Raw genomic sequence first — 72,089 nt, forward strand, 5'->3', positions numbered from 1 at the left:
TTCACATCCAGGTGCATGGGGTTTAATTCTTTGACCTACCAAAAGTAGGTGCTAGAGTGTCTAGTTTTACTTGGTCATTCTTAGTGGGGTAACAGTGAACATACACAATAGGCATGCTCCCTTAAGGAATGGAACTTGGCGTACTAACCCCAGTATTCAGAGAAAGGATTCATGCTGGTGTTCAAATACAGGAAAGTCTGCGTAGAGCTCTGTGGTTGCATACAGACCCTGACCAATGTTGATGCAGAAGGAAGACCTAAGCCTAAAATACCAGAGCAGTGTGTACAGGTAGCCACTGGAGAGAACAAAGAGGACCTTGAGTCATATGTATAAATAGACACACCTTCAACCATGACCTTTTGGGGGAGACAGATGAGAAATGGGCAGGGAGACAGCCTCCAAACAGGAATTGGAGACGAATATGTGGATTCTTTGGAGCCAGTATTGGATTGGTCTAAAAACTTAATATACTGATGCAGGTATTTGTCTGGTTCTTTCCAAAACTTGATTTTAGTGGGTGGGTTACAGATAACACATTTTACACCCTGGAAATAAAAGTTGCTAATTCTTGAATCTACTGTCTCTTTTTCCCTTGCAAACCTATGTTGTTCTGGCTTGGGAATGTGTAATGTTATAGGCAATAGGCAGAACAAAAACGCCATAAGGACCTAGAAAGCTGTATATGTTAGGAATATTTAGATTAAGAAGTTCCCCTGACTAACATGTGCTGGAGCAAATCAAGACAGGTAGACTCGGATGATGTACAAAACTAGAGATAACTGGCCAATTGAGAAGTAAACATGGGTATGTAAATACAGAGGACATAAGGTATTGCTATATTCTAAGACAAGATACAGGATTCTGTTGAAAACTGGGCAGAATTTTTATAAGATGTTTCTAGAGACAAAAGTCATTTTAAAAATGTGAAGAGAAAAAAAAAATGTGAAGAGGGCACTTGGAAACAAAAATAATTCAAATACAATATTCATGGTTAGATACACAATCTGAATGACAAAAATTCCTCAGTGCTTGACAAAAACTTTCCTGCTCAGTGAAGCAACACAGGCAGCGAAGCCTGGGCCCAACTATTCATTCACAAACTCACTTACAGTGAAGTAGTGCATCTTTGGCCAGGAAGGGCAAAGTGTTCTAGCCAAGTTGGATGGCCCTCAATTGCTTCTGGTTATATTTTCTTCTCTCAAGCTGGGGATAAGGGTATGTGTTAAATATAAAGGAACACTTCTAAGAGATTTTGAGTTACCTTTAGTGGATGGATGGTGGTGGAAAAAGAGGAATATCTTTCTACTTTGTTGTCATGGGGAGTGTATATTGCTTGTGGTTCTGTTGCTTAGGTGGAGCAGGGCCTAGTGGACAAGGACAGAACTGAAAGAAGTACTGCTTCTGGGAGGAATAAATGGTAATATTTGCCTTTTAATTTGGGATGCTTTAATTTTTTTTTTTTTTCTGGAGGAGACCAAGGGAGTATGGCACTTGTAGGGTGGATTAGCAGGTGCCTGACAACCCTAGAGGCACACTTAAATTCCAGCCCCTGGTTTGCCTGCAGAGTCTGTTTGCCTCTGTTTGAGCCCATCCCAGCATTCCAGTTTTTATTGGGAGGCTCACACATGGATGAAGCTTGTGTGGGATCAGGCAGGGCAGGGAACAGTGGGATGCAGTGCTTCCTAAACTCCAGCATTGCTGGGATGGTCCTCATGACATTGCTTCATGGAGGGCAGTGGGTTGACTCTTCTCCCACTGTCCTAAGGAGGAAAGGCCCTTTGTTAGGCCTCAGGTCAGATTGGTGCCCTGGGAGCCTCAGATGGGAAGGAGGGTGGTGCTTTCAAGAAATACACACCTTCTCCTTGCTTCAGGGCCCTAGCCACTCCCTCACATGGTTAGGGCCTGGAATGGAGGCAGATGCTGACTTGGGCCACCCCAATTTCTTTGCCGATGTTTGTGGCCTCTGGGAGTCTGTCTGTTTGCAACTGTGTACCTTGCTGACTCCTAGGTTGTGGCCAGCGCGATGAGAAGCAGCTGGGGCTGGAGTGATGGACTCCTCAGTTTGCCCAGGGGAGTGAGTGATCCATTGACCTCTCCAAAGTCAGGCCAGGCTTGCTGGTTGTCCCCAAGGTGTTCCTTGGGAGGAATATCTGATTTTTTGTTGAGTAAGAGTTCATTGAGGGTAACAGAAAGTAGAATGTTCTTCCTTTATTTTTTTAAAAATTATTTATTTATTTATTAACATCTTTATTGGTGTATAATTGTTTTACAGTGGTGTGTTAGTTTCTTCTTTATAATAGAGTGAATCGAGCTGTGTCTCCCAAGCTAACACTGGCACTCGGCACCTCTGTGTTGCACACCCGGTGATCAGGTGTGGGAAGTCAGGTTGGAGAAGGTCCTAACAGGACAAATATAATTTGTAAGCCAAAAGACAGGAGGCAAACAGTGATCAGTTTACCCTGATTTAGGGTTAGGGGACAATTTAGATGGTGATCGTCATAATTGATTTACATGCAGTGGTCATGCTAAAATTAAAGACCATAAGCGAAATTAAATTTGTTTAGGTGCAAACAGAGGGGAGTGGATAATTCAGGTCAAGATGGCAGGGGCAGAGCAGGTGAGAGGTCTAAGAACTTCTGGTGGTCACAACTTTGGGGGCAGTCTTTGCCCTGTGCAAATGTCGGGGTGGTGGTGTAGGGGATGTTTATAGGATCCTAGGATGCGTCTTTTGGCAAGTGTTCTAAAGTGAGTCTCTATTAGACAGCATATAGTTAGATCCTGTGTTTTTATCAAGTCAGTCAATGTATTTATTTTGACTGGAGTTTAATTAATTTACATTTGAAATAATTACTGATAGGGAAGGATTTACTGTTACCTTTGCTGTTTTCTGTCTGTCTTGAGTGTTTTGGTCCCTCATTTCTTCTTTTAATGTCTGACTTTGTTTTGTCAACTTTCTGTAGTGATATGCTTTGATTCCCTCCTTATTTCCTTTGTGTATATTCTATACATATTTTCTTTCTGCTTACCGTGGGGATTATATAAAACATCTTTCAACAGTAATAATATATTTTAGATTGGTAGCGTCCATGGTATGTAAAAACTATGTATTTTTAGGTTCACTGTCTCCATATAGGTGTCAAAAATTATGTCTTTATATATATATATTGTATCCACTAACATAGATATAATTTTTTTGTTTCATAATAGAGTTAAAAGATGGACTTATGGACCCACATTACAGTGGTACAAGGTCCTTTATTTACCTGTGTATTTAACTTTATGGGAGAATCTTGTAATCCATGTAACTTTGTGTTGCTATAGAGCATCATTTTGTTTCAACTTGAAGGACTCTCTTTAGAATTTCTTCTAGGGAAGTTCTTGTGGTAATGAATTCCTTCATCGTTTTTGTTTTGTGTGTGTGTGTGTGTTTTTTAATCTGGATAAAGCCTTAATTTTTCCTCCAATTTTGAAGGACATTTTTGCAGATGTTGTAATGTTGTATTCTTGGTTAACAGTTATTTTCTTGCACACTTTTAATTTTATCATCCACTGCCTTTTTGCCTGCAAGATTTCAGCTAAGAAAGTGGTTAATAATTTTATAGAGGTTCCCATGTTTGTGATGAGTCACTTTTCTCTTACTGCTTTTGAGATTCTGTCTTTGGCTCTGTCAGTGCCATCAGCTGGATACATTTTGAGCCTTTAAGTAGACCCTTACGGTTTACCTTGTACCAGTAAAATATGAAACACAGGACTATCTTCAGACACTAGGGAGAGGAAATCAAAAGATGTAACCACAGTTTGACCCTTAGACTCTTCATTGATTTAGAAATGAGACAGGTAATATGCCATGTTCCAGTTGTCCAATGGAAGATTGTTTCTGGTTATACTAATTTGTACCTTCCTATATCCAGGAAACAATCCCTCCCACAACCCTGACAGGGCTGGGGAGGTTTAGTGTGAGTTCTGAATCCCATGAGGGTAGTGCAAAGTGGTGGAGATGGTGTCCTCTCAATTGTAATATAGAATTTTTGCCAAGAAGGTGAACTTCTCAGAGTTCATAGATGACTTAATTAATATATATTAACTCTAAAGGGGTAAACATTTTACATGCTTTTAAAATGCTAGTTGAACGGAGCAGTGAAGAAAGCAGGCAGCACATTTCACTGCCATGAGATAGGATTTATTTGTAGTAGTGGAAAAAGCAAGCCCTGTGAGTATTTTATTTTTAGTTCATCTTTAACCATGGATGCTCTAATGTTAGGCTGCTGTCATAATAAATTAACTTGCAGATTTTCTTTGGGGTGGGTACTGCTGCTTTGAAGGAATGGTAAGTAACACCCATGTTCTTTTTCTGTAAAGGTGGATGTGACTACTGCCCACTGGATCGATGGCGTGGCAGTGGTGAGCATGGACCGCAGTGGCCTGATTCCAAAAGAGCTCTGTGTACCTGAAGGCATTATATCTTCTGGCTTGTGTGAACTGGGCTCAGAGAAAGGTCAGGAGGCTGCCATGAGCTCTTTAGGTGGCCCTGGGTTTTCTTCAGAAAGAAGTCCAGAGATGCAGTTCAAACTGAATATACCCGAGACAGTGGAGGCTTCCGCTGTCTCTGGAGAACCCCCAGATAGCTTCAGTGCTGTTTACAAAACACCACCTAGTATACAAAAAAGCATTATACCTACAAGAGAAACATTGGGCTTAGATAGGTATGCCAGTGCCAGATACAGCCCTTTCAACATCAGGGGTGCTAATTACCAGCAGATGCCCTGGGTCAATCCTTACATGGAGCAGGCCATGCCAGCCATCTCCCCTTTCCACAGCTCACCAAATAAGTATTCACTGAACACGTACAAGACCATGCCACTTCAGCAGTCTCACAGCTTAGCCCAGTCGCTGTATTCTCCAGTTTTCGCAAATGAGCGAAAACTGTCAGTCCCTCACTCTGTCAGTCCCTACATCCCATCATCTCTTGCTTCAGCTGTGACGCTCTCAGTGCCTTCAGCCTCTCCACCTGTCCCGCCTCTGGTCCACTGTGCAGACGAAAGCCTGCCCTGGGAGATGGGCGTCAGTCCTGGGAACCTGTTTAATTCCCACTCATATTTCCACGTTCAGAACAATGAGCATTCTAGGGTGTTGTCTGGCAAGGTAGTCACCCATGGCCAGCTGGAGGACACAGCTCCTCTACTGCCCCCCTCACCTTGGCCTTTACCAAGAGTCAGCTTTCCTTCCCAGCCCAGTGCAGACACCTACTCTGAATTTCATAAGCACTACGCCATGATTTCCACCTCGCCCTCCATTTCCCTGTCAAAGCCATGTATGACGGTCAGCAGCGAGTTCCCCGTGGCCAGGCTCTGCAGCAGCAAATATCTGAAGACTCCAGAAGGAGGCAGAAGTACTCAGCCAGTTCCTGAGCACATCTGGAAAACAGCAGGTGAACACAGAAAAGGTGTCTGCTCACCTCCTGTGTTGGAGAAGCAGATGGTTACCAAAGATGTCACTAATAAGCCCCTAGACTTGTCTTCTGAAGTGGTGGACATAGATGCTTCCACAGCTGACCACATGAAAAAGATGGCTCCCAAGGTCCTGGTTTACAGCAGAGCTGGAAGTGGCCAAGTGCTCTCCAGAAGTGAGATTCCGAAAGAAACACTGTCTCCTCCAGGAGACAGCTGTACTGCCTGTAGATCTGAGATCACTAACATGGCTACCTCACCCTGGGTGGTGCCTGGACCAAGGTGTAACAAAGAGAACAATGGCAAAGGCCTGCTACTGAAAAACAAGGCCTTGGACTGGGCCATCTCGCAGCCGCACAGTTCTTCACGTCTCCAAGTGGGAAACACAGGTACTGCAGTCACTAACGTTTTGGGGTCAGTGCTGAGCACGGGTCACCCAGCCTTTGTGTTGCCAGTCCCAAATGCCAGTGCGGATGGCAACAAGACTAGCAGGAGCTCCATGGATTCCATGGCATATTTTAATCAACACATGGGCCAGCCCCTGACCACAACTGCCAAGCATGGCAGTGGCATCAGCAGCAAGGGCACCAAAGCCAGCAACCCAGAACCGAGTTTCAAAGCAAATGAGAATGGCCTCCCACCAAATTCAATATTTCTATCTCCAAATGAGGCGCTCAGGTCCCCACCAATTTCTTACCCTAGGAGTTACCTCCCTTACCCAGCACCTGAAAGCGCGCATCTGAGTCGCGTCTCCTTACATGGTGAGCGACCTATCTACCCTCACCCAGTTTTGTTGCCAAACAGTACTCTCTTTCCCGGGCACCTTGCCACAAAGCCTAGATTGCCCTACAGGGTACCCTTGGGCCAGCCAGAGTTTGTGGCCAACCAAGATGTGTTGGACATGGTGCAGCCCATTATGCCCACTAAAGAAGAGAAAACAGAGAACTTGTCCTGGTCCCACGACAGAGCCGCCTATGAGGACTCAACCGTTTGGAATCAGTTTCCTGAGGTGTTGGAAGCTAACAGCACCACGTTACATCCACAAGTCTCCACTGACAAGAACCTAAATGCAAGCCTTATCTGGAATCAAGGGAAAACTCTCATCAGGAGTGACAGTCTTATCTGTGTAGATCTTCTCGAGGAAGAGCCAGGTGCGAAACCTGATGCAGACCTATCCAAAGCCAGGTTCACGGCTGAGAGTGTTGGCCAGAGTGCTGAGCCCACCAAACCCCCAACTGGCCCAGCCCTGCAGCCACGCCAGGATTTTATTGCCCTGAAAGAGGATTCGGGACAGATCAGTGACTTTCAGGAAGCCTGTACTTTCAAACAAGCTCCAGGCCAGTCTGTCTTCCGTTTAAGCACGGAGAATATTCCAGTGGGAGCCAACAAGGAGAAGCTGGCGATGTCGGTCTTTACTCCATTCCTGGAGCCAAGCCTTGGGAATGATGGCCCTGCGGTAACTTCTGGTGAAACCCAAAAGGATCCCAAACCACTTTGCTTGGGCAGTGCCCCACCGAGTGTGGACATCACCCCCATTTATACCAAGGATGGAGTTGATGAGGCAGAATCAAACAATATCAGAGTTCTGAAACCAAAGCTATCTAAACTGGCAAAGAGAATTGCAAACTCTGCTGGTTATGTGGGTGACCAGTTCAAATGTGTCACTACTGAACTGTATGCAGATTCCAGGCAGCTCAGCCGGGAGCAGCGGGCATTGCAGGTGAGCCCCCCACCCAAATTTCGGGAGGTTGACTAGTTGTCAGTGTTTTAAATGTATGAAGAGGATTGGGGGGACATGGTAGGGCAGGACACTAGGCAGATTTAATTAATGAAGCTTATGGTAATTGAAATGTTTGAAAGGTCTCCAGTAAGGGGGAGTACATGGTAGGACTTAGGAGGTTCGTGTATCTGCATACTCCAAATTATTGTGTAGACTCTAAAAGGACTTCACTCAAATGCTGATATCAGAAGTTTTAATAATTGCAAAGATTGTGTGATGTTTACAGGTTGCTTTAATTTCTGTGCTGTTACTGTATGTTAACAGTTATACCTAGAATTGGTGGAAGTGTGTAGGAGCTGCATGTCTGTGGCATTCGTGCAGCCTTCACACACACCCCTTGCATAATGAGCTATATATAGCCTGTTACTAAACTCAGTAGTGAATTCTCATTCATGCAGGAATTTATCAAGATTTTTAGCATTATTTAGAAGATGAATAAAGTCAAATTATTGCTGTAAAGTCATGAAAAAAGTTGGCACATGTTTATAAAAATGGATAAAGTTATGTAAATGACTCATTGAATGCTCACCTTAATTACATGAATAGAAGGATTGCAAAAGGACAGTATTATATCTACCTGGCTCACCATCAGTTCTGCAAATTTCTGTTTTTCAAATTATTTTTACTAGAATATTACATAAACTTTTAGAATTAAATTTTATTACAAAATATTTGAAGGGAAGCTTATAGCTTACGCCCATCTTTGTTCATTGTGCATCTCTTCTTACTACTGTTTTATCTTTGTTTTTATCTCCAAAAGAGAATGTATTTTTGCAATAGTGTGTTCATGAATATACATACATGCATACTTTATTTCATAAATTGTATTTGTTTTCAGGCAAACCGTTTTTTGGAGATACTTTCCTTTAAGATAAGGCAAGTAAAATATCTTTAATGGTAAGCTGTATTTTTTCCATATTCATTCTCTTTCTAGCGTGCAATGTTGCGCTTTTCGGAGATGGAGATGAAAGAGAGAAAATGTGGCCACCCTGCAACCAAAGACTCTGAGGTGTGCAAGTTTAGCCCTGCTGACCGGGAAAGGCTGAAAGGAAATCAGGGCAAAAAGCGGAAGAAGGTAACCCTGGAGGCCATTGACAACCAGAATGATAGTGAGAGAGGTAAGTAGCTTGAGTGTGGTACCACATCTATGAGAATGGGGTTGAGTCTATTCTCAGAGTTGAGGGAGGTGAGAGGAAGGAATTCACTTTGCAGTTTGGTGGCTGCAGGGGGAAATAGGCTGCTCTTTCAGTCTGCAGAGTGAAGGGTTGATTGTCCTTTTGAAAGTTGTGGCATCCAAGAAAGAAGCAGCTAGAGTGGGTTATTTCTTGGGACATACATCCTTTTTCAAAGAAGCACTGGTCCTGAATTTAGAAATACTCTAATATGGTATGTCTCTGGATACATCTCTGTGGCAGTGGCCTACAAAAAGGTGAATTAACTTGAAAATGTGGTGGTCAAGATTTTCATTTACTCTATGATAGTATAGGCAGTTGAGGTAAATTTTCACTTTAGAAGACAACAAATGAGTTAGGTTCTTAAAACTAGGACGTGCATAAATAGGAACCATCAGTTGGAAGGACAAGGAGGCATTCATCCCTTCCTTCTCAAACATGCAGTGACAGTCTTCTTTGCCAGCTGTTTGGCTGGGTCAGACTTAGGACTTGCTCAATGGAAATGGCTGGGCAGGAATTGGAAGAAGGCTGAGTCAAAGAGCTTCATGAAACTTTTTAGGTCAGGAAACCTCTTTTACACTACAGCATGTGTATGTTTTGTAAACTACTTTGAGTTTTGAACAGAGATTCCCAATGCCTCTTCTGTAGAGGAAATAAGTTTTAACAAGGTTAGCTTTTGCTGGAGTTTCCGTAATTACCTGCAGAGGATGGAATTTAAATCATTGGTAAGTCTTAAACAATCAATACTTCCCCATTTTGTTTAGTGCTAACTGGGCATGGCTCAATAGTAGAGAGGTTGCTTTGTTGCTGTGATGACTTCTAAATGTTGCCGTGGTGATGCTTTTGTGAGGAAATACTGTGGTACAACATGATATATTATGGGACATATGTGCTGTGAATCATATGACTGTGCTGCAGGAAGCAAGTGTTAAACATAGACATGGAGCTTCCCTGGTGGCGCAGTGGTTGAGAGTCCGCCTGCCGATGCAGGGGACACGGGTTCGTGCCCCGGTCCGGGAGGATCCCACGTGCCGCGGAGCGGCTGGGCCCGTGAGCCATGGCCGCTGAGCCTGCGCGTCCGGAGCCTGTACTCTGCAACAGAGGAGGCCACAACAGTGAGAGGCTCGCATACTGAAGAGAAAAGAAAAGAACATAGACATGGTAACATCTGACTAGACTGCAAGACCAAGGACATGTGACTTTCTGTTTTTAGAAAAGTAGCTACAATGGCAGATCCTCATGGTCAGTGCCCCTACATATCTCTTTGTCTGTGTTCTTTGTCTTCAAGGGTAGTTATTTGGATAGGCCTTAAAATGACCTCAATTGCAAAAGACTAAATTGATATCTGCAGGAATGTGCTGTATAGCTTCTCTCCCATGTAGGTTGTATAGCCTGTGTATCTTGCACAGTCACAGATGTTCTTCAGAACACCCACCTTGAGAGGGCTTCATTTAAGAGAATCCAGATCTTTGCTGTGGGAGGCAGCACTGAAAAGGTCTCAGTTGTTTTATTTTTTTTTTTCTCGTAGTGTCTTAAGTGGGTATTTGGGGGAAAGGGTGTATGGACCTAGTTTGGGAAAAGATCCTCTTGTGAAAAGCAGAAGAAAACATAAACTGTGTGTGTGGATGAGTGATTTCAGTGAACCATGACTTTAGCAATGGAGCTTTCTGATAATAGTTCAGAATGAGGCGCCACAGACATCACACTTTGGGGTCCCTGGGGACAAGGCATGAGGAGACTGTAAGTTCAGGCACAGGAGTCCCATGCCTGGCTGAGCGGGAAGGGCAACACATGTGCTGCATGCTCCCAGACCTGGTGGGTGAAGGGGCACCCTCTGCACCCAGGCAGATTTTACCAGGTGGGAAGCCTAGAGCCTGTCAGGAAAGGGCTCTTTCTGTGGGGGTGCTGTCATTCAACAAGGAGCAGGGAGATGAGGTTACCAGTGAATCACTCTTTGCCAGCACATGTGAAATAAGTCATCACAAGTGTTCTGGGTATTTTCTGTGGGCAGAAGATGCCAGCCAAAAAATCAGGTGGGTGAGATATAAACTAATATCACTTTTACAAAGTTTGCATGAGGGTGAAAACTTAAGTAGAAAATATTCTCCTTGAGAATGATGCCTGTTTAGGAATGGTTGAAACTGTTATTAGAGATACAGATCACTACATGACACGTGAAGTTAAAATGTAAAATTTGGACTTGGAATCTGAAACACTTGTGCTGATAAACTGATTCTTAATCTGATGATAAGTTATATGGCAAGGAAGATAGGGTCCTGTCTATTCAACAACTGTTTTGTTGTTCATCTGGAAGACACAAAATATCACCTAGCTAATCAGTCTTCAAACCACCTGTCTTGAGACATCTGTGAAAGGCATATGTGCCAATGAGAGGGATAGAAGTACATAGTGTCATGGGGGTGCTGAGATATCAAGGACCTTTCTCCTGGACAGGAAATGGTAACAGTTACATGGTTTCAGTGATACAGTTTTCACTTTAAGTGTGATGAGAGGACAGAGACGGATTAGCAGTAACTAGATTGATTTCTTTGAAGTTGCCTCTGAACCTGTACATACACTAATAAACTTTGCTAAAGGGTTCCTCATCCTAGTGCCATTGGTCTTCTCAGGTTCCCTGCATTCCTCTGCTTATCTTGAAGGTTGCAGTAGTAGCCTGGGCTGTAGGCCCAGAACATATAGTAGAGACCATATGCTTTGTCCCATAAAGGATGTGGGCTGTCTTTCACCACTTTGTTCACTGTCCCTTTTCCTTCATCATTTTTCCTGTTGACCCAAGTGAGTATTAGTGTTTTTCTTTCTGTAGGTGATATTTGGTAGATACTTGGTCTGTTTATTATATTAGCCTTCACTTAATTGAAAATATGGACTTCAGCATATGTTTTCATAGAGGTTTTTAGGTCAGTCTTGGCTTGCTTAGATTTTGCTGCCAAAGGAAAGGACCATGTATGCTTAAAAGGACTGCATATGCTTCATGCCTCATTTTGGTTGTTTCCTTCATGCCCCCAACTGTGAAAACATAAAGTTACTAGTCCATTCAGTATAGAAGATAAGGCATTTGTATTTTGAACAGTTGTAGTGGAAGAGCTCTGTTCTCATACCACCTCCAGGGCAGTATAGTAATGATTACATACAACCTACAGGCCCTTGGAAAGGTGCTCATACCTCCTCTTCCCGGTTGCTAGATGCTTAAGCCCCAAGATAGCTAAAGACAGAGAGACAAAGTCTCCCAAGACTTATGTTCCAGCAAAGAGAGTGACCACACTCCTCTTCTCTTCCTATACTCCCATTACTGATGTGTAAGACAGGCTAACTAACCCACCCCGCCAGGGTACTTTTTGTTTAATTTGTAGTTATTTCTCCATTAGATGACTGGCCTGAGAGGGAAATGACAGGTGTGCATTGAATTAACAGGGCTCCATCCCAAAAAGCAGCGCTACTTGCTGCACCTTACAGAACGGGAGCATCAGGTGTTGGCGGCAGAGAGCAAACCTGCCTGGCAAGGCAGGAAGGAAGTGACCCAGGCTGTTAAGCCTGAGGTCATTGCCCAGAGCAGTGAAATCTCTGAAGAGAAACCCAGCAAAAAGAGTGCAGAGGCCAAAGGCAACAGAAGCTGGTCAGAGGAGTTCCTCAAATCCAGTGCCAATTATCAAGGTACACGGGGGCCTCTCCTGGAGGGTGGGTCACCTGTCGTCTGTGGCAGAGGGCCCTGGACGGGACCTGAGCACCATCGAAGTTGGCTGAGTAGTACGTGGTAGGTGGGGAGTTCTCTCCTGAGTCCTACTAGCCTCCATACTTCTTCCTTCTGCAATGTACAGTGAGGAGCTCAGTTGAAAGGAGGGAGATTTATTTCTTGGGCTTTTCTTACCCAGACCATGGCTGCTCAGGAAGATAAGTCTTGTTGACCCTGTGGCGTGACAGTGCCCTCATTCCAGCACCTTAGTATGTCAATTTGGTAGTTTCTTAGAATGTAGGCTGGTTGTCCTTGGTTGGGAAGGTCCTGCATCTGAGCCCACTAGGTGGGGGTGTAAAATCATGAAGAGCTGACTCTTGCTCTCTTGTCATGGTTCTTCGAACAAACATGACACTCATTTTGTGGGTTAACTTATTTGCTGTTTGAATTTGAGTCATTAAAATATTAAGGCTTGGGCTTCCCTGGTGGCACAGTGGTTGAAAGTCCGCCTGCCGTTGCGGGGGACACGGGTTCGTGCCGTGGAATGGCTGGGCCCGTGAGCCATGGCCGCTGGGCCTGCGCGTCTGGAGCCTGTGCTCCGCTACAGAAGAGGCCACAACAGTGAGAGGCCCACGTACCGCAAAAAAAAAAATAAAAAATATTAAGGCTTTGAAATGTAATTAGTATACCTTTGAAAACTGAAGTGATCAGTGTTAACAGTAGTTTTTTCTTCCTGTACCAGCTAAAACTTGTAACGCATGTTTCTGCCTTTCCTACACCTCACCCCTCCACCCCCGCCTTTTAGACTTTCCTGTATCCTCCAGCTCCGTGCCCACGAAGAGGCTTTTATCTACCATTGCAGGCAACCAAATACAAACCCAGCCAAGCTGCACAGCAGACTTGATGATGCATACCAAACAGCAGAGAATTAAACAAAGCCATAAGCCAGGTGTACTGCACAGAGATGATCAAGAGGATTGCCAGGGTGCCATGCTGCTGCAGAAATACACTAACAGCACTGAGAAAACATCTGGGAAGAGACTGTGCAAAACCAAGCATTTGATTCCTCAGGGGCCCAGGCGGTGTACCTCACTGAAAAGCGACAGTGCAGATAGCCAGGTACCTTTTGACATCTCCTCCTGAATCAGGCTTGTGCAGGCACTCCATAAGTTATTGCTTGCCTACCTGTTCCCTGCTTCTCAAAGAACAAAGCTTTCCTTTTCCTGATCTCGTTCCCCAAGTTGACTCACTTGTCCTAGCGACCATATCTCCTAGGTGGTGATGAAGTTTCAAACTAGTACGAATGAAATCCTTTCCCCAGTACCCTCTGACACCCCTCCCTCCTCCAAACAACTGAAAAGGAAAAAATGCCACCTTCTCAGGTTTGTAAGGGCAAGAATCAGCTGTTGGAAGATGGCCTTAAATGTTTGTACTGCCTGGTTTTGTGATAGGTGAACATCCAGAGATTCCGAAATCAGCCTGAGCTCACTTCTAACTGCGAACAGTCACCAGCCAAGCAGGACCAGAAGTACTTCAACAGTTTGCAGCAATTGCTCCCAGCTTCACAGACCTCACAGCTGCTGTACTCAGGGTCATCTCCACAGACAACCCAGTGTTGCCCTTTGCACCCGAAAGCACGGAGACTTTCTGTCAATAAGAATACTGGAGAGACCCTCCTGCAGCGGGCTGCCCGACTTGGCTACGAGGTGGGTGTCCTCGTGTGTGTTTTTGTGGGTTCCTAGATTCAGAAATCACTGGCCACTCCTCCGTGACATGAGGTAGGAGGGTGCACTGCCTGGGACCAGGGCAGGGGAGGAGATGGCATTCAGAGCCCAGCGCCCTTAGCATTAGGAGCTGGGCTTAGGTATTCTCCCAGGATGTTTATATTAGCCCTGCTGGTGCTGCCCTTCTTTTGGTGACTTGTTCACACCAGTCAGGGTGTGAAAAGAAAGGCCGCTCTGATATTTACTTTGTTTAAGCAGGTAGCTTGGTTTGGCATCCTCTAGTCTTGCTCACTTATATCTGCTATCAAATTTGACATAATCCAGGGCTTGTGGAAATAAGCCTTTTGGATTCTGATTAGCAAGGGGAAGAGAACTTACTAGCCCCATTTTGGCTTGTTTATGAACAGATACACATTGGGGTCAGCTGTTGGTCAGTGTCTGCAGGGTAGGTGCTGAGGCAGCAGGGTTGTGGAAATGGAGGGGGACAGACCTCTATTCCTGAGAGGGTAGGAGAGCCCAAGGGCAGATGAGAGGAGGGACTTAGACTTTGCTCCGAACTCCCTGCCCATTTCACCTGCATTTCCCCACCTAGCGTGGCTGATGTCAGTGGTAGATTGTATTGTCTCAGCACTCGTTCTAAGCCCACAAGATCATGGTAATGCATTTCATCCTTTCAACCTTTTCGTGTGGTAGTAACAAGTATTATCTTGACTTCAGATGAGGAATTTGAACCCCAGAGGGGTTAAATGCTACTTATGCAGGTAGCAGTTCACCAGTATGGCTCCAAAGCCAAGCCCCCCCATCTTCCCTTCTCTCCCCTACCCCACTGCTGTCCAAGGACTACGTCACATTGGAATTGCCCTACTTACAATTTGAAATATCTGTGAAATAGATTACTGCCACTGTGCATCTTTAGCACCACACAGGATTTAACTGAAACTGTGTCTCCTTCACCTTGGCCAGATTTGTGCTGCTATCCAGTGTCCTGTGAGCCCTTTCTGAGTGCCCAGTTGTCCGTCTCCCATTGACCCTGAGCACACTTCATGAGTGGGTGGGAAGTTGTAAGTAAGCTAGCACCCTGTGGGACAGTTCTTTGAAACAGTAGCATTTTCTTAGTCTGGGATATTTTTAATTTGTGCAATAAAAACAGTTTTTGTTTGGGAATGGGTGGGGTACCCTTCAGACATTCCCAATTTCTAGTGTTAAAAAATAAACCAGAAATGTATAGAGAGACTTGCCTGGCCTCATAACCATTCTAACTGTTGGTGACAGCAGTTATCATTTGTTTAGAAGCCACCATCCTTAAAAACTAAGATGCATGTATTTAACCAACTTGCCTGCAACAGAGAAGGGTTTTCAGGTGGTTATCACATTTAGGTTACATTTCTCTAGCCGGGGCTATTGATTTGACCTTTTGACTCTCAACACTAAACGTGAGTTACAAGTTTCATAGGTCATGTAAACTTGAAGTTGGGGTTTGACCTCTCTTGTCTGCAATTTCCCCAGGTGTTGAGTAAGAATAATCCTGTTCCTGGTATCTCATAGGTATTTCTGTGGGATAACATAAGACACATTCATTTGCAGAAATGAAAAGTACTATGTGATAGTAACACAGTTGAGTTGACAGTTGATGGCAGAAAGTCTGACCTGGTTACTGCTGCTTTGTTGCCACCCTCCACGTGAAGAGAGTTGAAATAGCCATTAGCTATCATGTCTTTTTATTTCTGTGTACCCTTGAATTAGCTGTAGTAGCGATGAAGGTCTCCAGATGAAGGCCATAATTGTCAGAGCAAATAAACCCTGGGTTGATAGGATACCAGGTGGGCTGCCAAGATCTGGGTAAATTGATCTGTACCGAGCAGTCAGTGCCTTTCAGAGCCTTGTGACAGGGCCTCACCCTGCCTGGGGCACAAAACTCATTAGCTTTGCAGGTGTTCACTTGAGTCTGCCTAGTGAGGGCCTGCTAAAAGAGCAGCTTCATGCGGTATCCCAGTTCAGTAACCAGGGCTTCAGTGCAGGTGGCCTGGGAGTCCAGAGGATTGTGGGCTGTCTGGCAGGTTAGGATCTGAATGAAGGAATCCATTTGTGGGCGTGCCTTCTCTCTTTCTTCTCTTGTTTTGGGAGGGAGCTGCCGCAGTGACCCAAAGTAACAGGGTGCTGATGGCCAGGTTTGCCAGCGTGTCACATTAGGTTCATGGGATGAGCAAATGGAATATCCTAGTTAGCTCCCAAGTGGGTGGTCACCTTTGGTTGATGTGTCCTTGAAAAGTCATAAAAGGCTTCTCACAACCCACCTCACTTCTGTGAGTGGCTGGAATGGCCCTTGTTTTAAATTTAGCAGGTGAGTTATTTAAGAGTTGTCACAATGAGGCCTGCTGTGACTCCAGTGAGCTCCCCCTTAACAAGTATTGGGTCCCCTGTAGACTCCATCTACTTTGTTTCCTTTGTTGTCAGAACATGATAGCTCTCTGCTGAGCATGCCTTGTAGGAAAACAGTGTAACTTGTTTATTGGTGGCACATTTTGTTCTATATTTATGAAACTTTCTTAACCAAGGTGATAAAACATTGAATAAGTTGCTTCTCTTGTGTAGTGGGAGTATATCTGTGTATATATTTACACATTTTTAATAAACTATTTTTTAGCAGCTTTAGGTTTTTAGAATTGAGCAAAAATACAGAGTTCCCTGTATTTGTACAAACTTCTTCCCCCCCAAATTCCTATTATTAATGTTTTGTTACAGTTGATATGTTGATAATGACACATTATTAGTAACTAAAGTTCATAGTTTACATTAAAGTTCACTCTGTTTTCTACAGGCTCTGGTTTTGATTAACTACTGATATTATAACATACCAAAGAAATGAAATTAGTAACAGTGATTCTAATACAAACTCTTTATATTCTGTTCACATTCTGAAAAGTAGGAGGAATACACTTTTATTTAATACCTGAAATGCATAGGTTGATTCCTGTCACCAACGTAAGTAAATATGAAATATTACATTGATTCAACCCCAACTGGGATGGAGAATGAAGCAAAATACAGCACTTTATGTAGTCCATGGGGAGAGCCTCTTCTTTTTTTCTGTATTTTTTTATTGCAGTATACTTGCTTTACAATATTGTGTTAGTTTCTGCTGTACAGCAAAGTGAATCAGTTATACATACACATATATCCATTGTTTTAGATTTCCTTCCCATTAAGTTCACCACAGAGCATTGAGTAGAGTTCCCTGTGCTATACAGTATGTTCTCGCTAATTACCTGTTTTATACATAGTAGTGTATATATGTCAGTCCCAAACTCCCAGTTCATCCCACTCACCCCCCATCCCCCTTGGCATCCCATGTGTTTGTTCTCTACGTCGGTGTCTCTATTTCTGCTTTGTAAATAAGATCGTCTATACCATTTTTCTCAGATGCCACATATATGAGTTAATATACGATATTTATTTTTCTCTTTCTGACTGACTTCATTCTGTATGACAGCCTCTAGGTCCATCCACGTCTCTACAAATGACCCACTTCTTTTTATGGCTGAGTTATTCCATTGTATATATGTGCCACATCTTCTTGATCCATTCGTCTGTCTGTGGACACTTAGGGTGCTTCCGTGTCCTGGCTATTGTAAATAGAGCTGCAATAAACATTGTGGTACATGACTCTTTTTGAATTATGGTTTTCTCAGGGTATATGCCCAGTAGTGGGATTGCTCGGTCGTATGGTAGTTCTATTTGTAGTTTCTTAAGGAACCTCCATACTGTTCTCCATAGTGGCTGTATCAGTTTACATTCCCACCAGGAGTGCAAGAGGGTTCCCTTTTCTCCACATCCTCTCCAACATTTATTGTTTGTAGATTTTTTGATGGTGGCTATTCTGACTGATGGGAGGTGATATACCTGCTTTTAGTTTTGATTTGTATTTCTCTAATAATTAGTGATGATGAGCATCTTTTCATGTGCCTCTTGGCCATCTGTATGTCTTCTTCAGAGAAATTTAGGTCTTCTCCATTTACGTCTTCCACCCATTTTTTGATTGGGTTGTTTGCTCCATGAACTGTTTGTATATTTTGAAGGTTAATCCTTTGTCCATTGCTTTGTTTGCAAATATTTTCTCCCATTCTGGAGCATTGTCTCTTTGTCTTGTTTATGGTTTCCTTTGCTGTGCAGAAGAAAAGCTTTTAAGTTTAATTAGGTCCAATTTCTTTACTTTTGCTTTTATTTTCATTACTTTAGGAGCTGGGCAAAAAAGATCTTGCTGTGTTAAAGAGTGTTTTTCCTATGTTTTCCTCTAAGAGTTTATAGTGTTCTAATTTACATTTAGGTCTTTAATCCATTTTGAGTTTATTTTTGTGTATGATGTTAGGGAGTGTTCTAATTTCATTCTTTTATATGTAGATGTTCAGTTTTCTCAGCATCACTTATTGAAGCGGCTGTCTTTTCTCCATTGTATATTCTGGCCTCCTTTGTCATAGATTAGGTGACCATAGGTGTGTGGGTTTATCTCTGAGCTTTCTGTCCTGTACCATGGATGTATCTTTCTCTTTTTCTGCCAGTACCATACTGTCTTGATTACTGTAGCTTTATAGTATAGTCTGAAGTCAGGGAGCCTGATTACTACAGCTTCATTTTTCTTTCTCAGGTTTGCTTTTGCTATTTGAGATATTTTGTGGTTCTATACAAGTTGTAAAATTTTTTGTTCTAATTCTGTGAGAAATCCCACTGGTAATTTGATAAGGATTACATTGATTCTGTAGATTGCTTTGGGTAGTACAGTCATTTTCACAATGTTGATTCGTCCAATCCAAGAACATGGTATATCTCACCATCTGTTTCTGTCGTCTTTGACTTCTTTCATCAGTATCTTGTAGTTTTCTGTGTGCTGGTCTTTTGCCTCCTTAGGTAGATTTATTCCTAGGTATTTTATTCTTTTTGTTGCATTGGTAAATGGGAATGTTCCCTTGATTTCTCTTTCTGATCTTCCATTGTTAGTGTACAGGAATGCGAGAGATTTCTGCGCATTACTTTTGTATCTTGCAACTTTACCAAATTCATGGATGAGCTCTAATAGTTTTCTGGTGGCATCTTTAGGATTTTCTAGGTATAGTATCATGTCATCTGCAAACAGTGACAGTTTTACTTTTCCAATTTGGGTCCCTTTTATTTCTTTTTTCTTCTCTGATTGCCATGGCTAGGGCTTCCAAAACTATGTTGACTAACAGTAGCGAGAGTGGACACCTTTTTGTTTCTGATTTTATAGGAAATGCTTTCAGTTTCTCACCACTGAGAATAGTGTTTGCTGTGGGTTTGTCATATCTGGCCTTTATTATGTTGAGGAATGTTCCCCCTATGCCCACTTTCTGGAGAGATTTTATCATAAATGGCTGTTAAATTTTGTCAAAAAATTTTCCTGCATCTATTGAGATGATCATATGGTTTTTGGGTTTTTTTTTTTTTTTTGATCATATGGTTTTTATCCTTCAGTTTGTTACCATGGTGCATCACAGTGATTGATTTGCATATATTGAAGAGTCCTTGGATCCCTGGGATAAATCCTACTTGATCATGGTGTATGATCTTTTTAATGTGTTGTTGGATTTATTTTGTTGAAGATTTTTGCATCAGTGTTCAAAAATTTGATATTGGTCTGTAATTTTCTGTTTTTTGTGCTTTCTTTGTCTGGTTTTGGTACCAAGGTGATGGTGGCCTTGTAGAATGAGTTTGGGAGTGCTCCTCTGTGTAATTTTTTCCAGAGTTTTAGAAGGATAGGTGTTAGCTTCTGTAAATGTTTGATAGAATTAGCCTGTGAAGCCATCTGGTCCTGGACTTTTGTTTGTTGGAATATTTTTAATCACAACTTCAGTTTCATTACTTGTGATTGGTCTGTTCATATGTTCTATTTCTTCCTGGTTCAGTCTTGGAAGGTTGTACTTTTCTAAGAATTTGTCCATTTCTTCCAGGTTGTCCATTTTATTGACATACGGCTGCTTGTAGTAGCCTTTGATCCTTTGTATTTCCTTTGTATTTCTGCGGTATCAGTTGTAAGTTTTTTTTCATTTCTAATTTTGTTGATTTGAGTCCTCTACTTCTTTTTCTTGATGAGTATGGCTAAAGGTTTATCAATTTTGTTTGTCTTTTCAAAGAACCAGCTTTTCGTTTTATTGATCATTGCTATTGTTTTTTTTTAATTTCTATTTTATTTATTTCTGCTCTGATCTTTATGATCTGATCTTCTGATCTTTATGATCTTTCCTCTACTAAATTTGGGTTTTATTTGTTCTTTTTTCCCTAGTTGTGTTAGGTGTAAGTTCAGTTTGTTTGAGACTTTTCTTGTTTCTTTCTTTTTTTTTTTTTTTTTTTGCGGTACGCGGGCCTCTCACTGTTGTGGCCTCTCCCATTGTGGAGCACAGGCTCCGGATGCGCAGTCTCAGCGGCCATGGCTCACGGGCCTAGCCGCTCCACAGCATGTGGGATCTTCCCAGAATGGGGCACAGACCTGCTTCCCCTGCATCGGCAGGCGGACTCTCAACCACTGTGCCACGAGGGAAGCCATTTTCTTGTTTCTTGAGTTAAGAGTGTGTTGCTATAAACTTCCCAGTTAGAACTGCTTTTGTTGTGTCCCATAGATTTTAGGTTGTCATGTTTTCATTGTCATTTGTTTGTAGGTATTTTTTTGATTTCCTCTTTGATTTCTTCAGTGATCTCATTGGTCATTTAGTAGCATATTATTTATCCTCCATGTGTTTGTATTTTTTACAGTTTTTTTCCTGTAATTTATTTCTAATATCATAGCATTGTGGTTAGAAAAGATGTTTGATATGATTTCAGTTTTCTTAAATTTACCAAGGCTTGATTTGTGACCCAGGATGTGATCTGTCCTGAAGAATGTTCTATAGCACTTGAGAAGAAAGTGTATTGTGCCACTTTTGGAAGGAATGTCCTATAAATATCAATTAAGTTCATCTTTTTAATGTGTCGTTTAAAGCTTGTGTTTCCTTATTTATTTTCATTTTGGATGATCTGTCCATTGGTGTTAGTGGGTTGTTAAAGTCCCCCAGTCTTATTGTTTTACTGTCAATTTCCCCTTTTATGGCTGTTATCATTTGCCTTATGTATTGAGGTGCTCCTATGTTGGATGCGTATATATTTATAATTGTTATATCTTCTTCTTGCATTGATCCGTTGATCATTATATAGTGTCCTTCCTTATCTCTTGTTACAGTCTTTATTTTAAAGTTTATTTTTCGTGAAACGAGTATTGCTACTCCAGTTTTCTTTTGATTTCCATTTGGATGGAATATCTTTTTCCGTCCCTTCACTTTCAGTCTGTATGTGTTCCTGAGTGAAGTGGGTCTTTTGTAGACAACATATCTAAGGTCTTGTTTTTGTATCCGTTCAGCCAGTCTGTGTCTTTTGGTTGGAGCATTTAATCCATTTACATTTAAGGTAATTATTGATAAGTTTGTTTCTATTACCATTTTCTTAACTGTTTGGGGTTTGCTTTTGTAGGTCTTTTCCTTCTCTTGTGTTTCCTGCCTAGAGAAGTTCCTTTATTATTTGTTGTAAAGCTGGTTTGGTGGTGCTGATTTCTCTTAGCTTTTGCTTCTCTGTAAACCTTTTGATTTCTCCATCGAATCTGAATGAGATGCTTGCTGGGTAGAGTAATCTTGGCTGTAAGCTTTTCTCTTTCATCACTTTAAGTATATTCTGCCACTCCCATCTGGCCTGCAGAGTTTCTGCTGAAAAATCAGCTGATAACCTTATGGGGATTCCTTTGTATATTATTTTTTGCTTTTCATTTGCTGCTTTTAATATGTTTTCTTTTAATTTAATTTTTGTTAATTTGATTAATATGTGTCTCGGCATGTTTCTCCTTGGGTTTGTCCTGTATGGGACTCTGTACTTCCTGGACTTGATTGACTATTTCCTTTCCCATGTTAGGGAAGTTTTTGACTACAGCCTCCAAATATTTTCAGACCCTTTCTCTCTTTCTTCTTCTGGGACACCTATGATTCGAATATGGTGCATTTAAGGTTGTCCTGGAGGTCTCTGAGATTGTCCTCATTTATTTTCTTTCTTTTTTCTTTATTCTGCTCTGCAGCAGTTATTTCCACCATTCTGTCTTTCAGCTCACTTACTTATTCTTCTGCTTCAGTTATTCTGCTATTGATTCCTTCTAGAATAGTTTTAATTTCAGTTATTGTTTTGTTCATGTTTGTTCTTTAGTTGGTGTGTTTTGGGGTGTCTGTGGGCTTAGTACTTTAGGCAGCCTGTCTGCTGGTGAGTGGGTTTGTGTTCCTCTCTTGCTTGTTGTTTGGCATGGGCCGTTCAGCACTGGAGCCTGCAGGCAGTTGGGTGGAGCTGGGTCTTGGAGTTGAGATGGAGACCTGCAGCTCTAGGAGAGCTGTTTAATATTCCCTGGGGCTGGGAATTGTCTAGTGTTCCAGCATCCTGGACTTGGTTCTCCCACCCCAGAGGCTCAGGCTCGACCTCCAGCCTGGGAACTAAGACCCAGCAAGCCACACAGCTTGGCATAAAAGGGGAAAAAAAAAAGAAAGGGTTGAATGAAAGCAAACATTCAACCCCAAGACAAATAGCAATGACAAAACAAGCAAACAGCAACAACAATTAAGAACAAACAAATGAACAGACAGCCAAGGCCCCAGACAGATGGTAAAAGCAGAACCAAACAAGAACAACAACAAAAAAAGAAACATGCAAACATATAAAAAAAGAGAAACAAAAACAGGGAAACCAAAAAACAAAAGAAAAAACAGAAACAAAAGAACCCCAAAATGAAATCAAACAATTAAAAACAAAATTGACAAAAACAAAAAAGAAAAAAAGGCAGAATGCAAACTGAAGGAAAAAGGAAAGAAAACAAAGCAAACAAAAAAATGATTAAACAAAAAATAAAGATGAGAACAAATAGAACATAGAAAAAAAATAACAAAATAGAACAAAGGAAAGGAAAAAAACAAGGAAGAAAAACAGTGAGAAAAAAGTAACAGAGAAATAGAAATATAAAAACAATTTTAAGAATCTGAAAAAATTTTAAAAACTAAGTGAAAATAAAAACAAATAATTTTTTTTAAAAACCAACAGAACAGAACAAAACATACACACATACAAAATAAGAAACAAAAACAGAGAAAACAAAAAACAAGAGGACAACTAGACAAAAGTATCCCAATATGAAATCAAACAATTAAAAACGGAACTAAGAAATACAAAAAACAAAAAGTACAAAAGCAGAATGCAAACTGAAGTAAAAAGCACAAACACACAAATGATAAAAAAAAGTAAGAAAAGATAAGAACAAATTGAAAAAAGGAAAAAGTAGAACAAAGGAAAAAACACAAGGAAGAAACAGAACAAGGAAAAAGTAACAGAAATAGAAACATAAAAAATTAAAAATATATGGAAAATATAAACAATAGAAATAAAAATAAAAACAAACAAAAAACAAGAGAACAGAACAAAACATAAAAAATAGTAATAATAATATTTTCCTGGGTCTCAGATGTCAGTGTCCTTGCCTCCACCATGAGGCACGGCGAACCTCCGCCTCCCCAGGAGGCCCTCCAAAACCTCTCAGTAGGTCTCTGTTTCCCCTGTGGGCACTGTGGAGGCAGCTCGGACTCTGTCCTGTCCCAACTCCTGCATGTACTAGTACCCAGAGTCCACAGCTGCTTAGAGCTAGACCAGTGTCATTTGTGTGAACACTAATCCATTCAATTATTCCATAGACGCAGGGTTTACCAAGCTGATTGTAGGGACTTAATCTGCGACTTGTGCATTTGCTCAGAAAGATTTTTGTTCTTGTTCCTTAGTTGCCCTGCTCCTGGGGCTCAGCTGTGGTTTTAGCTCCACCTCTGTGTGTGGGCCACCCACAGGGTTCTGCTTCTGAGGCTGCCCTGGAGCACTCGGGTTTGCCCCTGTGAGGGCAGGTTGTGAAGGTGGCACAACTCCCTGGGTTGCGGGAACCCTGGCAGTGACAGGTGCATGAGAAAGCTGGAGGCCATGGGCACAACAGATGTAGCCCTAATACCTGGCCGTCTGTGCGAGAAGGTTAGCCCTGGAGGGGGCTTTTCTTAGCCCTAGCTGCAGGCACAAGAAGCTCAGCCCTGGTGGGGGCTTTTCCTTGTGCCTGTGGCAGGTGTGACAAAGTCAGCCCTGGAGGAGGCTTTTCTTAGCCTTGGCCACAGGCACGAGAAGACCAGCCCTGGAGGGGGCTTTTCCTAGTTCCTGGTAGCAGGCATGAGAAGGTCAGCCCTGGTGGGGTCTTTTGTAGTGCCTGGTGGAGCATGGGGCCAGCACATGGAGAAAGAGGCTGTGATAACAGGCTCCACTCCTGTGTGTCACTCAGTGGTGGCTCCTTGCTTCTGTGACAGTCTGGGTTTTCTCTACGATCATTCTTGAGAGAGACTCTTCTTTAATATAAAAACAGAAGCATTTGCTTCCCAGGTTCTGATCTTTACAGGAGCGTGAGGACTGGCTAACCTCCTGAGTTTCCCTCCCTCTTTAAGGTTAGGGATGTTCTTTACCTCATTTACTCTCTTCTTGTGTGTTGGTTTTCTATATTTTTATCTAAACTTGTATTGTCATCCACTACCACCTACCAAGTATACCCATCAAATGGGAGTGCTTTTGTACTTACCAATGCATCGTCTCCATCATCAAGACTTTCACACACACACCTTCCACCAAGATGGATATTGCCTGCCCATGCTACAGTGGGTTCTCAGGCCTGAGGGTGGACGTCTTTGAAAATGGATACTACCAAGCTATGGAGAGATCATTATTATGAGGTTTATTGTGTGCAATCTGATGGCATCCCCTTTTCTCCTCCATGTAGGAATTGGTCTTGTACTGCCTGAAAAACAAGATTTGTGACATTAATCATCAGGACAATGCAGGTTACTGTGCTCTACATGAAGCTTGTGCAGGAGGGTGGCTCCATATTGCTGAACATCTTCTTAAATACGGTGCTGACGTCAACTGCAGTGCCCAGGATGGAACCAGGTTAGTGTTGTGTCTTGCTAGGGCACTAGCAGTGGTCCTCAGGTATGTGGGAAACACTTAAGGAAATATGAGTAGTCACATTGATGACAAAGTACTCCAGAATTGAATCAAATGTATATTTCTGGCCAAGTTGAGTATTACTTCAATTTTTCTTATGCTTCTCAATTGAAGTACATAGGTGATTTACAGTGTTGTGTTAGCTTCAAGTATACAGCAAGGTGATTCAGTTATACCTATAAATATATGTATATTTTTCTGATTCTTTTCCATTACAGTTTATTGCAAGATATATATATAGTTCTTTGTGCTATACATTAAATCCTTGTTGATTATCTATTTTATATATAATAGTGTGTATATGTTCATCCCAAACTCCTAATTAATCCCTTCCCCCCTTTCCCTTTTGGTAACAATAAGTTTGTTTTCTATGTCTTTGAGTCTATTTCTGTTTTATAAATAAGTTCATTTGTATCATTTTTTAGATTCTACATATAAGTGTGGTATTTGTCTTTGACTTCACTTACTATGACAATCTCGAAGGTCCATCCATGTTGCTGCAAATAACATTATTTCATTCTTTTTTATGGCTGAGTAATATTCCATTATATATATGTGTCTCATTTTCTCTATCCATTCATCTGTCAGTGGACATTTAGCTTGCTTCAGTGTCTTGACTATTGTAAAAGTGCTGCTGTGAACATTGGGGTGCATGTATCGTTACTAATTAGAGTTTTCTCCTTATACATGCCCAGGAGTGGGATTGCAGGATCATGTGGTCATTCTGTTTTTAGTTATTTTTAGAAACCTCCATACTGTTTTCCACAGTGGCTATACCAATTTACATTCCCACCAATGTGCACAAAAGTTGTCCTTTAATTTTGTGGTTGGCTTCCTGTACTGTACTAAAGTCTAATTACGTTCTGTTTGTTAATTTTTGCTGTTGTTTCCTTTACTTTAGAAGATAGAACCAAAACGATATTGCTGCAGTTATGTCAAAGAGTGTTCTCCCTATGTTTTTCTCAAGGAGTTTTATACTGTCCCACCTTACATTTAGGTGTTTAATCCATTTTGAGTTTATATTTGTATGTGGTGATAGACACTATTCTAATTATATTCTTTTACATGGAGCTCTCCAGTTCTTCCACCATGCCTTATTGAAGAGGCTATCTTTTCTCTAGTACATATTCTTATCTCCTTTGTCATAGAGTAGGTGACCATAAGTGCATGAGTTAATTTCTGGGCTTCCTACCCTGTTCTGTTGATCTCTTTATCTGTTTTATGCCAATACCATACTGTTTGGGTTTGTTTTTTTGGGGGGGGGGCGTTAAATTTTTTAAATTTTTAATTTATTTTTATTGGAGTAAAATTACTTTACAATGTTCTGTTAGTTTCTGCTGTACAAGGAAGTGAACCATCTATGTGTATATGTATATCCCCTCCCTCCCCCCTCATCTCACCATCTCGGTTGTCACAGAGCACCCAGCTTAGCCATGTGCTATATACAGCATGACCCACTAGCTGTCTGTTTTACACATGGTAGTGTATTTATGTCAAACCAAATCTCCCAGTTTGTCCCACCCTCCCCTTCCCCGCTGTGTCCACATGTTCATTCTCTATGTCTGTGTCTCTATTCCTGCCCTACAAATAGGTTCATCTGTATCATTTTTTTAGATTCCACATACATGCATTAATATATGATATTTGGTTTTCTTTTTCTGGTTAACCTCACTCTGTGTAACAGACTCTAGGTCCATCCATGTCTCTGCAAATGACCCAGTTCATTCCTTTTTATGGCTGAGTAATATTCCATTGTATATATGTACCACATCTTTATCTGTTCATCTGTTATTGGACATTTAGGTTGTTTCCATGTCCTGGCTATAGTAAATAATGCTGCAATGAACATTGGGCTATATGTGTCCTTTTGAATTATGGTTTTCTCAGGGTATATGCCCAGTAGTGGGATTGCTCGGTCCTATGGTAATTCTATTTTTAGTTTTTTAAGGAAGCTCCATACTGTTCTCCATAGTGGCTGTATCAATTTACATTCCCACCAACAGTGCAAGAGGGTTCCCTTTTCTCCACACCCTCTCCAGCATTTATTGTTTCTAGAATTTTTGACGATGGCCATTCTGACTGGTGTAAGGAGATACCTCATTGTAGTTTTGATTTACGTTTCTCTAATAATTAGTGATGTTGCACATCTTTTCTTGTGCCTCTTGGCCATCTGTGTGTCTGCTTTGTAGAAGTGCCTGTTTAGGTCTTCTGCCCATTTTTGGATTGGGTTGTTTGCTTTTTTTTGATATTGAGCTTCATGAGCTGCTTATGTATTTTGGAGATTAATCCTTTGTCAGTTGCTTTCTTGGCAAATATTTTCTCCCATTCTGAGAGTTGTCTTTTTGTCTTGTTTATGGTTTCCTTTGCTGTGCAAAAGCTTTTAAATTTCATTAGGTACCATTTGTTTATTTTATTTTTTTTTTCATTACTCTTGGAGGTAATCTCCCAGCACCACTTATTGAAGAGGCTATCTTTTCTCCATTGTATGTTCCTGCCTCCTTGGTCATAAATCCATGCACATATGGTCACCTAATCTATCTCTGGGCTTTCTGTCCTGTACCATGGATCTGTATTTCTGTTTTTGTGCCAGTACCATACCGTCTTGATTATTGTAGCTTTGTAGTATAGTCTAAAGTTGGGGTGCCTGATTCCTCCACCTCCATTTTGCCTTGGCTATTCGGGGTGTTTTGTATTTCCATGCAAATTGTAAACTTTTTGTTATAATTCGTGAAGAATTCCATTGGTAATTTGATATGGATTGCATTCAATCTGTAGATGGCTTTGGGCACAATAGTCATTTTCACAATATTGAATCTTCCAGTCAAAGAACATGGTATATTTCTCCATCTGTTTATGTCATCTTTGATTTCTTTCATCAGTGTTTTATAGTTTTCTGAGTACAGGTCTTTTGCTTCCTTAAGTAGCTTTATTCCTAGGTATTTTGTTCCTTTTGTTGTGATAGTAAATGGGATTGTTTCCTTGATTTCTCTTTCTGATTTTCCATTGTTAGTGTATAGGAATGCCAGAGATTTCTGTGCATTAATTTTGAATCCTGCAACTTTGCCAAATTCATTGATTAGCTCTAGTAGTCTTCTGATGGCATCTTTAGGATTTTCTATGTGTAGTATTATGTCATCTGCAAACAGTGACAATTTTACTTCTTCTTTTCCAATTTGTATTCCTTTTATTTCTTTTTCTTCTCTGATTGCCGTGGCTAGGACTTCCAAAACTGTGTTGAATAAGAGTGGCGAGATTGGACATCCTTGTCTTGTACCTGATCTTAGTGGAAATGCTTTGTTTCTCACCACTGAGAATAGTGTTTGCTGTGGGTTTGTCATACATGGCCTTTATTATGTTGAAGTAGGTTCCCTGAAGTAGGTTTCTGGAGAGTTTTTATCATAAATGGATGTCAAATTTTGTCAGAAGCTTTTTCTGCATCTATTGAGATGATCATATGGTTTTTATTCAGTTTTCTTTTGGTGGGGGGGCGGGGACGGTACGCGGGCCTCTCACTGTTGTGGCATCTCCCATTGCGGAGCACAGGCTCCGGACGCGCAGGCTCAGCGGCCATGGCTCACAGACCTAGCCGCTCCGCGGCATGTGGGATCTTCCCGGACCAGGGCATGAACCAGTGTCCCCTGCATCGGCAGGTGGACTCTCAACCACTGCGCCACCAGGGAAGCCCCTTCAAAGTTATAATATGGTGTATCACATTGATTGATTTGTGTATTGAAGAATCCTTGCATCTCTGGGATAAATTCCACTTGATCATGGTGTATTATGCTTTTAATGTGTTGTTGGAGTCTGTTTGCTAGTATTTTGTTGAGGATTTTTGCATCTACATTCATCAGTGATGTTGGTCTGTAATTTTCTTTTTTTGTGATACTTTGTCTGGTTTTGGTATATCAGGTGGTTGGTGGTTTTGTAGAATGAATTTGGGAGTGTTTCTCCCTTTGCAGTTTTTGGGAAGGCTCTCTGTTAGCTCTTCTGTAAATATTTGATAGAATTCACCTGTGAAGCCATATCTGGTCCTGGACTTTTGTTTGGTGGAAGATTTTAAATTACGTTTTCAATTTTATTACTTGTGATAGGTCTGTTTATATTTTCTAATTCTTCCTGGTTCAGTATTGGAAAATTGTGCCTTTGCAAGAATTTGTCCATTTCTACATGGTTGTCCTTTTTATTGGCATATACATGTTTGTAGTAGTCTCTTATAATCCTTTGTATTTCTGCATTGTCATGTGTGATTTTTCGTTTTTCATTCCTAATTTTATTGATTTGTGTCCTCTCCCTGTTTTTCTTGATGAATCTGGCTAAAGGATTATCGATTTTATCTTCTCAGAAAACCAACTTTTAGTTTTATTGACCTTTGCTATTGTTTTCTTCATTTCTATTTCATTTATTCCTGTTCTGATCTTTATGATTTCTTTCCTTCTACTGACTTTGGGTTCTCTGGTTGCTTTACATGTAGGGTTAGATTGTTTATTTGATATTTTTATTGTTTCTTGAGGTGAGATTGAATTGCTATAAACTTCCCTCTCAGAACTGCTTTTGCTGCATCCCATAGGTTTTGCGTTGTTGTGTTTTCTTTGTCATTTGTTTCTGTGTATTTTTTTATTTCTTCTTTGATTTCTTCAGTGATCTCTTGGTTATTTAGTAGTGCACTGTTTAGCCTCCATGTATTTATGTTTTTTAGTTTTTTTCCTGTAATTGATTTTCAGTCTCATAGCATTGTGGTCAGAAAAGATGCTTGGTACAGTTTCAGTTTTCTTAAATTTTCCAAGGCTTGATTTGTGACTCAAGATGTGATCTTCCTGGAGAATGTTCCGTGTGCACTTGAGAAGAAAGGGTGTTCTTACACCTTTGGGTGGAATATCCTATAGATATCAATTAAATTTATCTGGTCTATCATGTTGTTTAAAGCTTGTGTTTCCTTACTTAGTTTCTGTTTGAATAATCTGCGCATTGTTGTAGATGGTGTTAAAGTCTCCTAATATTATTGTGTTACTGTTAATTTCCTCTTTTATGGTTGATAGTATTTGCTTTATGTATTGAGGTGCTCCTTTGTTGGTGCATAATTATTTATAATTGGTATATCTTCTTCCTGGATTGATCCCTTGAGCATTATATAGTGTCCTTCCTTATCTCTTGTAACAGTCTGTATTTTAGAGTCTATTCTGATACAAGTATTGCAACTCCAGCTTTCTTGATTTCCATTTGCATGGAATCTTTTTCCATCCCTTCACTTTCAGTCTTTATGTGTCCCTAGGTCTGAAGTGGGTCTGTTGCAGACAGCATATATATGGGTCTTATTTTTGTATCCATTCAACCAGTCTGTGTCTTTTGGTTGGAGGTTTAATCCATTTACATTTAAGGTAGTTAGCGATATGTATGTTCCTGTTACCATTTTCTTAATTGTTTTGGGTTTGTTTTTGTAGGTGTTTTCCTTCTCTTGTGTTTCCTGCCTAGAGAAGTTCCTTTAGCATTTGTTGTAAAGCTGGTTCGGTGGTGCTGAATTTGCTTAGCTTTTGCTTTTTTGTAAAGGTTTTAGTTTCCCTGTGAAATGTGAATGAGATCCTTGCTGTGTAGAGTGCAGTAAGTTTTTCTCTTTCATCACTTTAAGTCTATCCTGCCTCTCCATTCTGGCCTGCAGAGTGTCTGCTGAAAAATCAGCTGATAACCTTATGGGGATTCCTTTGTATGTTATTTTTCACTTTTCCTTTGCTGTTTTTAATATTTTTTCTTTTTATTTAATTTTGATAGTTTGATTAATTTGTGTCTAGGAGTGTTTTTTCTTGGATTTATCCTGTATGGGACTCTCTGCGCTTCCCTGATTGACTATTTTCTTTTCCATGTTAGGGAAGTTTTCCACTGTAATCTCTTCAAATATTTTCTCAGACCCTTTGTTTTTCTGTTCTTCTCTGGGACCCTTATGATTCAAATGTTGGCATGTTTAGTGTTGTCTCAGAGGTCTGTGAGATTGTTCTCAATTCTTTTCATTCTTTTTTCTTTATTCTGCTTCTCGGAAGTTATTTCCACCATTCTGTCTTCCAGCTCACTTACTCGTTTTTCTGCCTCAGTTATTCTGTTACTGACTCCTTCTAGTGTATTTTTCATTTGTTATTTTGTTGTTCATCTCTGTTGGTTTGTTCTTTAGTCCTTCTAGATCATTATTAAACATTTCTTGTATTTTCTCAATCTGTGTCTCCATTCTGTTTCAGATTCTGGGCCTTTATTGTCATTACTCTATATTCTTTTTTCAGGTTGGTTGCCTATTTCCTCTTCATTTATTTGGTCTTGTAGGTTTTTGTCGTCTAATTTTTTTTTTTTGGATGGGTGAGACTGTGTTCCTGTCTTACTGTTTGGCGTGAGGCTTCTAGAACTGGAGTTTGTAGGCTGTTGGGTGGAGCTGGGTCTTTGTACCGAGATTAGGATTTCTGGGAGACCTCACTCTGAGGAATATTCCTTGGAGTCTGAGGTTCTCTGTTAGTCCAGTGGTTCATACTCAGTGCTTCTACTACAGGAGCTCTGGCTTGATCCCCGGCTCATGAACCAAGATCCCAGAAGCCACATGGGGTGGGGAAAAAAAAAAGAAATAAAGGAGTAGAAGAATAACGAATAGTAAAAAAATAAAATAAGATTAGATAACTAACAGATATGTTACAAAGAATTAAAAAATAAAAATATAGATGACAAAATAACCGTAAGATAAAACAGAACCACAATAGTGAAAATAAGAGGAGTGAAACCAAACCAAACAAAACAAAAAGACCTTGGCTGTGGGGGGCAGGGCTTAGGCAGGGGCGGGGTTTAGGCCATTGTGGGGAGTCTATGCTTAGGACCCGCAGGGCCGGAAAAGGTCCTGGGGGGCTGTTGGTGGTGCGGCTTAGGCTCAGTGCAGGAAGAGGGTCCCAGGAGTGCCTCTGGCCTTGGAGGGCAGAGGACCAGGTCCAGGACCCAACAGGCTCATCACTGGGCCCAAGTGGGCATGGGAAACACTAGGTGCGTTCCCCCCGATCCTCCGATCCTAGAGGGCCTCTTCCCCTTGGGCTCTCTTCTTGCTCCTTCCTCCTATGCACCCAGGACCCATGCAGCTAGAGGGGGCCCCAGAAGGCAGAGGACCAGACCTGGAAGCCCAAGAGGGTTCCTGGAGCTGAGTGGGTGGGGGAGCGCCCGCTCCACCTCCTTTGGTTCTCTGGTCTTGGAGGGTTCCCCCTACACTGTCTGCCTCTGCTCCCCATCCTCCTCCTGCCTCCCTCCCTACCATGCCCCTATGACCCAAGAGGCCAGAGGGGGCCATGGAGAACAGAGGACCAGGCCTAGGCACCCAGCATCCTTCCCTGGGCCCAAGTGAGCAGGAGAGACTCCCTCCACGTCTCCCCTGATCCTCTCCGGTCCTGGACGGTTCCGCCCCAACCATCCCCCTCTGCTCCTCTTCCCCCCTCCTTCCTCCTGCCCACGCCTCTAGAACCCACGAGGCCGGAGGGGGCCCCAGAGAATGGAGGACCAGGCCCAAGAGCCCGACAGGCCTCCTGGGGCCCCAGTGGGTGGGAGAAATGCCTGCTGCACCTCCCCTGATCCTCCAGTCCTGGAAGACCCCTCCCACCACCTCTTCTCTTCTCCTCCCCCTTCCCTCCTATGCCCTAGGATCAATGCGGCCTGGAGGAGGCCTTGGAGGGGGGAGTACCTGGCCCAGGAGCCCCACAGACTTCCCGGGCCCGATTGGGCAGGGGAAATGCCGGATTCTCCAAGCCCCTGAGGGTCCCTCCAGGCCTGGGAACCCCTCCCCCTCCCAGCCACCCCTCAGGGGCACTAGTACTGTCTGGTCTCCACTCTTCTCTCCTACCCCTGCATCCTACGCAGGCACTCAGGGGTTCGGGGGTTCCTCCTGTCTCCTTGGGCGTCGAGGGCACCCACCAATGTCCAGCAGGTGCCCTATTTGTGGGGAGACGCAAACTCTGCGTCCTCCCTGACTGCCATCTTGACTCTGCCCTACCATACTGTTTTGATGAGTAGCTTTGTAGTATATTCTGAAGTCAGGGAGCCTGATTCCTTCAGTTCCATTCTTTTTCATGATTGTGTTGCCTATTCCATGTCTTTGTGGTTCCATACAAATCTAAACATTTTTTGTTCCAGTTCTGTGAAAAATTCTATTAGTAATTTGGTAGGCATTGCATTGAATCTGTACATTGTCTTGGGTAGTATAGTCATTTTGACGGTATTGATTCTTCCAATCCAAGAACATTGTATATTTTTCCATGTGTTTGTGTGGTCTTCAGTTTCTTTCATCAGAGTCTTACAGTTTTCTGAGTACAAGTCTTTTGCCTCCTCAGCAGGTTTATTCCTACCGAGGAGGCAAAAGGTGCTTTATTCTTTTTGATGCTATGGTAGATGGTATTGTTTTCTTAATTTCTCTTTCAGATAGTTTGTTGTCAGTGTATAGAAATGCAGCAAATTTCTGTGTACTAATTTTGTATCCTGAAACTTTACCAGATATATCTCAACATAATAAAAGTCATAAGTGACAGATTGATAGCTGATAACATACTCAACAGTGAAAAGCTGAAAGCCTTCCCTCTAAGATCAGGAACAAGAGAAGGGTGTGCCCACTCTTGCCACTTTAATTCAATGTATTCTGCTGCTTTTGGATGGAATGTATATATCTCTGTTAGGTTCATTTGATCTCATGTATGATTCAAGTCCAATGTTTTCTTGAGGATTTTCCATCTGGATTTCTGTCCATTGCCAAATGTGTTGTTTTGAAGTCCTCTGATGTTACTGTATTGTCTATTTCTTCTTTCAGATGTTAGTATTTGGTTAATGTATTTTGGTACTCTTATGTTAGGTGCATATGTATTTACCATTGTTATGTTTCCTTGATAGGTTGACCCTTTATCATTATATCATGACTTGCTTTGTCTCTGCTTACCCCTTTTGGCTTAAAATCTGTTTTTTTCTTATATGAGTATAGCTACCACTACCCTCTTTTTCATTTGTATGGAATTCTCTTTTAATCCCTTAACTATGAGCCTGTGTATGTCCTTAAAACTGAAGTTACTCTCTTGTAGATAGCATACAGTAGAGTCTTGTTTTTTTTTTTATGCATCCAGCCACTTTGTACCTTTTGCTTGGACAACTCAGTCCATGCAAATTTAGAGTAGTTATTGATATGTAGGGACTTACTATTGCCATATAACTGTTTTCTGGCTGTTTTGTAGTCGTCTTGTTACTTTCTTATTCTTTCAGTATGTTTCTTTGAACTATTGATTTTCTGTGATAGTTTGCTGTGCTTTCCTGTCTTTATTTTTGTGAATCTATAGTTAGTCTTTGCTCTGTAGTTACCGTGAGACTTACATTAAACATCTTTTAGGTATAACAGTCTATTTTATGTGGTTGGCAACATCATGTCTATGCCTTACAAACACATTATCCTTTTATGCACTCCTTCAAGTGTTTAGAGTTGCAATTTGATTTTTATATTATATATTCTTCAACAGATTATAGTAACCTGAGTAATTTTTGATACCTTTAACCTTTTTAATATAGTTAATTGGTTTAACACACCCTCATGTTACAGTATTAGAGTTTCACAATTTGACTGTATATTTGCATTTACCAGTGTGTTGTGTATTTTCATATGTTTTCATTACTAGTTAGCATCCTTTCGTATCAGCCTGAAGAACTCCTTTCAGCATTTCTTTTAAGACAGGTCTGGTGGTGATGAATTCTCTCATGTCTGTTTCTAAAGGATAAGTTGGCAGCTTTTCTGTTTTAACACTATGAGTATATTATTCTGTTTTTTTCCCTGGCCTATAATTGTGCTCAGAAATCTGTTGGTAGCCTAATGGGATTTTCTTGTAGGTTACAATATTTTTTTCTCTTGCTTCCTTTAGAATCTTTGATTTTTGACAGTTTGCTAGAATGTTTCTCAGATAAGAACGTTTTGAACTGAAATAATGGGGTGATACATATCTTCACGATTTTTGGATTCCAAGTCTCTCACCAGGTTTGGGAAGTTCTTGGCCTTCCGTTTATTCATTCATTCATTCATTGAATTATAGTTGATTTACAATATTGTATTAGTTTCAGGTGTACAGCATAGTGATTCAATACTAAACTTTTCTGTTCCCTTCTCCCTCTCTTTTCCTTTTGGATTTTCGGTGATTTGTATGTTGTTGTTGTTGTTAGCTTTATGGTATCTCTTTTCCTTTCATTGACTCTATCTCACTGATTTTGTATTCTGTTTGGTCTGTCTGATATTGGTGCTGTCTGTTGCATTTTTCATTTCATTTATTGAATTCTTCAGATCCAGAATTTCCCTATGACTCTTTTTATGATTTCTGTCTCTGTTAAGTTTCACATTTGGATTGTGTTTTGTTTTCTTTATTTCATTGAATTGTTTTTCTGTATTTTCTTGTAGCTTATTGAGTTTCCTTAAATAGCTCATTTGAATTCTTTAGTAAATATAGATGTCTGTGTCTTTGGGTTGGTTACTGGAAGATTATTGAAATCCTTTGGTGATTTTATGTTTCCTTGAGTTTTCAAGTTCCTTGGAATTTTGTGTTGCGGTTTTCATGTTGGCACAGTCACCTCCTCCACTTTTTAGCTAATTTCCTTCAGGGTGGAAATACATTTAAGTCAGTCCTGCTACAGATTCTGAGGCTTTCTTAGACCTTGTATAGATAGGCCATACCTGATCCATGCTTCTAGCGCTCTCTTGAGGCAGAATTCTTAAGCTTGTATGCATTCTCCTGATCCTGCAAAGCTGGGCCATGAAGTTTGGAAGTGATCCCGCTTTCCATTTTTTTAGAAGAAGTTGAGGGGTATGTTGTTAATTTGACTTTAAATGTTTGGTATTTACCAGTGAAGTCATTTGACCCTGGGATTTTCTTTGTTGGGAAACTTTTGATTGCTTACTCATTACTCGTTCAGATTTCCTGTCTCTTCACGATTCAGCTTTGAAGTATTTCATGTTTCTAGGAACTTATCTTTCTTTCTAGGTTATCCAATTTGTGGAAATTTAACTGTTTATATTAAATAATTACAGAGCAAATTATTTCTTTTTATTTCTATAGCATCAGTTGTAACATTTCCTCTTTCATTTCTGATGTTAATTGAGTCTTGTTAAAGGTTTGACAGTTTTGTTGATCTTTTCAAACAACTAGCTCATTTCATCCATTTTTCATATAGTATAAATTGAAGAGGTAAATAATTCACATGGTAACCACGAAGAAAAAACAATACGACATGAATAAAAGGAACTGAGGTCATAAGAGTAGGACCCTAATACAATAGGCCTGTGGCCTTCTTAAAAGAGGAATCTCTTTTTCTTTCTGTCATATGAAAACACCGTGAGAAGGTAGCCACCTGCAAATCAGGAGGTTAGTCAATCACTAGGAATCTTAATCTTGTACTTGCCAACTTCCAGAGCTGTAAGAAATAAATTTATCTTATTTAAGCCACCCATTTTGCTTTATTAATTTACGGTAGCCTGAACAGACTAATATAGCATCCAAAGAATACCTCTGTTCACTTCAGTGTTCTGAGTCAGGCATATAGACTCAGTCCCTCAGTCAGTCCCTCAGGTAGACCCACTGCAATGCTAGAACATTTGCTACACATTCCATTCTTGCCTTTCCCTCTCTAGGAAGAAGCTGAGAACTTTTTCCTGATTGTTCCTGCATTGTGCTAAGTGTAGGGGGTGGGAGTCCCCTCACATGTAAATGGAACAAATATTCTTACCTGCTTCATTGCAGCTCTTCTTGATTTTGCACTTGCTTGGGTTGCTACAGCTTCTTAACCAGTTTCTGGTATTATCATAAAGACAATTTAGTCTGTATATTGTTGTTAAGTCAGTGTCTCTTGGTTGGGGAATGATGGCCTAAGGCTTCTGATTCCTTTGTCTTGTCAGTGTTACTCAGTTCTATGATTTTAGTGCAGTCTTATGGAAGTACCAACAGTATTTATTGAAGAGAGAGAAAAATCCATCTTACAATTCATATTGAATTTCAAGGAGCCCTGAATAATTTTAAAAATCTGTTTTAAAAGGCAAGCTTTGTTTTTTTTGTCTTGATTTGTCCTGATTTCAACATTTAGTACAAAGCCACACTAATGAAAGCGGCATGTGAGTAGCATAAAGACAGCCATATTGTCCAATGGAATAAAATAGAGAAATAAACCATTGTGTATATAGTCAAATGAGGCTCTGCAGGTGTGGCCAGATTGCTCATGGGATGGACAAATTTCTTCATCCACAGTTGCAAGTAAACCTACACGTCCGCATGCAAAGCAGTGAAGTTGAATCCCTACCTTACTCCATATACAAAAGTTAACTTATGATGGATTAAGCATGTAAATGTAAGACGTAAAGCTATAAAACTGCTAGAGGAAAACTAGGGATAAAGCTTTATGACATTTGACTTGGTATTGATTTTTTGGATATGACATCAAAAGCAGAAGCAGTAAAAGCAAAAACAGATAAATGGGATTATATAAATTTCTTCTTGTCAAAGGATACATTCAATAAGAGGGAAAACAACGGGAGAAATTATTTGAAAATTTGTACCTAAGAAGGTGTTAATAAAAAGGGTTCGACAAGCCTCTTAGATAGCCTCATCCACCAGAGGGCAGACAGAAGAAGCAAGAAGAACTACAGTCCTGCAGCCTGTGGAACAAAAACCACATTCACAGAAAGATAGACAAGATGAAAAGGCAGAGGGCTGTGTACCAGATGAAGGAACAAGATAAAACCCTGGGAAAACAACTAAATGAAGCAGAGATAGGCAAACTTTCAGAAAAAGAATTCAGAATAACGATAGTGAAGATGATCCAGGACCTCGGAGAAAGAATAGAGGCAAAGATCGAGAAGATGCAAGAAATATTTAACAAAGACCTAGAAGAAGTAAAGAACAAACAAACAGAGATGAACAATACAATAACTGAAATGAAAAATATTCTAGAAGGACTCAATAGCAGAATAACTGAGGCAGAAGAACAGATGAATAACTTGGAAGACAAAATGGTAGAATTCACTGCTGTGGAACAAAATAAAGAAAGAAGAATGAAAAGAAATGAGGACAGCCTAAGAGACCTCTGGGACAACATTAAACGCACCGACATTCGCATTATAGGGGTCCCAGAAGGAGAAGAGAGAGAGAAAGGACCCAGGAAGGTATTTGAAGAGAGTATAGTCGAAAACTGCCCTAACATGGGAAAGGAAATAGCCACCCAAGTCCAGGAAACAGAGAGTCCCACACAGGATAAACCCAAGGAGAAACATGCCGACACACAGTAATCAAATTGGCAAAAATTAAAGACAAAGAAAAATTATTGAAAGCAGCAAAGGAAAAACGACAAATAACATACACAGGAACTCCCATAAGGTTAACAACTGATTTCTCAGCAGAAACTCTACAGTCTAGAAGGGAATGGCATGACATATTTAAAGTGATGAAAGGGAAGAACCTACAACCAAGATTACTCTACCCAGCAAGGATCTCATTCAGATTTGATGGAGAAATCAAAAGCTTTACAGACAAGCAAAGCTAAGAGAATTCAGCACCACCAAACCAGCTCTACAACAAATGCTAAAGGAACTTCTCTACGTGGGAAACACAAGAGAAGACAAGGACCTACAAAAACAAACCCAAAACAATTAAGAAAATGGTAATACCGATAATTATCTTAAATGTGAGTGGATGAAATGCTCCAACCAAAAGACACAGACTTGCTGAATGGATACAAAAACAAGGCCAATATGTATGCTGTCTACAAGAGACCCACTTCAGACCTAGGGACACATACAGACTGAAAGTGAGGGGATGGAAATGATATTCCATGCAAATGGAAATCAAAAGAAAGCTGGAGTAGCAATACTCATATCAGGAAAAATAGACTTTAAAATAACAAATGTTAAAAGAGACAAGGAGGAACACTACATAACGATCAAGGGATCAATCCAAGGAGAAGATATAACAATTATAAATATATGTATGCATCCAACATAGGAACACCTCAATACATAAGGCAACTGCTAACAGCTGTAAAAGAGGAAATCGACAATAACACAATCATAGTGGGGGACTTTAACACCTCACACCAATGGATAGATCATCCAAACAGAAAATTAATAAGGAAACACAAGCTTTAAATGACACAGTAGACCAGATAGAATTAATTGATATTTATAGGATAGTCCATCCCAAAACAGCAGATTACACTTTCTTCTCAAGTGCGCACGGAACATTCTCCAGGATAGATCACATCTTGGGTCACAGATCAAGCTTCAGTAAATTTAAGAAAATTGAAATCATATCAAGCATCTTTTCTGACCACAAGGCTATGAGGTTAGAAATGAATTACAGGGGAAAAAAGTCAAAAACACAAACACATGGATGCTAAACAAGACATTACTAAATAACCAAGAGATCACTGAAGAAATGAAAGAGGAAATCAAAAAATACCTACAGACAAATGACAATGAAAACACAAACATCCAAAACCTACGGGATGTAGCAAAAGCAGTTCTAAGAGGGAAGTTTATAGCTATACAAGCCTACCTCAAGAAACAAGAAACATCTCAAGTAAACAATCTAATGTTAAACCTAAAGGAACTAAAGAAGAACAAACAAAACCCAAAGTTAGATTATGATAAAAACTCTCCAGAAAGTGGGCATAGAAGGAACTACCTCAGCATAATAAAGCCCATGTATGACAAACCCACAGCAAACAACATTCTCAGTGGTGAAAAACTGAAAGCATTTCCACTAAGATCAAATCAAGAAAACACTCCCGTTTACCATTGCAAGAAAACGAATAAAATATCTAGGAATAAACCTACCTAAGGAGACAAAAGACCTGTATGCAGAAAATTATAAGACACTGATGAAAGAAATTAAAGATAATACAATTAGATGGAGAGATATACCATGTTCTTGGATTGGAAGAATCAACATTGTGAAAATGACTCTACTACCCAAAGCAATCTACAGATTCAATGCAATCCCTATCAAACTACCACTGGCATTTTTCACAGAACTAGAACAAAAAATTTCACACTTTGTATGAAAACACAAAGACCCCGAATAGCCAAAGCAATCTTGAGAACGAAAAATGGAGCTGCAGGAATCAGGGTCTCTGACTTCAGACTATACTACAAAGCTACAGTAATCAAGAGAGTATGGTACTGCCAAAAAAACCAGAAAGATAGATGAATGGAACAGGAAAGAAAGCCCAGAGATAAACCCACGCACATATGGTCACCTTATTTTTTGATAAAGGAGGCAAGAACATACAATGAAGAAAAGATAACCTCTTCAATAAGTGGTGCTGGGAAAACTGGACAACTACATATAAAAGAATGAGATTAGAACACTCCCTAACACTATACACAAAAATAAACTCAAGATGGATTAGAGACCTAAATGTAAGACCGGACACTATAAATCTCTTAGAGGAAAACATAGGAAGAGCAATCTTTGACATGAATCACAGCAAGATCTTTTTTGATCAACCTCCTAGAGTAATGAAGAATGGCCATCCTCAAATCTACAAACAATAAATGCTGGAGAGGGTGTGAAGAAAAGGGGAAGCGCCTTGCATCGTTGGTGGGAATGTAAATTGATACAGCCACTATGGAGAACAGTATGGAGGTTCCTTAAAAAACTAAAAATAGAATTACCATATGACCCAGTAATTCCACTACTGGGCATATACCCAGAGAGAACCATAATTCAAAAAGACACATGCAACCCAGTGTTCATTGCAGCACTATTTACAATAGCCAGGACCTGGAAGCATCCTAAATGCGCATCGACAGATGAATGGGTAAAGAGGATTTGGTACATATATACAATGGAACATTACTCAGCCATAAAAACGAACAAAATTGAGTTATTTGTAGAGACGTGGATGGAACTAGCACCTGTCATACAGAGTGAAGTAAGTCAGAAAGAGAAAAACAAATATCGTATATTAATGCATATATGTGGAACCTAGAAAAATGGTACAGATGAACTGGTTTGAAAGGCAGGAATTGAGACACAGATGTAGAGAGCAAACATATGGACACCAAGGTGGGAAAGCAGCACTGGGGATGGGGGTGGTGGTGGGATGAATTGGGAGACTGGGATTGACATGTATACACTAATATGTATAAAATGGATAAGTAATAAGGACTTGCTGTATAAAAAAACACAATAAAATTGAAAGAAAAAAAGGCATTCTGTAAGTAGTTACCTTCATAGGATTGATTGTGGTTTCTAAGTTGATAAGTGTGTGTATTTGTGTGTTCATGTGTGCACGGGTGTGCTTGTTCAGGCCAGTTAGGGATGCTTCAGTGATGGACTCTAATTTTATTGTTCTGATTTTATAATATTATTGTTTACTGTTGTTTTTAAAAACCTTGATCATTTCCACTTTAGTTATTGGCCTTTCAGTTTTTTTCTTTCCAAAAGTCAGTAACTAAATTATTTCACTGTTCAAAACCAATAAAAAGTAAGATACAGTTCAGTTCAGGGCAATGAGACATTATTTTGACCACTTCCCCCCTCCACCCCGAATTTACGTAGCTTTCCGCTGTGTCCAGCAGAAGAAACTTTCTGCTCCATGAGGTATGCTTGGCCTCCATAATCCTTCTCCACACTTTATGCCTGTTCTCAGTAATTGCAAGCTCCTACTCCAACGTTCAGTACCAGCCTTTGTTTTGGGGCCTCCTCTTGCACATTATTGGCAATTTGCACTACTGTTTCTTCTTAATTTTCTGTGTGTTTATTCTCCTCAGATGGCTTATTAGAGTCAAGGCATAAAACATTGGTCAGTCGTACAACGCCCCCGTAGGTTAGTCCCTGAAATAATCAAGGGTTATATGAATAAATAGTACAGTGCTAAGTTTTAAGACACTGAACTCTTTAATCATTTCTTTAAATCACTGTGTTCAAAATATATATGATCTTCAAGTCCCAATAGTACAGAGTACAGACCTGTGTTGGCTTTGTGTACAACCTGATGTCATAACCCACATCCTCAGACCTGGCCCCATCCCCAACATGATCACAATTTATTGGCCTGAGGACCAAGTTTGTGCTTGTGTCCACGAAATGCTACCAAGAGGCAATGTACTAGGGCTCTCCTCACAGTTATAAAGTAAGCAAAATTGAAATGTTTGTGGTATTTTATAGTTTCAAATTACTACCCATTCAGGTTGGGAATGCAGGCAATGTTTCATCCCCTAGTGCAAATGGATGGAGGACTCTGTATCCTCATGAGAACTCACCATAATGACTCTGGTTCTGGGCTGACTCTGGACCCTGTTTCTTCTCTCCCCTTCAGTCACTGAGGTTCTGAGGCAGAGAGTTCATCATTAATGTCTATAAGTTCCTAGAGCCCAGCTTCCAAGAGAAATTTTCACTGATCACTGATATTTGTACCCTGGTTCTTTTTAAAATGGAGTAGGTGTTTAAAAAAATTGTGTAACAATTGATACTTCTATTGGCTTCCATAACGATGGGATTTTTTTCTCTCTGATTTATCTTTATACAGTCTGTCATTAGTTAAATTCCTTCAAAATATTTTCATCTTTGTCTTGAATTAGGTCTTGGACTAAATAGATTTTCATTTGAGAATTATTTCTGAAATTGTTTGTTCACCTGCCTTAAAAATGACTGATACAGAACTAACAGTAATTTATCATTTCATCTTGGGTCAGTTATCATGCCTCAGTTTCCCTTTGTGTAGAATGGTTTGAAAGTACATACTTTCTTGGTGAAATATTCCATGTAGGAGGTTTATCACACATAGTACACACACCGTATTTTTGCTTATTGTTAAATGAAACTACTCCAGAAGCAAGTATGTGTACACAAGGTTAATCCCACTGCACATCTCTTCCTAGGCCTCTTCATGATGCAGTTGAGAGTGATTTCTTGGATATTGTTCGCCTGCTTCTCTCCTATGGTGCTGACCCCACTTTGGCTACATATTCCGGTAGAACCATCATGAGTATGACTCACAGCAAACTTATGGAAATGTTTCTGGCAGGTGGGTAACTTCAAAGAATAGGAATGACAAAGTTTAACAAATGTTTTAAATTAAAAATTAGATGGTAATTTGCAACACTTCTCATTTCTCTAGATCCTCACTCTCACTCACTGTTTTTTTGTTCTAATTGATGTGAGGTGGTATCTTACTATAGATTTTATTTGCTAATTAATGAAAATGTGCTTATTGGCCATTTATAGATCTTCCTTGGAGAGATGTTTATTCAGGTTCTTTGCCCATTTTAATATTAGATTATTTGTTTTTTGTTGACTTGCAGGAGTTCCTTTTATATTCTGGCTATAAACCCCTATCAGACTTGCAGTATTTTCTCCCATTCGGTAGATTGTCTTTTCACTGTATTTCCTTTGATACGGAGAAATTTTTTAGTTTGATGTAGTCAGATTTATCTGATTTTGCTCTTGTTGCCTGTGTTTTGGTGTCATATCCAAGAAATGTTGGTCAAATTCAATTTCCTGAACCTTTCCTCCTATGTTTTTATGGCAATAGGTCTTATTTATTATATCCATTTTGAGTTAATTTTTGCATTTGGTGTAAGGTAAGGGTCCAGCTTCATTCTTTCCCCAACATCATTTTTTTGTTGCTATTGTTTTGTTTTCTTGGCCACACCACATGGCTCTTGGGATCTTAGTTCCCTGACCATGGATTGAATCGGGGCCACCGCAGTGAAATCATGAAGTCCTAACCACTAGACCATCAGGGAGTTCCCGCAGCACCCTTTGTTGAAGAGACTTTCTCCACGTGTAGCCTTGGCACTCTTGTCAAAGATTATTTGAGGGCTTCCCTGGTGGTGCAGTGGTTGAGAGTCCGCCTGCCGTTGAAGGGGACATGAGTTCGTGCCCCGGTCCGGGAAGATCCCACATGCCGCAGAGCGGCTGGGTCCGTGAGTCATGGCCGCTGAGCCTGCGCATCAGGAGCCTGTGCTCCGCAACGGGAGAGGCCACAGCAGTGAGAGGCCCGCAACAGGAGAGGCCACAGCAGTGAGAGGCCGCAACGGGAGAGGCCACAGCAGTGAGAGGCCCACAACAGGAGAGGCCACAGCAGTGAGAGGCCGGCGTACCACAAAAAAAAAAAAAAAAATTATTTGACAGTGTATTGTCTTTATGCCAGTGCTGTATTGTTTTGATTACTTTGTTTTGTGGTGTGTTTTGAAATCAGGGAGTGTGAGGCCACCAACTTTGTTCTTTTTCAAGATTACTTAGGCTATTCAGAATCCCTCGAGATTCCACGTGAATTTAGAATTAGACTTTTCTAATTTTGCAAAAAAATAAAAAATAAAAGGCTGGGATTTTGAGAAAGATTTCCTTGAATCTGTAGACTGCATTGGGTAGTATGGACATTTTAACAATAAAGTGTGCTTAATCTGTGAACATGGGATATCTTTCCATTTATCTGAATCTTCTTAGATTCCTTTTAGCTAAGTTATGTAGATTTTAGTGTACAAGTCTTTGTCTCTTTGTTTTTTTTTTTTACATCTTTATTGGAGTATAATAACTTTACAGTGTTGTGTTAGTTTCTGCTTTGTAACAAAGTGAATCAGTTATATATATACACATGTTCCCATATCTCTTCCCTCTTGTATCTCCCTCCCTCCCACCCTCCCTATCTCACCCTTCCAGGTGGTCACAAAGCACTGAGCTGATCTCCCTGTGCTATGCGGCTGCTTCCCACTAGCTATCTGTTTTACGTTTCGTAGTGTATATATGTCTGTGCCACTCTCTAACTTTGTCACAGCTCACCCTTCCCCCTCCCCATAACCTCAAATCCATTCTGTAGTAGGTCTGTGTCTTTATTCCTGTCTTACCCCTAGGTTCTTCAGAACCATTTTTTTTTAGATGTCCCTTCGTTATTAAGTTTATTCTTAAGTATTTTTTCAGTGCTACTGTGAGATTGTTTTATTTCCCTTTTGAATTGTTTATTGTTAGTATATAAAATTGCAACTCATTTTTGTATGTTGACTATGTATCATGCAACTCTTTTATTACTTTTAACATTTTTTTTTAAAAACCCTTTTATTTTGTCATCTCTCTAGATTATTTAAAGGACCTACAGGGTCACAATGATGATAAACTTGGTGGCCCTTGGGAGTTCTATGGAAGCTCTGTATGTGGTGAGAAACATTTTTCCTCCACATTTTTCTTTCAGTGGGAAGTGAATGAGTTACAGAATATTTCTCTCTGGTATGGGTGAGGGGATGATGGATGATGGGTACTGTAAGCAGGGATCATTAGGAAATTATCTGTTTTTATTTAGAATTGTTTAATTATTGAGAGCTGAAATGTGGTAGAGCCTACTGACTCCTTTGTTTCTTTTTACCTGCATTAGAACCAGATAAAAAGGCTGTATTTAATGTTTTGACAGATCCTCCAGGACCAGAGGATGAGGATGATGAGGATAAGGCTTTCAGCGATGTGTTTGAATTTGAATTTTCAGATAGTCATCTCTTACCTTGTTATAACATCCAAGTGTCTGCTGCTCAGAGGTAAGGATGTATATATCATGTAGTTGAAAAATAGCTTGCAGTAGTTTTCTTGGGGAAGCAGGACCTAAAACCTCTTTTAAGCAGATGAGGGTGGGTGAATGATTTCTAATTCTCCATGAACCTCACTTAATGAAAATTTCTGGAAAAGATTAATTATACACAGTGGGGATCAGATTCATAGCACAGTGTAAACTATCCTCAATAGAACACCACCAAGGCAAATAAGACCCTGGGCCCAAAGTGTTGAAGTTGTCATTCAGTGGAATTTCACAGAATAGTTGCTCCCTTGGAGACTTCGGTCACGAAATCTTTGGGAAAGAGTCCTAGGAGCTCCCAACATAGGGGACTTAGGCACACGAAGTGTGTAACAGTGTAATGATAATCGGCCTTCTCGTGTAGGATTAGAAAAATCATTTATTCATGGGCTTTTATATATCATATACACATCAGAGATTAATCCTTTGCTGTGTAAACAAAGGTACTTAATAAATAAAAGTATATATGCCATTAAAACAGTGAAATTTTATAGTAACAGAAAACATAAAATTGTGTTGCACTGTGCATGTAAGGAATGTCACAGTTTGCTTCTAAAAACCATCAATCTGAAAGAGATGAAATTTAGTGTGTGGCATGTGTGAAAAGAAATGTGGTGTAATGTGTGTTTAAAATGTGTTCTATTGTGGGGGTAGGAGGAGGGATCAGAAAAGGTGTTTGTAATCAATTCTCTTGGGTTGGGATACAGACTTCCCTCAGTGAATATAGTGGAACACATAGAGAGTTATAACTTGAATTGTGATAAGAGCTGAGTGAATAGGAATTAACCCGTTTGTTAGCAGTGAGAGTAGTGAGAAGCACATTTGATGAATCTCATTAAGATGTTCCTTCTGCTTTCTAAAAATCAGATGGCCTTCTCTAAATGTGCTCTTAAAACCAGATGAGTTACTCATACTAGAAGTAAATACTTTCCCTTACTTTGATAAGAGAGCATTGGTCAATGATGGGTATAGTTAGAAAAAGCTATTGGCTCTTGTTACGGCTGTAGATGGGTTTATTCAGGATAGTAGTCAGTAATTTTTGCCAGAAACTTGAACCACTTTCTTTTTTATTTTGTAGGCCACGAAACTGGTTATTGCTTTCAGATGTGCTTAAAAAATTGAAAATGTCCTCCTGTGTATTCCGCTGCAATTTTCCCAATATTGAAATTGTCACAGTCACAGAGTCAGAGTTTTACAGGCAGGTTTCTGCAAGTCTCTTGTTCTCTTGCCCCAAAGACCTGGAAGCCTTCAATCCTGAAAGCAAAGAGCTACTAGATTTGGTTGAATTATCAAATGAACTTCAGACTCTGCTCGGCTCCTCTGTGGAGTGTTTAAATCCCAGTGATGTGGCCCTGGAAGACCACTGAGCAGTTTAGTTTCACTGTATACAAAATGTGTTGTGGCGTTATTCCTGTACATTATTGTTTAAATACAGCTTTGTCTGTAAAGAAGGGACATTATTACATATGAAAATATATATCTGCTTTATCTAAAACACGATTTGGAAAATGTACAAGCTTGTCTTTCTTTTTAGTTTTTATGAAGTTGAAGTGTTTTACCTTCTTTATTATTTTTTTTTTACATCTTTATTGGAGTGTAATTGCTTTACCATGGTGTGTAGAAGCCCTACCCACTATTTTTAAATAGTTTTGAAAAGCATACTTCCCCACCTATTTTAAAGTTGCCACGCAAAATGTTCATATGCTGAGCCCTGGCAAATCATTTCATTATCAGCATATTATGTATGGATTATACATATATCAGGTATATTTCTGCAGAAGTACTGGACCAGCAGATTCAGATATATTGATGGAAAAATGTGCAGTATATAATGAAGCTTGTAAAAACCAATCCCTAATCCCCATGGTCTGATCCAAAATCCAGATTAGACCTATTGTCTACCAAAATATGGGATTCCATTTTTCAGTTCAAATAAAGATGTTGATTTTGTGAGGGAGCAGTGCCATTCTAAATTCTGAAAGTTGTTTGATCAATGAGGCGTTTTATCCTTGGATGAAATAAAGCACTGCCATGAGGAGGGTGGAGCAAAATGAAGATAATGAGTTGCTTGGAGAATGATGACCAGGTGTTGATGCCCTTTCCGTCGTCTGCATGGCACTTGGGAGGTGACTAGAGTGAGTATCTGTCACAGATCTTTCCCCTGAAAGACAAACCTCCATTGCCACTGATTCCATCTGGATGTCCCATTGGCCCTTCAACCTACATCTTCCCCTGGGCATTCCTACCATCCTCTGGCCACCCTGACATCAACAAGAATAGCCCAAGCATTACCTTGGCTAGTCAGTCAAGGTCAAGTACAAGATCAGGGTCATTACCAGTGATAAGTCAGGTTGCTGTTCTGTCCCCCATGGTATGAAGTGACCAGAAAGACCCTTCACCTCTGTGGTCTTCACCCCGAAGCCCTTAAACCCTAACGATGAGAAAAACTTCAGGAAAACTCAAAATAAAAAATGTTCTACACAATACCTGCCCATTACTTCTCAAGTCTGTCAAAAGTATGAAAAACAAGGAAAGTTAGATAAATGGTCACAGAGCAGAGGAGACTAAGGACAGAAATACGGAATTAGGGCTTCCCTGGTGGTGCAGTGGTTGAGAGTCCGCCTGCCGATGCGGGGGACGAAAATCCTGATAATGTACGGGATTTGTTTAGCACGAATATGCAATGTTGGCTTTTTACTTGTGACAAATGCACCATAGCTACGTAAGGTGCTGACATTAGAGAAATGGGTGAGGGGTACACACTGCACTATCTTTGTAACCTTCCCATAAATCTAAATGTATTCCAAAATTAAAAGTTCATTTAAAAAAAACCCCAAAAAAGGAATAGGAAACCTTGACTCTGAGGCTTTTGCATCAGTTTTGCAGCTGTAGCATTACTTCTGTTTGGGAGGTGTTTCTCTGCCCGGGTCATCAAAGCCCCAGTTGAATTCCCACCCATCCCTTAGGATATTTGTTCTCAAGCTTTATTGCCACTCTAAGCTCCATGAATGCAAGGATAAGTGGGATTTTGTTTTTTAATTTTGCATGTGCATCCAAGGATATGCTCTTTTTCTAAAAATTATCACCCAAAGTCCATAGTTTATGTTGGGTTCACCTTGCTATTATACCTACCTAGGACAAATGTATCCACCATTATAGTATCATATAGAGTAATTTCACTGCCCTAAAAATTCTCTGTGCTCCACCGATTCATCCTTCTTTCCCCCCCAGACCCCTGGCAACCACTGAGCTCTTCGCTGTCTCCATAGTTTTGCCCTTTCCAGAATGTCATCTAGTTGGAATCATACAGTGTGTATCCTTTACAGATGAGTTTCTTCGCTTGGGAATATGCATTAAGGTTCCTCCATGTCTTTTCCTGGCTTGACAGCTCATTTCTTTTCAGTGCTGCATAATATGCCATTGTCCGGCCGCTTTACAGTTTATTTATCCATGCAGCTCCTGAGGGACATCTTAGTTGCTTTCAAGCCTTGGCAATTAGGAATAAAGCTGCTGCAAGCATCCATATGGATGTAAGTTTTCATCTCCTTTGGGTAAATATTAAGGAATGAGATTGCTGGATCGTCTGGTAAGAGTATGTGTAGTTCTGTAAAATACCACCAAACTGTTTTCCAAAGTGTCTGTACCATTTTGCATCCTCTTTGCTGTTTTATACACTTTTATCTTGAGGACCTTGAATGGCATCTGGTGCACAGAGGATAGTAATAAATATTTGTTCAGTACTGAATGATAAGAAGCACCTGGGCCGTGTATTTAAAATGTGCATTTTCCCAGCCAAGTCCCTAGAGACTCTGATTCAGTGGGTCTGGAGTGGGTCCCAGGAATCTGCCCGTGTATCAGTGCCGGAGGATGCCAGTGTGCCTGGCCTGAAAACCACGCTTTGAGTATCACTGCTTTCCGAGCTCGCTCTGGCGAACTTCCTTCTGCTGCCTAGTCGAAGAGGAAGGTTCTCCCCACTTCTGAAAAAGGTTCCTTCCTGGTTTATGCCATTCATACGTCACTGTTCTGAAGTTGCTGCTAGGTTGTCTTGAAAATAAACCAGGCTGCTACGATGGGCGATGGAACTGTGCTTCATTACCGAAAAATATTTAGTTGAATGAGAATTGTTGCATATAAATGTGAATTCAGAATGGAGAACTCTGGGGAAGCATGGGAGACTGCAAGGTTGGAAGGGATACCTTTTTCAGACATAATGTAGACAGTTGAATCCTACAGAAGTATTCAACAGCGCTTTCCTGCAACATGTTCAAAACTTGCGCAGGTAAGAGCTGTAGGAATAGTACACTAAAACGAGGCCTCGTGTTACGTAACCACAGTGCAATGATCAAAATCGGGAACCTAACACTGATCTAATACAATTGTCTCTCTGGAGACTTATTCAGATACTGCCAATTGGAAGAATGATGTCCAAGTTATCCTTCAGCTGTCCTGTCTTTTAATCTGGAATAACTCCTGAATCTATCCTGGTAATGTAGGACTTTGACACTTTTGAAGAGAGCAGGTTAACTCCTTTGCAGAATGTCTTTAATATAGGCTTTTTTGATCTCTCTTTAGGTTCAGGTTAGGCTTATTTTTTTTAAATAAAAATTTTAAGTTTACAGGGGATATACTTATCTCCGCAGTGCAAGGTCCCAATCTTAATGGAAGATGGGGGGCTAAAAAGTGTTGGAAAACTTTCAAGATGAAATTCTGATTTTCTGTAAGATGAAAGATTTCCGTGAGGAATAGGAACTTTCTTCATTTTATCTGTTTTCCAAACTGGGAGCACAGAGATGAACACATTGCTGAAATGTATCTTTTTGTTATTTAAATTTTATTCCCTCCGCCTCTGCCTTTTTCCGTGCCACCCATTTGTTGGGGAAGCCAAGCCATTTGCTGTAGAATATCCACATTCTAGGTTTCGAAGGATGTTTTTTCCTGGTATCTTTTCACATGGAATTCTCTCCATAGACTAAATAGTACAAGTGACAGAATTATCAAATTCTGCGCCAGATTCTAGAACAGTCACTTACGCAATTGTCTTGTAAGCATTTAGCAACAGTTAGACACTGGCCAAACGTTAGCATGGGTTCATTAAGGACATATTTTGTGCGAAGTTTCTGTCCATTTCTTTTTCTTGATGCAAGACTAGGTAATTCTTTAGTTACATTGTTTCTGGTGATAAGACCTCAGTTGATGTAGAAACTGCAGTTATGTGCTAATATTTGCTCTGTTCTTTTTGCAGTAAGGTAAGGCACAAAATTATCTTTTTTTATAAGTTTGATCAAGGAAGGAAACAAGTTTGTCAGATAAATTTTTCTTTCTGATGCCAGATTTTAAGAGGGATCTGTCTCATGGGCAGTTTATATAGTAACTATGTTGAAAATACAAAAAAAAAATGTTTTTATATGTCTCATTCTAAAAACAGATGCTTAATAATCAAAGGGAGATAGTCTAATCTGAGAGGGGTGAATATTTCTGAGGACATATTTCGGTCAAGAAACCACTTAGAAAATATAAAGGTTATGTGTGATAATATGCCACTTAAAATACTTTCTCCAACAGATGCATAATTTCAGTTGTGTTTTTGTAAGAAGTTGTTTACTGAATTCCACATTGTCCAGTTTGTCCCTGAATTAATGCCTCTAATAGAATTATTCTGCAGGTAATGGAGTTGATGTTTTATTGTTGAAAGAAAGATCTTTACTTACATGGTGGTCAAGAAAGAGAATCAATCCCAATTTTTATCAATATGTATCTCATGAAGCGGTAACCGTTCAACAGTGCGTGCGCTTATTCACTTGAGACTTCTCATTTCTGTGACTTAGAGCAAGAAGGTACTTACTATTTTGGCTTAGATAGTATTGTGCGTGGGTTACCCGTGGATCGTTACAAATGTAGAAGCGCAACTGCGTTGTGCTTTGGTGGTTCCGGTTTTATGCATCACAGTGTCCCAAGGCAACTGCCAGGATGAATTAGGTATGGGGTCCGCCCTGGCCTGCCCGCACTCCTGTTGAATTAAACTGTGAGAAGCATCTGCTCTAAACGACGTTTTGTAGGGTCTACATAGCTGTTCTTTCTAACAGTTATTTTGCACCATATTCAACTGTTCTTTGAGGTATAGAGATTGCATGAGCTCCCTGATCCGTCATCCTTTCCTGCAGGCTCACCCTTCACAATGGGAGTTTGTGGCTCCTTCTAGCACAAGGTGGGAGAGATTTCCGCACCCCTTGGTAATAAGTTTGCCCCTGTTTACTTGCTGTAGCCGGTGGGTGTCCGCACTTGTGATATAAGCAGAGGTTTTGAAAGGGCTTGTGCTTTTCGGTTTGCTGCCACTGCTCACCCGTCCTGAGAGCGTGCCTGAGCAAGCTTGTTGGAAATAAGACATCTATGGTGACATTTCTCAGCGGACAGCCAGACCTAGGCAGACCCTGTGAGTGAAGTCAGTAGACAGCAGAGAACCCAACTGAACGCAGTCTAAAGATCCACCCTTCTGCCTCTTTAGCTAGATAACTGTACTTTAAGCCACTGAGCTAAGGGAGGTTTGTTATGCGGCTTTATGGTGCTGCTAGATAAGTGATCTTTTCTTCAGCATGCTCTTGTTTGATTGGCAATACGCTGAAATCACCCCCCCCGGAACAGAGTATGTGCATCTTATTTTTTGCCATGTGTGCGGGCATGCGGTCAGTCCATCTTTTGGTTAAATGAATACACTTAAGTTATTATGAGTTAATATAACATCCTCCAGCCCTCATATAGTAACATAATGTGTTAATATAACAATTATGTTACTACAAGAGGGGCAGAGTTCCATCGTTTCACACCATTATGAGGTTGACAGCTGTGTCACTGAGATGAAAAGTGGGTTTAGAGGTTATCACTTTTGAGGCATGCTGGTACTACTGCATCCTGGTGTCCTGTGGAGGAAATCAACTAATAAAGGGGGAAAATCTTCAAGATATCTTCAGATATCCTTAAGAACACCAGGAAAGTGGCTGCTTAATCAAAGCCGATAGAGAACCTGCATTTATGGAGCTTACATTCTTGCCCGAAAGATAAAGCAATAAAATGGACATTGACTGTCGAATCCCATGGCAGTGTGGCCTGCCTTTCTCTGCAGCAAAGGAGCCCTGGGTTCAAATCCTAGCATGACCATTACTTGGTTTGGGGAAGGTGGATAAGATTCTTAAATTCTCTACGCATCAGCTTTCTCATAAAAAAAAAAAAATAATCAGGCTATTAATATTGCTTCCATAAGAGTTGCTTTGAGAAATGAATCAAACGGCATATTCAGAATGCTTAGCAGGGCACCTGGCAGATACTTAACTGTTCAGTAAGTTGTAGTTATTATTATTAAGATGGCTTGCTGCTCCTATGAACCTGAAAATTCAGGAGCAACAGTTTATTTGGAACAAAATTAGTATAGCATTCTGATGAGCTGTGCGGAAAAGCAATGAATCACAATATTTGTGATATAGAGAGTTGCCTCTCTTTGAAAATGGGGCAGATTTTTAAAAAAATATTTCATCCTAAGGGACCCAGGCCCAAGGGGTTAGAAGAAGCACGGCAAGGATTGAGGTGTCTCATTGGAAACCAGATGTGGACACATCTGGAGAAAAGAGATCATCCAGAGCAGTGCTCAGGTGGGTTATTCATCATACAGATTAGAACGGACCCTGCAGACAAAGTTACTGATGCTCCCAAATCATTAGTGATTTTTGGAATCCCACGAAGACTTTAGGAACTATGGAATCACCGCCTTTGGTATATATTAAATAATCAAAATGATAAAAATAATTATCCATTAGGAGAAATGCAGAAGATGTAGAAAAGTGAAAACAAGAAGAAAAAAACCCCAGAAATCTCTTTTTTCAGAGCATCAACGTTATGGTGTATTGTCTCCCAATCTTTATTCTTCTTGACATTTAAAGGAGAGCCACAAACTAAATTGGAAATTATTCCACAGAAACAGAACACTTTTTTTTTCCCCCTGAAAACAAAACAGGTGTTATTTCATTGTCGGTGACAGAGAAAGCTGAACAATGAATCTCAGAGTCCAAACAAAGCATTTCAGAAAAATATCAGAGCTACCGTCTGCGCCCTTAAAATTGCTGTAATAGACCTCGGCATTTTTGAATCTTTGTTCTACTAAAAGGTGAGAGGAAAATGTGCACAGGTGACTGACACAAGCAAGATGGTATTAAACGGCCCTATGTTAGTGGGTTGGAAATACGCTGATGAAATAGAAGTAACACAATACCTTGATTAGAAAAGAAAAGTACTTACTCGGGTCTCTGTTAGAAACAAAGCACAACTCTGAAATTTGCTTCCGTTTTGAGTTTACGGGCGCTCCAGCTAATCTCTTTTCTTCCTTAGGGTGTTTGAAAATGATCCGAGAATGCTTCCCATCAGCATAATCCGTGGATCGTAGTGGTAGAAGTTTATTCGATTCCCTGATAGCCGTTCTCATTAGGCACATGAGACTATAGTGGTTGCCTCAAAGTTCTGTCCAGGTCCCTCATAGGTTATGGATCCAAAAGGAGGTGGGATGCAGTACAGACTGACCCGAGCTGGGAAGGCTGTTGGAAAGCTAACGGGGCACTTGCTCTTTTAGGATTTGAGACTAACTCAGTGGATATTGGGTGGAAATAGATGTCCTGAGCTGCAGTGACTCGCTGGGACCTAATAAAAACAGCATCTTGCCCTGGAGTGATGTAACTTGGGTCATGCCGTATACTCCTAGGTCTCCAGCTTGATGGACATCCGCCCAGCATCTCGATTAGCCAGCTCTGCACGGGCACACGTGCTTCTGTGGTTCTGAGTGCACAGCCCAGAACACTGAGGACCAAACAAACCTTCCAGTACATACGGGAAATTGCTAGTGAACCACTTCTGTGACCGAAGATTTAAGCCATATGAAGGCAAGAGAGGCCTATTCATCATCCCCACCCCTGCCTCCTGCAGAGGCAATGCAACAACTGAAGAGAACTTTTCAGTGCATGTGCTGAAGACGTGAATTTCTCTTTTCATTCTCTGTAGGGTTAATTTCCAAAGATACAGCAGAATGTAACAGAACAATGAATCAGTGCCTGGAAGATCCATAAGTCTTAACGAAGAGGCCTGACTGGTCACCTGCCAGATGACAGAGGAATCCCTCTTCCAGTCATTGCCTCAACTCAGATTTACAAACAGCTATTAAAAGTACTGAAGGGAGGTTCCAAGTCACCAGCTTTAAAAGGGAATATTCGGAGCATTCATAATCCTATTTTTTTCTAGCCAATACCTTGTTTTTACCATATATTAACTGAGTATCCACTTGAGTCCTTCTGTGTCTTTTCTATCAACACACCATGGTTTTGGCACTTCTTAATCTGTGTCCAGTCAATAAATTTGTTTTTCATTGGGGTATAGTTGCTTTACAATGTTGTGTTAGTTCCTGTTGTACAACAAAGTGAATCAGCTATATATGTACACATATCCCCTCCCTTTTAGACCTCCCACCCATCCCCCGTCCCACCCATCTAGGTCACCATAGAGCACTGAGCTGAGCTCCCTGTGCTATAGAGCAGGTTCCCACTAGCTATCTGTTTCACGTGTGGTAGTGTATATGTCAAACCTAATCTCCATATTCATCCCACCCTCCCCTTCCCACACTGTGTTCACATGTCCGTTCCCTACATCTGCGTCTCTATTCCTGTCACGCAAATAAGCTCATCTGTACCATTTTTCTAGGTTCCACATACGAGATAACGTAGTTTCTTTTTCAAATCAATTTAATTGGGGTATAGCTGTTTTACAATGTTGTGTTAGTTTCTACTGTACAGTGGAGTTCCCCATGCTACACAGTAGGTTGTTATCTATTTTATATTAGTGTATATATGTCAATCCCAACCTCACAATTCATCCCACCCCTCACTTTCCCACCTTGGTGTCCATACATTTGTTCTCTACACCTGTCTCTATGCCTTGCAAACTGGTTCATCTGTACTTTTCCAGATTCCACATATATGTGTTAATGTATTGGTTTTCTCTCACTTCCCTCTGTACGACAGTCTCTAGGTCCGTCCACATCTCTACAACTGAGCCAATTTCATTCCTGTTTATGGCTGAGTAACATTTCATTGTGTGTATACACTGCATCTTCTTTATCCATTCGTCTGTCAATGGAAACAGACATTAGGTTGCTTCCATGTCCTGGCGATTGTAAACAGAGCTGCAATGAACCCTGGGGTACATGTGACTTTTTGAATTATGGTTTTCTCAGGGCATTCCCAGCAGTGGGATTGCTGGGTTGTATAGTTCTACTCTGCAGGCAGAAGCTCAACTCTTTCACTACATTATCAGTATTTTCCATTAAATGGTAATTCTCAAAACGGTGAGCTGCATATGTAAACTGTGAGAGAACAAATACAGGGAGCAGATGCTGTATTTAGAAGACACTCTTTAGAAAATACAAAATTTCTGAGGCCCATGGGGAGTCATAGGTCCTTTTGCCACATTGCAGAGGAAGAGGAGAGACACAAGAGCTTAAGAAATAATTCTTTTACTTCGATAAAATATCACAAGACATTCTATTTTACCTGATCCTTATGCTGCAAGAGGATATCACTTTTTCTGGACAAGTGAAAAAGGTAAAACTGGGGGAAGGAGACTATGATTAGGTTTCCCAGTAACAAAGCTATACTTTAGGATCACCTGCTGGAATAAAGAAAAGGGAAGAGAATAAAGAGGGTGGCAATGATTACAGGCATGGAATTTCATAGAAAAACAAGTCTACACTGGCTGGTGTCAGCAGGAAGAGAGGGAGCAGCATTGACTTAAGACATTCAAACCAGGCTGACAGAATTAGATTACTGGAAAGGAGTAACAGCATCTATATGACTAGACCCCTTAGAGAGAAACACGAAAAACAAACTGATTAAAGGTCTTGTACTGGTGTTGCCCGAGATATTTACACATTGAAATCTTACAAAAAATACTATTAGATGAGATGTTATATCATTTGAAAGCACAGGAAAAGCTTAACAAGTAATATTTTCAACTTCAAATCTATATGAAACAGAACTCATAGCCAACTGTATATGGAAAAACATTGGTTCTAGGCTACTACAACGATTTGAAAAAGAAAGAAGTGGGAGGAACCACTCTACCTTAATGTAAAACTTTCTAAAAGCTACATTAATCAAGACAATGGAATATTGCCAAAGGGACAGACATAATGGAATAGGTCAAAACACAGACACACAGTAGAAGCAACATTTTTGACATAATGATAATAAAGCAAGAAAATAACTTTTCAGTAAATGGTGCTGAAACTGGCACCCATGAGAAAAAAATCCTTGACCAAAGTCTAACACCTTATACAATTAACAGTCCTCCACCCCTACCAAGACATTATGCATTTGAAAACTAAATTTTTACATTTCCAAACCTCAGCCCTTCACTTTTCTTGTATTCCCAAAAGTGCTAAAAAAAAAATCTGCAGTTTCAAAACACACCTGGTGATGTTTTATTTCTAAGTAAATAAATTAAACATAGACAACAGCTCTAACCAACAATTTGTTTTGCTCTATTCTTTTTTGCCTTACCAAATAATTACATCATAAATGTCTCTTATTACAATGTGAACTAAGGTGAGAAAATAAAAGGAGGTAGAATGAAGTTGGAAAAAGACTTCAAGCACCAAAATATTTTAAAGATATAAGAGGAAAAAAAGAGGAATACAGGAAGAGGAAAAAAAAAAGAGACATTTGCCTTTCTCAAGTTTTATCTGCACCAGTCTAGGAAAAAAAGTGGCTTGGGAAATATCTCCTTGTATGCTAGTCACAGTAACATTGCTGGGAAAAGGTGCTATCCACAGGGACAGAGCTTAAAAAACATCACCTTTAGGAGTTAAGATTTGAAAACTACCTGAAGTGAAATCCTAGATAGAAAATAAGGTATAGGACCTACAAAGGTCCAGGAGGCAGTGGTATTAAATAAAAATCTTTTGTGTTACTGTCACACTCTTGCTGCTCAGGGTATGACAGGTGTACCAAAGGTGTTGAAGAAGGAAATGGTGTTGTAGGAGCTGAATCCTTCTCTTGTAAGTTATTTTGGTTCCCTTTCAAGATAGGGTTATGCTCTGCAGAAGGTGTCATGAATATATTTTCACAAACTGTTCCCTCTTCAAACTCTTCTTCCTCTTGGCCCTCCTCAGGCTTTATCTGTGAACTCCGGGCCTTTTTTGACTCCAGCTCTTCTTGAACAATACGCTTACTCTTTCTACCCAGATCTACTTTCCGCTGCCGCCGCTGTCGCTTCTCAAGTACCTGGCCCCTTATCTGACTTCCTTGATGCTCAGGCTTCTCCAGCTAGAATAATACACAGACAAGCAGAAAGGAGTTGTGGGTTAATGGCCAGGCCTGGAATTTCTGCCTACTTGGTCTGATCTCCTGGCCCTGGCCATTACCCCACCACATCACCTCCAGAAGCGTGCGGATCCGTGCTACGTCTGGAGGCTGCCCAGCTTGCAACAGCTGCCAGATGCTGTGGTTCTCATCCAGAGTCACCTCAAGGAGATCCCCCTCCAACATGAGCTCCTCCAGCAGGGCCCTAGTTGCCTCAGGCAGTTCCAATACGGGGCCAATCAACTGAGGCAGTACTGAGGAGAGCTGTTCCAAGTCTGGGGCATGTGGAGACAGGCTGCGTTAGAGTGTGCCCCTGTCTGATCCACAACACCTTGACAAAGCCAAGGACCACATGGATTACTCTGGTAGTATCTATTCAACAGCTTACCCACACTTAGACATACCTGTCTTATGTGAGTCATAACCGGCAGCTACCTTCTCAGGACTGCTTACACTGTCTCTGTTCTCCAGCAACCCCTGGACCTGCAAATGAGAGCAAGGATGAATCACAATAACAGAAGAACCAGGCCCTATTGTTCCTCCCCCAACACCAAGCATGGGATCCTCCACCTCCTGGAACAGGAAAGCAGACACCAGTTTATAAAAGTGGGAAGTCTAGGGATCTGCACAACATGAATGGGGCAGGGAGGCTAGACCAAGGGAGACTGAAAATTCAAGAACAAAAACAGGGATGAATAGTAAATATGGGTAGTGAGAGGAGACTGAAATTTAAGAACAAGAGCTGGCACACAGCTGCTAACCTTGGTCATCTCCTTGCCATTGTCTTTTCTGAGACAGTCAGAGACAGCAGCTGAAGAGCAAGTATGGGGATCCTTGGGTGTGGGTTCAAGCTGCAGCTGCTGACGAAGCTCAGCCAGCTGTTCCAACAGAGCAGTCACATCCTTAGACGCCAGAGCTTCTCTGGCACGGCCTTGCCACCGAATGGCCCTCTCTGTGAGGCACTGCAGGGCCTCACCCTCAGGCAGCCTCACAGGCAGTCTCTGCAGTGCTACCAGCAGTGCCAGTATGGTCTCCAGGCGTGGGCGCCGTGAGCGCATGCACAGTGGACACAAGAATTTGGTATCCCACTCCCACCAGGCCAGCAGTGGTGACAAGGTGGCACTGGGTCTCAGGGAGCTGAAGAGGTGGGGTACTGACACACATCGCCCATGGAACCAGTCCTGACATAGGTCACACTGCAGAGCTCCCACCCCGGCTGGCACCTGCCCACACACACAGATGGAGGTTGCAGAGGAGGCTGTAGCTGATGGACTGAGCTTGGTGGAGTTGGTGTGACGAAGCTGCAGGATTCCCTCCTTCTCCTTCTGTTCCCCCTCCTTGAAGGACATAATCTGCCAGGCCCAGGACAGAAGAATGGTAGATCAGCACTCTACCCCCTCCCTCTTCTGGTGCCATTAACACCACAAACCACGAGTACTAATGCTCAGGGAGCAAGTGGTCTAACTACAGTCACACAGCTGAGACACTTGCAGGCAGGTTCTTCACCCCATCTGTGCCCAAGTTCCTTACCACGGATCCTGGGTCCCTGAGGTCCTTCGCAGAAAGTCCCAGCAGCTCTGTATCAGATTTATATAACCCCATCTCCTTCTCCATCCACCGGCGCTTGGTCCTGTCTGAACCAGTGTCTGCACATGGGCAAAGCACCTGAGGCACACAGCAGAGAAGTCAGGATTTCCCCACCTCACACTCACTTTCCTCTCCTCCCAGGACCCTCCAAGGTCCCATGTTCTCATGTGAGTCATGTCACAATAGCAAGGCCAGGGATATGACTGGTGTGGTTCACGGTCACAGGACGCACCTCCAGCAACGTGTAGCATGAATTCTTCTTCAGGAATATCTTGGAAGCCTTCTCTCTCCAGGAGTGTGCTGTCAGTACCTGCAACTCTAGCTGTCTCAGCTCTTCCAGCCCTACCGGTAGGTCCCGGCCCACAGCTACCAAGCCCTCCAAATCATCCAAGCATGGGTAGTGGTCACCATTCTGGGACAGGGGCAAGAGAAAAGCTCAGGTGAGTAATGTCAAAAACTACTAAGTGCGTGGGGGCTTCCCTGGTGGCACAGTGGTTGAGAGTCCACCTGCCGATGCAGGGGACACAGGTTCGCGCCCCGGTCCAGGAAGATCCCACGTGCCGCTGAGCAGCTGGGCCCGTGAGCCATGGCCGCTGAGCCTGTGCGTCCGGAGCCTGTGCTCTGCAACAGGAGAGGCTGCAACAGTGAAAGGCCCGCGTACCGCAAAAAAAACAAAACAAAACAAAACTAGTAAGTGCAGACATGCTGACCAATGTTGAGTTTCAAGCTGCATAGTCATAAGACTCTATAGACTATTCTGGAGGAAAAAGAGGGATAGCAACAACTTTTCTAACAGAACTCCTAGTTTCACCAGTTCAGGAAAGAACACCTACTTAACAGGCCACTTGTTCTATTCTGCTTTGCTTTATCTGGCACTTTCCACATTGATACTCTCTGCTCTAGGCCCATGCACATTCTTCCCTTTCACCTGTTCTCATGCTGATATCCTTAGTTCCTTAAGGGAGCCCTTCAACCTGCAGCTTCCACTTTCTAGCAACTGAGTTGTCTAAGACCAAAGTGTCATTCTTTCAGCTGAATGTTTGAGGTAGGAAAAGAAACAAAGTTCTCACTTGTATCTCATCCACATCAGCAATCCAAGCCTGTGCCTTGGTCAGAGCCTCTTTAAGTGCCTGGATGTTAGGCAGGTGAACAGGGATGTTTTCTGCCTCACGAATTATGGCTTCCAGTGTAGCTGGTGGATGCTTCTGCCTAAAAATGTTTGGGGAAAAAAGAACCAATCCTTAAATGTATACATATACTGGGTTCTTTTCTGGTCCTAGATTTCTTTGGCAAAATCAGAGGTAATGAAAACTTTGACAGAGAAAGTGAGCAACAATTCTCCAATTCTTAGGAACTCTCTAAACACTGAAGTAAACATGTGACTCTTTTAGAAGTCATGTCCAGTGTCTCTCATCCGAGAACAAACTCAGGCCAGGAGTATTTCCTCAATTATTGCCTTTAAACAGTAAAGTATCTATAGGACTGTATGACATGTCATATTAATCGTTTAGTTTACTGGATGGGTAACTGGGACTCTGGTACCAGAGTCGTGCATTAGAAGCCATACTTAGGATCATCCCCAAACTACAAAGACTTCGAGTCACAGTAATATGAAAAAAGTGTGGGCTCCACCTGGCCTCCAGGCAGAAATGAGCCTTTTCTTCCCAGCGCTCTGCAATGGTCAGCAGTTCCTGAAGCTCAGCCCGGGCCTTGTCCACAGAAGGGCTGGAAGCTACTTTGGCACCTGTAACCAACAGACCCTGCATGATGACCAGGGAGCCCCTTTGGGCCGAAGGGTCCAGTGCTTGCTTTACTTCATCTAGCCATCGTGCTTGCTCCACTTGCTGCTGGAGCTGACGGGCTTCAGGTACTTCCACACCCAGCTGCTGCCCCCTTTCCAACAGGGACCGCAGTTGCCCCAGACTGGCTGGCAGTGAGGCCAGAGTTTTCCGGGCCTCAGCTTGGTAGTCCTCCACCTGCTGCAGGAAATCCTGCAGAGAAATTGAATAACAAACATATTCTTTATTCATCCTGATAGTCAACCAGCTGGCCTTGTTGTGCTCTTATCTTCATGATGTCCTACTTGTCTTCAATGATGTCCTAAGACATGGCCTGCTTGTTATCAACTCATTTATTTACCATAAATACTCCTGCTTCTCCTTTAATTATTTGAAATTTTGTTTGGCCTTTGTTTGTTTGGCCTACTTCAATAGCTACTTTTGTTTGGCCTACTTTAATACCATCTTACTCTTCTAGAAAGCTTCCTGACACTTTAAAAAAAAAAAAAAATCTTCCCACCCCCTTCAGGTTCTCCAATGCCAGGAGTAAGACTTTCATGTAGCCCTCTGCTTAGTATGTATAGTAACTTTTGTTTGGAGGATATCACCTTGTACTGTAAGCTATCAGGATAGACATTGTTGGACCAGCCATCTCCATAGCTTCTAAGAAAGATGTATTATAAGGAGCTACTTAGAACAATCAGTTCTCACACCTTCCTATAGCATCTTAGACTTTGCTAGTATCTGATGTTAACAAGGATGCCACGCCGCGTCCCTCTTCACCTTGACAAGCCCCATCTGACGCATGGCACAAGGGAGGCTGCCCATCTGCTCAAGAAGGACCTGGAGCTCAGTCAGGGTCAGTTGTGGTGTTTCAATCCTGCAGAAGTCAGGCAGAAAAAATTCAATAAACCTGAGAAGTCCATACTTCATGCATTCATGAGAAACCCATCATCCTTATTTCTCTTCCATGTAACAGTAATGCTTCCAAAGTCATTTTCTAAATTGGTACTGTGAACCAATAAGTTAAGATAAAAAAGACTTGAGGACAATTGACAGCTGACATAAACTGTTAACGAAGAGACTGGAGATAACCTAAGTAAGAAAATCTAACTTTTTGAGGAAATTTAATAGTTTGGGGTCTAGGTTAAGTGTCTAGTTAGAAGAGTGAAAATAAATACAGAGTTTTTCTGGACATAACAAAAATATGAGATGGTCCCTAGATAACTTATTTGCTGTAGTATTCAGTTAAGACATATAAGGAGACCTAAATGTGGAATAAGTAAGACATAAAAGTAAACAGCCAGCAGGATATGAGCAGTAGTCAAGGCCACTGACCATGAGTATCCCTTGTCAAGGTGGAAAGTTTTTATTTCTTTTGAAGTAGAAAAAGAAAACAAGTTATCTACAAGAGGGAATCACCTCTACTACTTTTAACTGTTTAAAAACTTCAAGTTAAAAAAAAATGACTGACATTCTGATTAATAGCTCCTATTTTTCCTTTACTTAAAATTTATAAATTTATAATCACTAATTTTTCAGTCAGAGAAGCAGGCGTATATCAGTTAATCATATACTTCTGCAACCAATTATGTAAACACAATGTGAGGATTTCTTCCAAATTCTAAAATTTTATCTACCTACATAGAAAAACATAAATTTTGTGGAAATTCCAGTGGTTGAATATCTTTATGAAATTTGCTGATAGGTCAGGACTACAATTTTTCCATTCATGACATATTATGTTTGAAGTTGCCTATTGTCAATGGTTTGTTGTTCATATCCCATTGTTTTCATGTCTTAATAAGTTCTCACTGTAAGTTACCCTATGTTGAATCCATGCCTTGTCAACTAGATTATTAACTATTGGTCACCAACAAATATAACTGATTATATATACACAGATATAGAACATATTAACTTTTGTTACATGGATTCTTCACTTACAGTCTACCCATTTTTTCTTACCGATTTTCACATATTGCCCATCCTTTTTGGGTCTCTTCTCTAACATACCTGACCTCTTGGCCACTGACCAGACCCAACACTTGGGTGACACAAGCCTCTGCTTCATTCAGGCAATTCGTCAATCGCTGAAGCAGCTCACTGTTAGGGAACCTTCTTTCACGGGCCTCAGACTCCAGTGCCCTTAGCTCTTCAAAGCCTGGAGACACAGTTAAAGTTTCAAGAGGTAGGCAGTATTATGAACAGCTGGAAAAGAGGGATTGGGAGTACTGAAGAAAAAGAAACAGCGCTTGCCCTTGGGTTGTTCCACCTCTTATCACTTACTCCGCTTCCGGCCATCCTCTACCTCTAGGGCCTCTCGCACTTTGTTAGCCCAGGTGTCAAAGGACTCAGCGCGAACCTTCAGCTTATGTAGCATGGCGGGGAGCTCATCCAAGGTGTAACGATACCTGGGGGAATGGTGCAAAGAAAAGCACATCTGGCCCAGTTCTATAAACTCCTCTGTGTCCTCCAAGTAGGCCCCATGCTCACCGCAGGTACTGCCGGCTACTGGAACACTTGCAGAGGTCATTGATGTGGGACAGGCAGACGAGGCCATCTGGGCAGTCATAGCAGGCCAGGGCTGATAGGAAGCATGTGGTCTTGCACTTGATGCACTGGCGTTCATCATCTGGGAGCAGCTCAAAAGCCTCTCGCTCAGCCTCCGTGATGCCCTGGGGGTGTTCAACCCACATATACTGTAAAGACTAGGAGCAGGGTTGTGGACACCCCACCTCAGCCAACACCGAGCCCTGCTGTGGGCTCAACCGTGTAAGGACAGCTGTAGAGAAATCGGAAGAAAAAAATATAAACAAATATAGTTTTTCTTCATCTTCAAAATGTGTGACTTAGAGATGAGGAACAGAATTCTTACTCAGTTTCTGTCTATGTCTCCCATCCATAGTCTACTTCACTGAATCCCTGAGTTCTCTTCTCCACCACGCACCTTGTCCAATAGGGACTTCCGTAAATGTCGCTCCTCCTGCACCATAACGAACATCTCCTTGTACACAGCCACAGCCAGGTTCAAGTCTAACTTCTCTGGAAAAGCAGCCATTTTGCATATGAGCTCCTCATGGGAGAAGACACAGTAGCGCCGAAGTCGGCGGTAGTGTTCGATGCACTGGCGTCCAGAAGGCAGCTGTAAGCAGTTCAAGTCTATGTTAGAGAATCTGGAGACCAGAGTGCTTACCTTCTCCACAATAACCTCTACTCATATTCTTTACAGTTTTCTATCTGCAAACCCATCCATTCCAGACTCACCCAATCAGCAGTACAAAAGTTGACAGCCTCTGCAAAGTTGTAGCCTTGGTTAAAGCCGCTGTGGTAAGCTCGAGGGAAAGTGATGACAAATTCTCCTGCACACTGATTTGTACGCACAACCTGAAAAGAAGAGACAGGAGGGTGTGGGTCAGGACTAAGGATGGGATGTAGAGTCAAGAATGCCTTTCACATAAACTCTACTTCAGCATTTATGTGCCCTAAAAGAGAAAATGAAGAGTGTGATGGTTAAAAGTGATATTCAGACAAAAGTACAGATGAAAATAATGCACAATTCAAGAATTAAATACATCAGTCATCCATAAACGTGAAGAAAATTTGTAACATCAACAAATAAAGAAATGTCAATTTCAAAGGTTGGGAAATAATATCAGCACAAATGATGGAATGGGAACTCCAAACTTTTGTCCCTCTACCAATGACTAGGCTGGCAAAAAGTTTCCTAAGCATTTTCAAAATTCTGCATTAAAATCACAAACTACAAAAACCATAAATTAAAAAAAGGAAGAAACAAAGAAGAAGAAAATTTTAAACTGTCACAAGTATACCATGGTGTCATAACTTCTCAGTCTATGACCCCTTCACCCAATCTCAACAGCTACCTTGAGGACAGCAGTTTTAAGATCCTGGTGCAGCCTGCTGGTGCCTGCAGCACAATGTAAATCTTGTTTTCAAAAAACTGATGTGTATTTTGACCCGTCACATGGCTCCCTGAAAAATCAGCTCAAGTATCTCCCCTTATTTCATCTGCCTGAGGGTTTCCCCTCAAGAATAGAAGCAGCTTCACATGTTCTGTTTGTTGAAAGCATGCAAAGAAAAATGTATTACCCACTGTCACCTTTACTATGATAAAAAAGACTGACCAAAAAATAAATTCTAAAATGCCTGGGAAGTAAAAGGCAAGGGAAAGAGATATTTGGGGAAATAAGGGCTCTAAAAAGCTCCTACTTATTTCTGAAAATTGAGAAGGCTATATGAATATTAAGGAAAAAAACCTGTGAAGACCCTAAACTCCAACCTCTGGCTGATTTTTTGGCTACAATCAGGTGGTGACAGTTTTAAACAGCTTTCACTAAGCACTGAAAAAGAGCCCCAACCAGAGCCAACCTGGGAAGACTGGGAGGATATATTTTTCTTTCTCTCTTCTTGGTTTAAGGAAAAGTCTCACTGATAGATGACTACCACTCTAATGGAACAGAGAAAAACAACAGACTTTACAAGATTACTTCAAGCCCATAAAAAAGACACTCAAAGTCATTAGTCATTACGGAAATACACATCAAAATCACATGAGATACTTCTTTTTACCACTGTGATGGCCAAAGATTTTTTATTTAAAGTAAATAACAAGATGGGAAAGATGTAGAAAAAAATGGAACCTGTCAGTAGGAAAATATACTGGTGGATCCACTATGGAACACAGTATGGAGGTTCCTTAGAAAGATAAACATTGAATCATATGATGCAGCATTTCTGGGTATATAACAAAGAATTGAAAGCAAGCGCTCAAGAACTTCCCTGGCGGTCCAGTGGTTAAGACTTCGCTTTCAAGGAAGACCTTCAAGATAGCAGAGGAGTAAGACATGGAGATCACCTTCCTCTCCACAAATACATCAAAAATACATCTACATGTGAACAACTCCTACAGAACACCTACTGAACGTGGGCAGAAGACCTCAGAATTCCCAGAAGGCAAGAAACCCCCCATATACCTGGGTAGGGAAAAACAAGAAAAAAACAAAGACAAAAGAATAGGGACAGGACCCACACCTCTGGGAGGAAGCTGTGAAGGAGGAAAAGTTTCCACACACTAGGGAGACCCTTCACTGGTGGAGATGGGGGTGGCAGTGAGGAAGCTTTGGAGCCACGGAGGTGAGCACAGCAACAGGGGTGTGGAGGGCAAAGTGGAGAGATTCCCACACAGAGGATCGGTGCCAACCGGCACTCACCAGCCTGAGGCGCTTGTCTGCTCACCTGCTGTGGCAGGTGGTGGCTGGGAGCTAAGGCTCAGGCTTTGGAGGTCAGATCCCAGGGAGAAGACTGGGGTTGATTGCGTGAACACAGCCTGAAGGGGGCTAGTGTGCCACAGCTACCTGGGAGAGAGTCAGGGAAACAGTGTGGAACTGCCTAAGAGTTAAGAGACCACTGTTTCAGGGTGCGTGAGGAGAGGGGATTCAGAACACCACCTAAACGAGCTCCAGAAATGGGCATGAGCCGCGGCTATCAGCACAGACCCCAGAGACAGGCACGAGACGCTAAGGTTGCTGCTGCTGCCACCAAGAAGCCTGTGTGCGAGCACAGGTCACTATCCACACCCCTCTTCCAGGGAGCCTGTGCAGCCCGCCACTGCCAGGGTCCTGGGATCCAGGGACAACTTCCCTGGGAAGAACGCACGGCGGGCCCCAGGCTGGTGCAACATACTGCCAGCCTCTGCTGCCGCAGGCGCGCCCCGCACTCTGATCCCCTCCCCCCTCCCACCCCCGGCCTGAGTGAGCCGGAGCCCCCGAATCAGCGGCTCCTTTAACCCCATCCTGTCTGAGTGAAGAACAGAAGCCCTCCAGCGACCTACATGCAGAGGCGGGGCCAAATCCAAAGCTGAGCCCCGGGAGCTGTGAGAACAAAGAAGAGAAAGGGAAATCTCTCCCAGCAGCCTCAGAAGCAGCGGATTAAAGCTCCACCATCAACTTGATGTACCTGCATCTGTGGAATACCTGAATAGACAACGAATCATCCCAAAATTGAGGAGGTGGACTTTGAGAGCAACTGTAGACTTGGGGTTTGCTTCCTGTACCTAATTTCTTTCTGGTTTTATGTTTATTTTATGTTTTTTTTTTAATGTTTATTTTAGTTTAGTTTTTATCATTGTGGATTAGTTTATTGGTTTGGTTGCTCTCTTCCTCTTTATTTTTTTTTCCTTTTTTCTCTTTTTGTGAATGTGTGTATGTTTCTTTATGTGATTTTGTCTGTTTAGGTTTGCTTTTACCACTTGTCCTAGAGTGTTTTTGGTTTTTTTTACACTTTTTGTTTTGTTTCTTTTTATGAGTGTGTGTGTGTTTCTTTGTGTGATTTTGTCTGTTTCGTTTTGCTTTACCATTTGTTTCGGGATTCTTTCTTTTTTTTTTGTCTTCCTTTTCTTCCGAGCTGTGCAGCTGGCAGGACATTGGTGCTTACGAACAGGTGTTGGGCCTGAGCCTCCAAGGTGGTAGAGCCAAGTCCAGGACACTGGACCACCAGAGACCTTCCAGCCCCACGTAATAACAATCAGTGAGAGCTCTCCCAGAGATCTCCGTCTCAACACTAAGACTGAGCTCCACCCAACAGCAAGCAAGCTGCAGTGCTGGATGACTCATGACAAACAAGAAGCAAGAGAGCAGCAACCCCACCCATTAAGCAGAGGCTGCCTAAAGTCATAATAAGTTCACAGACACCCCAAAACACACCACCAGACGTGGACCTGCCCACCGGAAAGACAAGATCCAGCCTCATCCACCACAACACAGGCACCAGTCCCCTCCACCAGGAAGCCTACACAAGCCATTGAACCAACCTCACCCACTGGGGGAAGACACCAAAAAAACCCCAGGAACTACGAACCAGCCTGAGTAAAGGAAACCCCAAACACAGTAAGGTAAGCAAAATTAAGAAGACAGAGAAACACAGAGAAGATGACGGAACAAGGCAAAAACCCACCTGACCAAACAAGTGAGAGGAAATACGCAGTCTACCTGAAAAAAAAATTCAGAGTAATCATAGTAAAGATGATCCAAAATCTGTGAAACAGAATGGAGAAATTAACAAGGACCTAGAAGAACTAAAGAGCAAACAAGCAATAATGAACGACACAATAAATGAAATTAAATATTGTCTAGAAGGAATCAATAGCAGAAAACTGAGGGGAAGAATGGATAAGTGACCTGGAAGATAAAATAGTGGAAATAACTACCATAGAACAAAATAAAGAAAAAAGAATGAAAAGAACTGAAGACAGTCTCAGAGACCTCTGGGACAATATTAAACACACCAACATTCGAATTATAGGGGTCCCACAGAAGAAGATAAAAAGAAAAGGTCTGAGAAAATATATGAAGAGATTACAACCATAAGCTTCCCTGACATCGGAAAGGAAGTAGTCAATCAACTTCAGGAAGCACACAGAGTCCCATACAGGATAAATCCAAGGAGAAACATGCCAAGACACACATTAATCAAACTATCAAAACTGAAGAAAAGAAAGAATATTAAAAGCAGTAAGGGAAAAGCAACAATAACATACAAGGGAAACACCATAAAGATAACAGCTAATCTTTGAGCAGAAACTTTGCAAGCCAGAAGGGAGTGGCAGGACATATTAAAAGTGATGAAAGGGAAAAACCTCCAACCAAGATTACTCTACCCAGCAAGGATCTCATTCAGATTCGACAGAGAAATTAAAACCTTTACAGATAAGCAAAAGCTAAGAAAATTCAGCACCACCACAATAGCTTTACAGCAAATGCCAAAGGGACCTCTCCAGGCAGGAAACACAAGAGAAGGAAAAGACCTACAATAACAAACCCAAAACAATTAAGAAAATGGTAATAGGAACATACGTATCAATAATTACCTTAAATGTAAATGGATAAAATGCTCCAATCAAAAGGTAGAGACTTGCTGAATGGATACAAAAACAAGACCCATATATATGCTGTCTACAAGAGACACACTTCAAACCTAGGGACACAAACAGACTAAAATTGGGGGAATGGAAAAAGATATTCCATACAAATGGAAATCAAAAGAAAGGTGGAGTAGTAATACTCATGTCAGACAAAACAGACTCTAAAAGATTATTATAAGAGACAAAGAAGGACACCACATAATGATCAAAGGATGAATCTAAGAAGAAGATGCAACAATTAAATATTTATGCACCCAACACAGGCGACCCTTAATAGATAAGGCAAATGCTAACAGCCTAAAAGGGGAAATTGACAGTAACAGAGTAATAGTAGGGGACTTTATACCCCACTTTCACCAGTGGACAGATCATCCAACTGAATATAAATAAGGAAACACAAGTTTTAAATGACACAGATGGACTTAACTGATATTTATAGGATATTCTATCCCAAAACAACAGAATAGATTTTCTTCTCAAGTGCACGTGGAACATTCTCCAGAAGAGACCATATCTTGGGTCACAAATCAAGCCTCAGTATTTAAGAAAATTGAAATCATATCAAGTATCTTTTCTGGCCACAATGCTATGAGACCAGGTATCAACTACAGGAAAAAAACTGCAAAAAAACACAAAAACATGGAGGCTAAACAATACACTACTAAACAACTTCATCCACTGGTGGATCACTTACGAATGGATCCCTTACGAAATCAAAGAGGAAAACAAAAAATACCTAGAGAGAAAGGAAAATGAAAGCATAATGATCCAAAACCTACGGGAAAAGCAGTTTTAAGAGGGAAGTTTACAGCAATACAACCGTACCACAAGAAACATCTCAAATAAACAACACAACCTTACACCTAAAGCAATTAGAGAAAAAAGAACCAAAAAAGTCTGAAGTTAGCAGAAAGAAAATAATCATAAAGATCAGAAATAAATGAAAAAGAAATAAAAGAAACATTAGCAAAGACTGATAAAACTAAAAGCTGGCTCTTTGAGAAGATAAACAAAATTAATAAACCATTAGCCAGACTCATCCAGAAAAAAAGGGAGAAGACTCAAATCATCAGAATTAGAAATGAAAAAGAAGTAACACTGACACTGCAGAAATACAAAGGATCATGAGAGTCTACTACAAGCAACTTTATGCTAATAAAATGGACAACCTGGAAGAAATGGACAAATTCTTAGAAAGATATAACCTTCTAAGACTGAACCATGAAGAAACAGAAAACATGAACAGACCAGTCCCAAGTAATGAAATTAAAACTGTGCTTAACAATTTTCCAGCCAACAAAATTTGAGGACCAGATGGCTTCACAGGTGAATTCTATCAAACATTTAGAGAAAAGCTAATAACCATCCTTCTCAAACTCTTCATAGCAGAGGGAGGAACACTCCCAAAGTCATTCTACAAGGCCACCAATGCCTTGATACCAAAACCAGACAAGATGTCACAAAGAAAGAAAACTACAGGCCAATATCACTGATGAACATAGACGCAAAAATCCTCAAAAAAATATTAGCAAACAGAATCTGACAGCACATTAAAAGGATCATACACCATGACCAAGTGGGGTTTCTTCCAGGAATGCAAAGATTCTTCAATATGTGCAAATCAATCAATGTGATACACCATAATAACAAATTGATGGAGAAAAACCATGTGATCATCTCAACAGATGCAGAAAAAGCTTTTGAAAAAATAACCATTGCAACAAAAATAATAAAATATCTAGGAATAAACCTACCTAAGGAGACAAAAGACCTGTATGCAGAAAACTATAAGACACTGATGAAAGAAATTAAAGTGTAAATAGATGGAGAGATATACCATGTTCTTGGATTGAAGAATCAACATTGTGAAAATGACTCTATTACCCAAAGCAATCTACAGATTCAATGCAATCCCTATCAAACTACCACTGGCATTTTTCACAGAACTATAACAAAAAAATGTCACAATTTGTATGGAAACACAAAAGACCCCAAATAGCCAAAGCAATCTTGAGAAAGAAAAACAGAGCTGGAGGAATCAGGCTCCTGGACTTCAGACTATATTACAAAGCTACAGTAATCAAGACTGTATGGTACTGGCACAATAAAAGAAATATAGATCAATGCAACAGGATAGAAAGCCCAGAGATAAACCCATGCATCTTTGGTCACCTTATGTACGACAAAGGAGGCAAGAATACAGAGTGGAGAAAAGACAGTCTCTTCAATAAGTGGTGCTGGGAAAACTGCACAGCTACATGTAAAAGAACGAAGTTAGAACTCTTCCTAACACCATACACAAAAACTCAAAATGGATTAAAGACCTAAATATAAGGCCAGACACTGCAAAACTCTTAGAGGGAAACACAGGCAGCACTCTATGACATAAATCACAGCAAGATCCTTTTTGACCCACCTCCTAGAGAAATAGCAATAAAAACAAAAATAAACAAATTGGGCCTGATGAAACTTAAAAGCTTTTCCACAGCAAAGGAAACCATAAACAAGACACAAAGACAACCCTGAGAATGGGAGAAAGTATTTGCAAATGAAGCAATTCACAAAGGATTAATTTCTGAAATACACAATCAGCTCATGCAGCTCAACATCAAAAAAACAATCAACCCAATCCAAAAATGGGCAGAAGACCTAAACAGACATTTCTCCAAAGAATATATACAGATGGCCAACAAATACATGAAAGAAAGTTCATCATTAATCATTAGAGAAATGTAAATCAAAACTACAATGAGATATCATCTCACACCGGTCAGAATGGCCATCATCAAAAAATCTACAAACAATAAATGCCGGAAAGGGTGGTGGGAATGTAAACTGATACAGCCACTATGGAGAACAGTATGGAGGTTCCTCAAAAAACTACAAATAGAACTACCATATGACCCAGCAATCCCACTACTGGGTATAT

General features: G+C 41.0%; 2 protein-coding genes across 9 annotated transcripts in view; one reads left to right on the forward strand and one right to left on the reverse strand.

Moving 5' to 3' along the window:
* Positions 1-4,341: 4,341 nt before the first annotated feature.
* On the forward strand, positions 4,342-46,834 carry LOC112415965 (BCL-6 corepressor-like; the record flags this gene model as incomplete). Its single annotated transcript, XM_024769183.1, has 11 exons — positions 4,342-7,167; positions 8,162-8,345; positions 9,048-9,124; positions 11,813-12,071; positions 12,896-13,209; positions 13,542-13,796; positions 24,673-24,839; positions 42,787-42,932; positions 44,983-45,060; positions 45,276-45,432; positions 46,546-46,834. Coding segments are annotated over 11 exons (4,752 nt in total), but the record flags the coding sequence as incomplete, so codon positions are not given.
* Positions 46,835-55,666: 8,832 nt separating this feature from the next.
* Positions 55,667-72,089, reverse strand: part of LOC112415963 (lysine-specific demethylase 5D-like) — a 43,926-nt gene continuing 27,503 nt past the window's right edge. For all 8 annotated transcript variants that reach the window (XM_024769182.1, XM_024769176.1, XM_024769178.1 and 5 more), the window contains 14 exons: positions 64,486-64,605; positions 64,169-64,363; positions 63,715-63,896; positions 63,508-63,632; positions 63,235-63,382; positions 62,002-62,098; positions 61,073-61,431; positions 60,511-60,649; positions 59,673-59,852; positions 59,384-59,518; positions 58,615-59,205; positions 58,258-58,336; positions 57,929-58,128; positions 55,667-57,817 (listed from right to left, as the gene is read on the reverse strand). In XM_024769182.1, the coding sequence (XP_024624950.1) occupies positions 57,413-57,817; positions 57,929-58,128; positions 58,258-58,336; positions 58,615-59,205; positions 59,384-59,518; positions 59,673-59,852; positions 60,511-60,649; positions 61,073-61,431; positions 62,002-62,098; positions 63,235-63,382; positions 63,508-63,632; positions 63,715-63,896; positions 64,169-64,363; positions 64,486-64,605 (2,955 nt within the window). In that variant the 3' untranslated portion in view covers positions 55,667-57,412. The remainder of the gene's footprint in view (positions 57,818-57,928; positions 58,129-58,257; positions 58,337-58,614; positions 59,206-59,383; positions 59,519-59,672; positions 59,853-60,510; positions 60,650-61,072; positions 61,432-62,001; positions 62,099-63,234; positions 63,383-63,507; positions 63,633-63,714; positions 63,897-64,168; positions 64,364-64,485; positions 64,606-72,089) is intronic.

This window comes from Neophocaena asiaeorientalis, unplaced genomic scaffold (genome assembly GCF_003031525.2).
Source record: "Neophocaena asiaeorientalis asiaeorientalis breed wild unplaced genomic scaffold, Neophocaena_asiaeorientalis_V1.1 scaffold679, whole genome shotgun sequence".
In the NCBI taxonomy this organism is placed as follows: Eukaryota; Metazoa; Chordata; class Mammalia; order Artiodactyla; family Phocoenidae; genus Neophocaena; species Neophocaena asiaeorientalis.